This window comes from Cyanistes caeruleus, unplaced genomic scaffold (genome assembly GCF_971803275.1).
Source record: "Cyanistes caeruleus unplaced genomic scaffold, bCyaCae1.hap1.1 HAP1_SCAFFOLD_102, whole genome shotgun sequence".
Taxonomy (NCBI): Eukaryota; Metazoa; Chordata; class Aves; order Passeriformes; family Paridae; genus Cyanistes; species Cyanistes caeruleus.
In genome coordinates, this window is record NW_028255904.1 from 342,190 (window position 1) to 412,520 (window position 70,331).

Consider the following 70,331-nt stretch of genomic DNA (forward strand, 5'->3'; position numbering starts at 1 on the left):
CCTCAGGCCGAGAAAGGCATGGAAGGGATTCGCCCCGTCCTGTTTGTTCCAACATAAACTAATTAGATCTATCTATTCACAATTATTTTCTCGAGATTGGCTCCAATAGCCCTCGGGTGATTCCGGCTGCCAAATTTTTGTCTTTTTATCTGAATTTACCGAGAGAGTTTTTACACACGGGGTGTAACCAACTAGCTCGGTGAATTCCCTTCCTTCCCGACTGACACAAAAAGTTCCAATGATTCTTTTGTCAATCACCCACCCCTCTGGTTGCCGGGTTGTTTTGGATAATTTCAATCCTGTCCACTTAAGTAATTGTTCTGGGGTTAGTCCTTCTCCCTTCCATGGCCATCTTTCGGCTGATTTCAGGCCGCCACATATCCAACAATTAGTCAATCCTAATTCGGTAGCTATTTCCTGCATCAGATCTATAAATAGATTCTGATTAGGGCTAGGTAGCTTCCAATTATCGTATTGTTTTTCTAATTGTTCGTATTGCTCACTGAGAGAGTTTAACCTCTCTTGTTCGAGTCTTTTTCTCTTATTTTCCATTTCCTGCCTCTTTAGTTCAAGAGTCAATTGTTTTATTTTATTTTCAGGGTCTTAACCATCCTCATCTTTTGCAAAACAGATCACCTGATCAAACTGTAGACACACTCTGTCATCGTCATTTTTCAGTAAATCCAAAACTATCGGTTCATTACTGAATGATACTTTTGTTTCGTGTTTCAGGTTCCTCCCTTCCCAGTACAATTTCCCCCCCATGGTACAATATTTTAAGTTTGCTTTATTGTAACACAAGGGGTTGACTCTGTGATACGCAATGAACGTCGACTGCTCCTTTCCTCCAATCCAGACAGTTTTATTACACTGCCCGCAGACCGAGATTGGGGAAACCCCTCCTATGTCTCTCTTACTTCGTAGATGGGTCGCTTGGACCTCTTTTTCCCCTGTGATATGGGGTTGCCTTTTTCCAGTACCTATCCTCGGGGTGGAGCACCAAATTTTCCCTTCCAGCTTACACAGGTCCATTTGGGTACTATTTGCCCAACATTCTCCTGCGTGCAATTCCAGAGGGCAGGCAATCCATGGCTCGGTTCGTGTGGCAGTTTGGCACTGCTCACACTTCCCCAGGGAGGTCGTCCCCGGAGGCGCCTCGGGGCCCATTCTCTCGGTCCAGCACATGGCTAGGTTCAGGATCGTCAGGATTCCCCACAATCGCATCCCTCTGCCATTCCCTCCGCCCGTACAGGAACATACGGCGGGGATAACCATCTTCTCGGCAGCAAGGACTGTCTTCAGGGGCCCTTGACGTCCTGATGGCAAACCTCCTTTTAAAGGTTGCCCACCGAGATGCCTTGATCGTGCCGCTCCTGCACGGTACTTTTACGTTTCGGCGGCACTCGATTATTAGAGGTTCCGCTTTACAGTCCAAATGGCCTCGTAATCCCTTTTGAAAAAATCGGAACCACTCCGGAGAGTCGAGTTCCAAGATACCCACCCGGGTAGCAAGTGCTAGAAAAAGGTTGGTCTGTTCTAATTCCTCTTTGTAACACGCGGCACACAACCCTCTTGGTTTTTGCCCTCCCAAACAATGAGTCACCCACGTTTGTTTACAATATGCACACTTAAAATGTACAAAAGGAAAACAATAACATTCAAAATTGGTGCAACTTATCCTGTCTTCGCTGCTCATTTGTTGTTCCGCTGAAGCCTGATTTTCAATTCTCCCGGAGGGGTTACAATTTTCCACTCGGGGGAGTCGCGAACCGCAACTTTCTTCACTCGGGAAGAGTGTGTCCAGCCCTTTTCAGCCGTACGAACCGCGGTGTCTGTAGTCAGGAGGATGAGGAATGGTCCTTCCCAGTGAGGACTGAGGGGTTGCTCTTTCCACACTTTGATCAGTACTTTGTCCCCTGGTTGAATTTGGTGGATCGGAAATCCCAACGTGCTGCTCTGAGGAATCAATCCTCTTCTCCTTAACTCCTGTAAGTTTTTATTTATAGAAATGAGATAAGGTTGGAGTTGCACATCCTCTGTTTGAAGATGTTCAACCGGCATACCATGCTTGTACGGCATTCCATACAACATTTCAAAGGGGGACAGCCCTGTTTCTGAGTTCGGCATGGTTCTTATATTCAGCAATACCAAGGGGAGACATTTGACCCAGGACATTTTTGTTTCAATTGTCAATTTGGATATTTGTGATTTTAATGTCTGATTCATCCTTTCCACTTGCCCCGAGCTCTGAGGGTGCCAAGGAGTATGATATTGCCATCTGATCCCTAATGCATCGGACAACTGTTTGATAATTTTTGAGGTGAAATGTGTGCCCTGGTCCGAATCAATATGGTCTACAATACCATATCTAGGAATTATTTCTTCCAGTAGAATTTTAGACACTGTTTGAGCCGTGGCCTTAGCTCTGGGAAAAGCCTCTACCCAATGTGTCAATTTATCTACTATAACTAACAAATATTTATTTCTGCCAATTTTCGGTAATTCTGTGAAATCCACTTGGATTCTTTCAAATGGTCGATATGAGATTGGCCGACCTCCCCAATTGGTTTGCCGAAAATTCGCTCTGTTTACCTTTTGGCATATCACACATCCCTGTACCTCTTGTTTTGCGAGCTCGAAGATTCCTTTACACCCAAAGAATTTTAAAAATTGTTCCGCCAATGCCCTGGTTCCCCAATGGGTTTGTGCATGTAGTCTTTTGAGTATTCCTTTTGCTATCCCCTTCGGGACCAACTCCCTCCCGTCAGGTAACCACCATTTACCCTCTTTGAAATGTCCCCCTACCTTTTTGAAGTCTTCCTGCTCCTTTTCCGAAGGAAGCACTGAAACCTCTGGAGGTTCCCTTGGGACTAGCTCAGAAATACTTATGGTCAACAATGCCGCTCTTTTCGCCTCTTTATCCGCTAAATTGTTTCCCCTTGTATGGAATTGTCGTCCGGTCTGGTGTCCTTTTACATGAACCACAGATATCTCCAGTGGCTCTCTGACCGCTTCTAAAATTTGTCTAATTATTTCCTCATGTACCAATCCTTTTCCTTTAGTGTTGATCAGACCCCTTTCTTCCCAAATTTTCCCGAAGGTATGCACTATCCCAAATGCATACCTTGAATCGGTATAGATGGTTCCCCTTTTTCCCTTCAAGCCTTTGAGGGCTTTTAGGAGAGCAAAGAGTTCACATGCCTGTGCTGACCAATTTGCTTTTAGGGGACCCGATTCTACAGTCTGTCCTGTTATACCGTTTACGATGGCATATCCTGATTTACGTTTTCCCTCTATCATTCTCGAGGAACCACCGATAAACCATTTTTCTCCTCCTTCCAATTCCTGATCCTCCAGATCGGGTCTTACTTTAGTCTGTAATTCTACTGCCTCAATACAATTGTGTAGTAGCTTTCCCGTTGGTTCCCCGTACAAAAATTGCGCAGGGTTTTGTGCAGAGGTTGTCCTTAATTCCAGTCCTGGCGAGCTGATTAACATGGCTTCATATTTCAGAAGCCTTGAATCGGTCAACCATTTCTCTGCTTTTTGTTGTAAGATGTTTCTTACATCATGTGGAGTATAAACTATCAGGGGAGCTCCAAACGTTACCTTTTTGGCTTCCCCAACCAACAGTGCTACTGCCACAATTGCTTGCAGACACGTAGGCCAGCCCCGACTGACTGGATCTAGGATTTTGGACAAAAACCCTATGGGTTTCTTCTTTTCTGCCCATTCCTGGGCCAAAACTCCCTGTGCTGTTTGTCCACTTATATCGACAAACAGTTGAAACTCTTTTCTGATGTCTGGTAATGTTAGAACTGGAGCAGTGATGAGGGCATTCTTCAGTTCCTGAAATTTAATTTCGTCTTGCCCTGTCCATTTTAATCGATCTGTATTTAGCCTTTCATACAGAAATTTCACCTTTTCACTGTATCCTTTAATCCACTGTCTGCAATATCCCATGAGCCCTAAAAATTGCCTAATTTGTCTCTTGGTTTGTGGGGCAGGAAGTTCAAGAATTCCCACCACCCTCTTGGGATCTAATTTCTTTTTCCCTTGTGATATCCAATGTCCAAGATATTTTACTTCGGGCTCTGTGAATTGCAGCTTGGATTTAGATACTTTCAACCCTTTTTGTCCCAGAAAATTCAGCAGGGAAATGGTGCATTTCTTCACCTGCTCCTCCGTGATTCCGGCGATTAGCAAATCGTCTACATATTGTAATAGTTTTGTCCCCTCCTCTGGAGTGAATTGAGTGAGTAGTTGCTCTAAGGCTTGTCCGAACAAGTTCGGAGATTCGACGAATCCTTGTGGAAGGACCGTCCACCGCAATTGCTGATTTCGATTGGTATCTGGGTCCTCCCACTGGAAAGCGAAAAAATTCCTACTCCCTTCATCCAAAGGACATGTCCAGAAAGCATCTTTTAAATCAATTACACTATACCATACATCCTCTGGTGAGAGTCTGTTTAGTAGAGTGTAAGGATTTGCTACCACCGGAAACCTGGTTCGGGTTCTAGCATTTACAGCTCTCAAGTCCTGAACCAATCGGAAGTTCCCATCGGCTTTCTTTACTGCCAGGATGGGGGTGTTATGTGGGGACATGCAGGGTTCGAGCGTGCCTCCTTTAAGCAGCTCGTCAATTATTAATTTCAAACCCTTCCTCCCTTCGGCTGGGATGGGGTATTGTCGGATCCTTATCGGATTCTCTGGATTTTCAATTTCAATTTTGATGGGAGCAATATCTAATTTTCCCACTTCCCCTTTTGAGTGCCATACTCGGGGGTCAATTTCTTTTTCATCTTTTGAAGTCAAATGCAACACCTTTACTACTAACTCCGAATTTTTCACAATGATATTTATTCCTAAAGCTATGATCATATCTCTTCCCAATAGATTGTAGTCTGCTTCTTCCACAAGCAACAAATTTCCTAAACATATCTTATTTTCTGACTCGATTTCCACCTCTTTGATTACCGAGACTTTAAATGGATCTCCTTTTGCGCCAATTACAATTACTTTTTCTTTACTCGTTTCACACCCTATAGGTAACTTCTGCAGGGTGCTTCTCTCAGCCCCGGTATCAACCAGGAAACTCATTTCCTGGCGGTGGGGACCTACCTTCAATTTTATCAAGGGCTCTTTTGCTGTTACGGTCCCCATTTGAAAGAGCCCAAGACTTCCCTAATCTTCTTTAAATATTTGTCCATCTTTTATTCGTTTCCTGCAATCCTTTTTTATGTGTCCTACTTTCTTACAGTAGAAGCACTCAGGAAGATCCTTTCGAGGAGGAGTTTCCTCCTTCTGAGATCCTTTTTGTTTTTTAGGTATCTGTTTACCCTGTTTCTGTTCGTGTTTTTGAACTTTTTTTACTGCAGCCACTAATATTTTGGCTTGAAGTTTCTGTTTTTCGTCTTCTCTCCTCATATAAACCTTCTGAGCTTCCCTTAGAAGCTCTTGGAGACTCTTCTCCTGCCATCCATCAATTTTCTCCAGTTTCTTCCTAATGTCCTCCCATGATTTAGCCACAAACTGCGTTTTAAGCAGGACCTCCCCCACCGGGGAACTGGGATCAGTCCCGGAGTAAATCTGCAGACTTCTCCGCAGCCTTTCTAACCATTCGGTAGGGGATTCCTCTTTTCCCTGACATTCCCCAAATACTTTGCTAATGTTCTGTCCTCTGGGGACCGCCTCTCTTATTCCTTGCATGATGATATTCCTTAAATCCATCATGCTTCTTCTTCCTTCCTCGGTCTGGGCGCTCCAACTCGGGCTCACACTCGGCCACTTTTGGTCACCGGGTGTTCCCTGCGGGTGCCGCCTTTCCCAATCCCTGATGCCCGCCTGCTTAATCATTTCTCTCTCCTCCTGGCTAAACAGGGATCTCAGGATGGCCATGAGATCTTCGTAGGTGTAAATACTACTCCCTAGAAAATCGTCTAATTTTTCGGCCACTCCAAATGGGTCATCTAGCAGTCGCCCCATTTCTTTTTTGAATGCTCGTACATCCCCTGAGTTAAGGGGCACGTTTACAAATCCAATTATTCCGGGGGCGGTTGGCACTTCCCTGAGAGGGAACATTCGATGCCCATTTTCTGTCTCTCCCCATTCTCCATTCCCTATTTTTGATTTCCACCGAGTCCTGCTTGCAGGAGGGGAACTGGAGTTTGCGGGAGGTTTTCCCCTCATTGCTGGCGGAATGTCTGCCGCAGCTAAGTGACTCAGAGGGTTCCCTTCTGATACTTTCGGTGGTCCCAGCTGTGGTGGCCGGACCGGGATTTGTGGAGGGGGTAAGCCCCATCCTTGCGCCAACACCGACTCCAAAGAGGGTGCGGTGGCTGGGTTTTCTGCAGGTGGGGGGGTAGTGAGGGTTTCCGGCACTACTCCCGGTGGTTGAGGGGAGCGTGCTTCTGCTAGTTGCCCCATGGAACCCTCGGGTGCTGATGGTACTACTTGGTCCATCACCGGAGGCTCTACTGGCCCGCGGTACGGAGGGGGTAAGTGATCCAGGGGTTCCCAGGTCTCTGTTTTATGTTCGTTTTTCTGTTTCACTGGAAACAGCCGTACTTTGGTATTTAACCAGAGTTTGGCATATTCTTTCTCCTCAGCGTCTGACGAGACCTTTTTCTCTATGTGTGCGAGTAATTCCCTGCACGTCCATTTATCAAATGTTCCCAATACTGGCCAAGTGAGACAGTTTCTTAATTCCTGTCCTCCCCAAATCTCGGCACAGTAATAAATCATTTTTGCCTTGGATTTCCCTTGTTTTTCGGGACAACTTTCCCAATTTCTCAACATCCACCCTAAAGGACTCTCCGGTGGGATGTCTAGCATTTGTTTTGATTCCTCTGATGGGCTTTTCTCGTTATCTAGTTTTTGCACTCTACTTTTTCTCTGTCCCATTTTCTTACGATTCTTACCTGCTCTGCGTTGTGTTCGTCTTTCTTTTTTCGCTTCCGAAAGTCCTAGATCGCACCAATACTTACCTCTCGGTTAGCTGTACCGGGGTTTTCTCGGTGTTTTCGACTTTCTAAATCTTTTTGGCTGAGAGAGTTTACCAGTTCCAGAGCTCGACTGGACGTTCCTTCCTCTCTCAGCCCCCCTTTGATCGGTCCCCTGAGACTCCCTTTAGCCTCAGGCTTTACGAGTAAGGAAAGAGAGACCCTTTCACACAGAATCGCTTCCTTCGCGGCCGGCCAATTCCCTCGCGGGAGGATGGAAACGCGGCCTTGAAGTCCACACTCGCTTCGTGACCAGGTCACGTCTCTCACAAACTCGCCCGATCACCCGCTCAACCTCACAGTACTTACAGCAATTTCCTGCGAGGGCGTCTTCGTGCACGTATGACTTTTTATGAGCTACCAAGCCGCGGCTTTCCCGAAGGCTCCTCGCCTTCCCGAGCTCTCTGGATCCGTCTCCTCTTTATTATGGTTTTTTTCCTCAGCCTAAATTTGGTTCGGCAATCGGAGCGAACTGCGGAGGGTCTCTGCTCCCCAGGCCGCTGAAATCAGCGGGGGTACCCCCCTGGACAGCGAGATTCTCCCACAGTTTCTTCCGATCCGAGTCACGGCACCAATCTGTTATAAATGCAACGGCAGATTAAAGATAAACAAAGATAAATTTATTATAAATTAATAAAGCAACGAACAGCGAGGAAAAACCATAATAAATGGACAGCGCAGCGCTGGGTGGACAGGGTCTATACGCAAGGTACAGGTGTTCCCAAATCCACGTCTGAGGGTTCTCTGGCCTGGGTTTTTATAGGGATTTTATGTCCCCAGGCTAGAATTCCAACCAGTTTCCATTCACCAAGTGTCCCTGATTGTCGGGTGAATGGATTTCCTGGCCTAGAACATTGAATCAGTAAGTGTCCGGGCAGAGTCTCCTCAAATGCAAAGTGAGTCTGTATGTATTTTAACATATTTCCTCACAGCAGAATCGAGGGATCCGGGCTAGCGCCGATGGATATCTCGGAGGAGTAGTCTCTTCTTTGTCTTTCTTGATTGAGTTTCTGTAGTATGGGTTTGGCGGGTGTGGTGTTCGATTCTGGCAACGACCATTTTCCTGGGGCTCGTCCCTTTTGTCTTGCTTGATGGTCTCCGGCCAAAATCGGCGGGGCGTTGCCTTTATCTGGAGGTAGACTTTCAGGCTAGTTCTTTTGTTTCTATGATGGCCTGTGTCCTGTCCTTTCCTCCGAGTTGATGAGCCTGCTGAAGCTTGTTATCTGGGGGGGGTTCTTTTGCAATCCGTGACTTTGGAAAAGGAATTCTACCTCGACCTGGAGGAGAATTCCTTATTCCATATTTTCATTAGTTATAATTACACATACTTTATTTAATTTTTTAACTTTTATTCCGAATTTTTATTTACCCAATTCTTTATTACAGGGGAGAATCATCCCTGTCCCCACTCCAACATGTGCTGTCTCTGTCTATGTTATATAGGGTGTATCAGACCACTGGGGTTTATTTGCTACCACAAGTTCAGGGAAATCAGTTGGGAATCCAAGTACGTGATGATTTAATGAGAGAAAAGCTGACAATTGATGCAGCCCTGGCTGGACGGAGCACCCAAAAAAGGGGAAAATATGAACGGCCACCAGAACAAATCCTGCAACACCACGGACCAGCCCCTGGGAACCCTGATGAATTCATAGCAGGTACCAGAGAAACCATTTGTCATTTCAGTGGCATAATTAGATTACAGGATGTCATTGAAATAATAACCAACCACACAACTCCAGCTCCTGACCTTCCCCTCAACCAATCCACTCAGATGAGGAACACAACATTTCACCATGGGATGGGATCAGAGTACCCTTTAGCAGAAAAAGGAGAGGTTTGGGAAAAGTTAAAAGATTCAAACTGGTGATGGCAAACAGATCAGCAAGGAGAAGGTGCAGAAACAGATAAAAAAGGAAATAGCAAAGCAGCTCATGTACTTGTTCAAACGTGGAAAGGATGGGAATGGGACACAGTTTTATGGTTCCCTGGCAGACCATGGGTTTAACAAATGCTGTTTCTCCTCTCATGTGCTACAGCAACTCTCATCTTTTTACCATGCACCACACCTTGCTGAGTGCAGCTCATTCAGCAGCTGAGCAAGGGGATGCAGGTGGCAGCCAGGCCTCCTGAGCCACAAACAGCTACAAAAGGACAGAGAATGAGGGCACTGAGAGCAATCCCAAAACCAAAGAAGAACCAGGAAGAAAAAACAGAGGCAATGAGTGAATCTGCTTGGAGATGGGGCCAGGGACTTGTACATAAGGAAGCAATGGGAGAAATCACCAGTTTCAGAAAATGTTACTAATTGACAAGGACTGCTGCTCAGACCAACTCCCGCTACATTCCTGAACTTCCAGAAGAACAAACACTTCACAGAGCCAGGAATATCGGGTGTTATACAAAAAGGACACGCAGCAGGCGGATCGGGAAGGCTGAACCTTCCAAGCACCTCGGCCAGTGTTGGGCAAAGGGACAGGGACATGCGGCCGGGAAAATCAGGACAAAAACGAGGCCGCGTCCTCCAACAACTGGAGAGAGCGCACGGCAAATGCCCCATGGCCTCTCCCTTTGGGCAGCAATAAAGTCACTTGCACACCACTCCTCTGGCTCCTTGGGCCACACAAACCTCTGGCGCCGGGAATTTTCCCGCCCGGCCCCGGGCCCAGCGCAGCCACCTCCGGCCTCCCGACACGAAGCGGGACGAGCCAGCGCTGCTCCGCCACCGCCTCCTGCCGAGGCCCCAGCGGCAAGGAGACCGCGGGCAGCCGCTCCCGCAGCGCCCTCAGCCCAGGGCCAACACGGGCCGGCCACGGCACAAGCCACCCGCCACAGCCCCCTGCCGCCCCCTCCCGGGCCCGCAGCGAGCCCCGAGCCCCCGCAGAACCGAGCGCGGCTCCCACCTGCGATGGCCGGGGCCGCCTCCGAGCTCCGCCGCCGCCTCACCGGGCTCCGGCCGCTGCTGCCGCCGCTGCCGGGCCCGCACAGACGCTCCGGCAATGGCGGCTCTCCTGCCCCACGGCCGCCCTGGGGGCGCCAGCGGGGCCGGGCTTGTCCCCGCTCTGCCCAATCAGCGCGCGTCAGAGCCACGAGTGACGGCAGAAGCAGCCAATGGCAGCCAGCGGCGGGCTCTGCGCACGGCACGGCCTCGCCTGCCTTGCGCTGATTTCGGCCATTTCTCGGACCCCTGGGCTGAGGAGCGGCCCCGGCGCTGGGCCCGGCCCGGGCAGGAGGCCAAGGAAGCGCCGCTGCGCTGAAGCGCCGGGAGCTCGGGGTGCCCGGGAGCTGAGGGCGCTGCGAGCTGGGGGTGAGTCCGGGATGGAGCAGGGCATGCCGGAGCGAGGCCAAAACTCTGTGACTCTCCTTCCTGTCCCGGGCGGGGAGCAGAACACACAAGGAAAGGCTCGGGGGTCGGGATGAGGGTGGGGACAGTTCAATCCTTGGTCACGGGCACAGCACACCTGACTTGGGGAAATTAATTGAATTTATTATTCTGACATGTCAGAACAAGAAAACGAGAAACAAAGTAATTCCTACGGAAATCCATCTTTCCCCCCAGCTCTCCCTCCTTCCCGGGCTTAACTTTGTGCCCCTCTCCGTCCCCCTCCCCGCCCAGAGGCACAGGGATGGGGGTCACAGTCAGGTCATGTCACTGCCTCCCCCTGAGGGCCAGGAATCCTTGTCCTGCTGCAGCCTGGGGTCCCTCGCAGGGGCCAGAGTCCCTCAGGACCAGGCTGCTCCAGCGGGGATGGCCAGGGGGATCCCCGAGTGCGGCCAGGAGCCACTTGCATGGCTGTGCAGGGGCTTCTGCCGGGCTCGGGGCCTCTCTCGGGCACCCCCTGCTCCGGCCCGGCCTCATTGCCCCCCTCACCCCCCATGCAGCGAGTGCCCGGGCAGGGAGATGCACGATCTTCACGGGGCTGAACCTTGGTGTATCTGAGCTTTATTGGGCTAAATGTTGGAGTTTTATTTTTTTTTTTTGTGGGGGCAGAATCTTTCTATTTTGGAGGGATACCAGATTTTTGGTGTTTTGGAAATTTTTGATCTGTCTTTGTTAGCGTTCAGGAACACACATAATCACAGTCTGATTATATGCAGGTGCTTTATTGAAGCGTGCAGCAACTGGGGGTATCAGCAACCCAAATCTAGCTCCATCATCTTTGTCCAAAGTGCACATATTTCTACAATTTCAGCTGTAGCAGTAATCAATGTAACAACCCTATCGATATTGCTTCATTACAAAATTTTCATTAACTTTATCTATATTGCTTCATGAGAGTTACCTCATCCTTGTATGAACATGTCCGAATCTTATCTCTGGGTGGGTATCTTGGAGACCCCAAGTACCAGTTCCTGTTACCATAAACATTTCAGTTTGCTAGACCATCCCTAATACCAAGCATTCTTGCATATTACCTTTTGGATCACTTGTCCTATCTTGTCATTTATTTCACCTTGTTTGATTCCTCTGCAGGCACATCCAATTTGCAGAGCTACCACAAGTGGTGGCATTTGTTTTATTTCTTCATCATCAGAAGTACAGTCCTAAGTTTTGTTCCATACCCACCAATTCACTTTGTCTGCCTCCATTCTACTGCTGGTTGCAGTGTTCCATACCCCCTGGATCTGTTTCACTTTCAGAGCCTTCCCACTTAATGCACCCAGGGCTATCTGCCATAGATTGGAATTTCTGAAGCCCATTGCCCATGCACTGTCCCAAGCTTCAGCCCGATCTTTTCCTTCCTGTCCTTCACACTTCCACTTCGATACTGGAATCTTTTCTTTAATGACCTTTGCTATCTTCATAACACCATCCATAATTCCCTAATCCCCCATACCAGCCTAGTTTTGGTTCATACTTTCCTCCATTTTCATGACAATCCCATGTAGATGAATACTTTGGCTTCACAGCATTTTCAAACACTGTCTTATTTGGGTTCTCGTAATCTATTTGCAATACACAGCTCACATTTTCATTTTTATTCTTTTGTATTTCAGGTAATTTGGATGTTATAATTCCCCAATTTATTTGGTCTCCTGCTGCCTTTGGTATTGACAGACAGGCAGTTATTTTGCTGATGTTTTGCATGTTGGCAAAATCTTGAATTAATCCAATCATCCAATTTTCTGCCTGAATAGTATGAGAGACTTTTATCACTTGTGTTTCTGGCTGCACCCCCACATCCCTCTTCATTCTAAAGTGAAGAGTTGTCAGCTGATCCTTTTGCATTTCACATCCCAAGGTAACATTGATTCCAACTGATGGCCCTAAAGGCCATGAAATAATCACCATTACAGTCACTAGCAACCTAGACATTTGAAACAATCAAACCCGCTTTATCTGCAGCTTTGTTGGCCCTACAGTTTGTGCAGTCCACAGTGCAGGGGAAACCTTCTTCACTCTGGTGTAATGTATGCAGGGATCCAGTCCAGCTCCTTTGACTGCTGTCAAGGTAGTTAACAGTACCTGATAGGGTCCATTCCACCTTTCTTTTAATGGTTCTTCCTTCCAGCTTTTACCGTACACTTCATCTCCCGGGGGGATGTCATGAACTGGATTCTCAAGAGTCAGCGGCCTGTTCCACACAAGGGTGCTCCGAAGCCGAGCTCGAGCTTTTCCAAGAGACAGAACATAATTCTACACCTCTTGCTTCCCTGTAACATGTACATTTGGATTAGGTTCAGGGCATTCATATGGTTTCCCATCCAATATCTCATAAGGACTGACTGACATCCTGCTTCTAGGCTTTATCTGAATCCTCAGCAGTGCTATTGGTAAAGCTTGTGGCTACTGCAATTTAGCCTCTTGGCATCTTTTGCTGATTTGCCTCTTCAATGTCTGATTCATCCTCTCTACCTGTCCACTGGATTGGGGTCTCCATGGTGTATGGAGATGCCAAGCTATTCCCAGTAACCTACTCACCTCCCTCACTACTGTGGCTGTGAAATGTGGGCCCCTATCTGATGATATTCCTAGAGGCACCCCAAATCTTGGAATGATTTCTTGCAGGAACCACTTGACTGTCTCCTTTGCTTGATTTGTGTGACAGGGAAGAGCTTCTGGCCATCCTGAAAATGTGTCAACCCCTACCAATAGATATTTGTATCCTCGAGTTCTTGGTAATTCTACAAAATCTACTTGCCAATAATCTCCTGGTTCTACTCCTACCCAAATTTTCCCTAATTGTGCCTGTCATCTAGCCACTGGATTGTTCTTTAAGCAAATTTCACATTTTGACATTACTGATTTTGCCATTGTTAACATCCGTACTAAAATTAAATTTTGTTTTAACAATTTCACCACTGCCTCTGCACTCCAATGACATTTGTTATGTTTAATTTGTAGAACTTCTCTCATTATCAAGGGGGGTACCACTACTTGTCCCTGTGTAGTCACATACCACCCTTCTGAATTCTTCTGTGCATTCAGTGAGCATCCCAATTTCTCATCTTCTTTTGAATATTTTGGTTCTGGAGGTAAATTGAATTGAGATACATTAGTTTTTAAAGGTATCAATACCATTGCAGTTTGCACTTCTCGAGCAGCTTGTCGGGCTGTCCAGTCTGCTTTCCGATTTCCCTCATGAATTTTGGAGCTTCCTGATTGGTGAGCTTTACAGTGCATGATTGCTACTTGGTCAGGCTTTTGTACTGTTTTTATTAATTGCAGGACTGCATCTTGATGTTTAATGTGTGTGCCTTGAGGAGACAGCAGTCCTCTTTCTTTCCCCAGTGCTCTGTGTACATGCACTACTCCAAAAGCATACTTTGAGCCAGTCCATATGTTTACCCTTTTCCCTTCACTTAATTCTAGTGTTCTGGTTAAGGCAACCAGTTCTGCCCTCTGGGCAGATGGATTTGGTGATAATGCTTTTGCCTCCACTATTGTACTGACTGTTGTTGCCTGGGGGTCCCAGAGGATCTTCCTCTCTGCCTTCTTCTCCTCCATTCCTCTAATGCTTGGGCATGAGAAGTCTGGGTTTGGGGGGAAAAAAAGGGGTGACCACCTAGGATTCAGGGTTCCTCCTGCCCGAGTCCATCTCTAGAAGTCTTCAGGTGTCTTGTGTCCATGAAAATCTCCAAAGCATCAGGACTGAGAGGAAAAAATCCCTCCCTGCGGTTTCCCTTCCCTGGGGTCCCCACTTTGGTGTCCCAGGGCTTCCCCCTCTGCAGGCTCATCCCTTCTCCGGGCTGCCCCTTCTCCAGGCTCCCCTCACTCCCGGCTCTCGGGGTCTCCCCTCTCCAGGCCCCCATTTCAGGCTCCGGGACTCCCGGGGCTCCCCCCTTTTCGCTGCTCCCCTCCCCCTGCCGGTACCGGGCATCTCAGCTCAGCTTTGGAGTCCTGCAAGATCCAGACATTGCTCTGCCCGGCCCGGCCCCAGAAAAAGGAACAGGGGTCCCCTAAGATACTTCGAGTGAGCTCCAAATATCCCTTCCCCTGCAAACAAATCCTGCCAGGACGGCCCAAGACCTTCGGGGCGAGGTTCCCGTCCCCAGTGAGCTGCGGGCTGCGGGGCCCGATGCTCCCGGCGCGAAGGGGCTGCAGATCCAGAGAGCGATGGACGCACCTGGGTGATTTGCGGAATAAAAGGAACTCTATAACTCACAGAGTAGTTATAAGAGCAGGTATGAATTAATTCAGCGCTGAGGTGCATGGGGGATATCTCCTCCAAAAAGCATGCCTTTTTGATTGGGTTTTCCCTTTTTATCCTTTACAGAGCAGGTTTACACGATACGGCTAATACATATTAATTTCCTAACCCCGCCTGTCTTCACTTCATATTAAAATTAGCCCTGTGCCCCTTTCAGTCCTTTGGCCGCTTTTTTTTGGGGAGGGGGACTTCAAATCCGTTTCCTCCGGCTTAGGGTCCAGGAGTCTCCTTTATCCTGTGGTGCCTTTGTCTTTGCATCTTGTTTGTGTATTCCAGCTCCTTATCTTACCTTGCAGTCTGACTCTTTTTCCTGTTCTTGTGGATTAGGGTGTCAGGGTCTGGTTTTTGTCAGACACCCCTTTTAAACATTTCTTCTTAATTCTTAATTTCTTTGTTTCATGGGGCCTCCTCTGCTGCTCCTCTTGCAGTTCCTGCTCCTCCTCTACCCCTCCTCTTCCTCCCGCTCCTCCGCTTTCCCCTCCTTCCCCTCCTCCTCCTCCATCTCTCGGCTGCTGGCGAGGAGCTCTGGGGTGAGCGGAGCGGGGCCGGGAGCCGGTGGGAAAGGGCTGGGAGAGGGGGATGAGGGGAGCTGGGCCAGGGGGAGAGGGGTTCTCAAGGAGGGGCTGCCAGTTAAGGCCAGGAGCCCCAAATCCCCTCCGTGTCCTGCCAGCCCCTGCCCCCGGCGCTGTGGGGGCCGGGCCGTGCCCCAGTGCCGGCTCAGGGGGTGCTCCAGGCTGCCGTGCTCCACCTGGCAGCTGGAGCTGAGCCCGCATTGCCGGGGGCGGTTTCCAGCAGCACCAGGAGCTGCTGGCTCCAGTCCCCGCTGGGGAGCACGGCAGTGGCCAGCACGTGGCCCGAGAGCTGCTGCTGGCCCTGGGAGCAGCTCAGCTGGATGTGGGCAGGGGAGAAATCCATCAGGGAGCAGAGCAGGCAGCCGGGGCCGGGCTGGGAGCTGGAGGGCACCAGCGAGATGGACACGCTGGGATGGGCAGGGGGCTTGGGGACCCCCCAGTGCAGATCTTCCTCCCCACAAGCCGCAAGGAATTGCTCCAGGGATCGAGTGCTGTGGGACAGGGAACCACGTTTCTTTCATCCCAGCCCCACCTTTTCCTCTCCTCTCTCCCCCTTTCTCATCCTTCCCCCAATCCATTGCCCCCTCACACTGCAATTTGGGTTTCCCAGCACCTTCCCCCACGCTTTGGGGGTCCCAGCCCTCTCTTTTACCCACTTGCACCTTCCCAATCGTCCCTCCAATCTCCAGCCTCCTCCCCCGTGCTTGGATTTGGGTGTTCCAGGCCCCTCCTGCTCTGTCTGGGGGTCCCATCCCCCCTTTCACTCAATTCACGGAGATCCTAGCAGATTTTTTTCTGGGAGGAATCCCTGAGTTACAGGATTTTTGGTGTGTAGATTTGAAGGGGGACAGCTCTGTCTGGCGTTTGTTTAACCCATGGTCTGCCAGGGAAGCACAATAACGTTTCCCATTCCCATCCTTTCCTGATTTGGTCTGGTTCATGAGCTGCTTTCTTGTTTCCTTTGGTATCTGTTCTCATCTATTTGTCATCTGCAGTTTGAGTCATTTACTTTTCCAGAAATTCTGTCTCCTTCTGCTAATAGATAATGTGATCCCATCCCATGGTGAAATGTTGTGTTCCTCATCTGAGTGGATTGGTTGGGGGGAAGGTCAGGAGCTGGAGCTGTGTGGTTGGTTATTATTTCAATGACATCCTGTAATCTAATTCTGCCATTGAAATGACAAATGGTTTCTCTGGTACCTGCTATGAATTCATCAGGGTTCCCGGGTCTGGTCCATGGTGTTTCAGGATTTGTTCTGGTGGCCATTCATCTTTTCCCCATTTCTGGGTGCTCCCTCCAGCCAGGGCTGCATCAATTGTCAACTTTTCTCATTAAATCATCACATACTTGGATTCCCAACTGATTTCCCTGAACTTGTGGTAGCAAATAAACCCCAGTGGTCTGATACACCCTATATAACATAGACAGAGACAGCACATGTTGGAGTGGGGACAGGGATGATTCTCCCCCACTTGTTTTAGTGAAGTTTTCACAACATTCTCCATTTTCTGTTTTCCTTCGCAGCTGAACCAATTTCTGCTGCAGAGTCAGATATCCTCACAATGGGCTGTGCCTTTAGCTGTGCAAATTCCATCTGTGCAAGCAGGCAGAGCTTGGGCTGAGGGGCAAAGGGAATCAGCCCAATTCCTCCTGCAGGCAGGAAGCCCCTGGGCCATTGTGCAGGCTTTGGGCCATCAGTGTTAATTTGCATTTCTAAAGCTCCTCTCCTGGCTGCCTGGAACAAAGCTTCTCTTCCAGGGCAGTCATTGGATGACTCACATTTGTTAGTGCCACAATGTGGTTGTTTTTTGTTTTGGTTTATTTTTTCAACAGTACTCTAATAAGTGTTTATGAGATAAAGGGTCACCTTTAAAGCTCTTCTGGTTTTCAGAAACAGCCTAATATTCAACATCCAAAAACCCATATAAAATTTTTGCCATCACTATGAGCCAGGCACAAACATTCCCAAAACATTTTCAAGGCAATTGAATTTTTCCTACTTCCCTCTGGGCCTAAAAATTGATTCTCCCTGCCGTGGCCCAAACTCAACTGACAATATAAAATCAGGATTATTACCCAAAAAAAAATCTAATGCTGTAATCCTTTCACTGAAACTTTGCAAAAATCAAAAACTCTCCCACAATGTCTTTAGTGCTAGAGAGTCAAGGCACAACGTGATTCTGGCCAGGATGTGCAAAAGAAATCATTAAATCCACACTTAGGCTGGGTGTGCAGAGAAAATCATTCCATGACACATGAGTTTGACTAGATTTTTCCTAAATTCATACACTCTGACCCCATAGAAATCCCTTGGTTTATTGTTCATTGGTTTGAAGGTGTGGAGTTGTTAGGATTTGGTTTCCTGTTGCACCCGGATTTCTGTGCCTGTGATGGGAATTAGGTGGGCACTCCTGGATTTCCTGCTCAGCCTTTTCCAGACCAGGTGTCTCCAGCTGTGCCTGGGGCAGTGTCTGGGGTAGATGTTGGTTGATGTTTGCTGCTGGGTGTTGATGTTTTGTGGATGGTCATTATCTTGGGGAGAATCTTTTGGGCTATTCCCAGTCTGTTGAGATGTTAATTTCATCTCTGCTGAGTGGTGGAAAAGAAACATTAAAATTCCTTTCCCCAAGGCAAAGGCAAACCAAGACCATTTAGAGAAATAAGATTTGAAGCCATTTTCAAGTTGGTCTATTTTCCCAGACTGTAATCCCAGGCAGGGCAGAGTGTGAGTGTAATTGAGAGGCAGAGTGGAATTGTCCCGGTGCCTTCCCCAGCAGCTGTGGCGAGGGCAGGCACAGAAAGGCCTGAAGCTGCAAGAGTGAGAGCAAGGATTGTCCCGCAGTGGCTGGAGATGGCAAAGGAGGGTGGCCAGGCCGAGGATTTGAGCAGAGGATCTGTGGGCAGGCGCAGGGGCTTCCCCCGCTGGGGAGCCCTGGCTGCTGCTGCGTTGCCTTCAGTGCAGGCTCAGGGGTGGCCTGTTTAATATTCCCTTGCAATTCAGATTTCTGAGTGTGGAAGAGCCATGGCTGGGGCATCAATCATTTTATTTTTTTCATTTTGTTAAGTTTTGTTCTCTTTCTTATGTCTACCCCATAACATTGAGACTATCTGGGGGTAAAAAATTCACAGAATATTCTGGCTAGAAGAGAGAATCCTCAATCCAGCTCCTGCAATTCCCTGTTAATCCTAAGGATTGCTGCAGCTCCTTTTTAGTCCTGGGTAACATTTTTTCTGAGATTCCCTGAACCCTCTCAGGGTCAATACAAGACAAAGCTTCAGTTAAAATAGGTCCCAAATATTTAACCATTTTTTCTACCGTTTGCCATTTTTTTCCAGATACTCAAAGCTGCTTTTTAGCCTGAAAATGAAGCCATTTCACAGAGGCTTCCTCTACCTCTTCTACTTGTCCTCCTGACTGGATCAAGTCATCCACATCCTGCATTAAGCCAGTCCCTGGGGGTTAAGGTCAATTCCTTTGATATTTCCTGCAAGGCTTGCCCCAATCAGGCCGGTGCTTCCGTGCATCCCTGCAGAAGGACCGTCCATGTCTTGAGCATTTTCCCTTCTAGCTCTTGTTGCCAGCCCAAGACAGAATTGTGTTTGCATCCTCTGGAAGTGGGCAGATCCCCAGAAAGCATCTTTTGCATCAAGCTCTGAATGGCAGCAGTGTGAGGAGGGCACCTGGTTCAGGCTGGTGTAAGGATCTGAGAGTGTGGGGGGCCTCGGTTTCATCGTCTCATTTCTTCCTCTTGGGTCCTGCAGCATTCTGTGGATTCCATTGGATTTCTTGTTTGGCAGGATAGGAGCATTGTAGGGAGCCATCCCTGGCTCCCCAAGCCGTGCCTTGAGCAGGACTCCCAGACAGACTGTGAGCCCTTCCTTCCCTCCCTTGGAACAGGGGATTGCTTTTGGACACCTCTTGTCCTGGTTGCTTCAGGGAAATTTGGAGAGGCTCCATATCTAATTTTGCCAATTTCCCTGGGGCTGCCCACACTAGTGGGTTCACTTCAGCCATGGCTCTGCCAGATATTTGATCTTGATCCTTGCAGGTCTAATCGCCATTTGTGAGCTGTTCCTTCCTCGTGCTGGCTGTGCTGAGGCTCCCCTCCCCAGCCCGTATCCCAGAGCCGGTCCCTGTCCTGCCGCAGTGTCCAAAGGCGGCCCCCCCGGCGGGCAGGGCCGGCAGCTCCACGGGGCCGGGCAGCGGCCGGGGCGTCCCGCAGCCTCCTGGGGGCCGGGGGCCACTGCCGGCCCTGCCCGGGGGGTGCTGGGCTCAGGCAGCGCCCGGCGCTGAGCCCCGGCTGCCCCACAGCCCCGGCCCGGCCCCACAGCTCCCCACAGGCCCCCAGCCCGTGCTCCCGGTGCCGCAGCTCTGCGCCCGTTCCTGCCGCTCCCAGCTCAGAGAAACCCCCTGAAATCCTCACCTCCTTGTTTTCCTCTCCTGGAAACTGGGATACAAAGGATCTGAGTCAGCTGGCAAATTCTGAGGATAAGACCCGTCTGAAAAACATCCCAGTCCTCAGTATTTTTTCTTCCTCCTCTTTTCCATTATCCTTTTTCTTACCCCATGGATTCCTCCTGCTGCTTCTTGCCTTAAGCACATTCCTGCACACTCCCCTTCAGCCAATCCCTTCCCAGCACACCAACACCATCCATCCCCTGTTGTCTGAATCCCTTCTGGACTTCCCTTCTTGCCCCTATGGGTGTCCATATCCCTAGTTAGCTCTGGGAGAATGTGCAAACGACCTCCACATGCTCCCAAGGGACCCTTGAGAGAGATTTTGGGGTCATCATCCCTTTGTCCAGGATGCCCTTCTAACATTCCATTTTCTTCCCTCAATGGTCTTACCTGGACCCCACCTGTGCCTCCCCGGGCCTTGGCGCCCCCCTGGAGGGAAATTTGGGGAGGTGGGAGGGGGGAGCGCCAAGGCCGGGCCCCCCCGCGCTGTGGTGGCGGGAGCGGCTGCAGTGGGGAGCGAGTGCGGGCGGAAGTGGCCGAGAGCCCAGCGCTGCCCCAGGCCGAGCTGGCCCAGCTGCATCCGTGCCCCTGCGGTGGGATGCTGTGGGACTGGGGGGGAAGAGGGAGGCGGCAGTGGGTGCTGGGCCTGGGGGCAGGAGGAGAAGGGAAGGAGAAGCAGGGTTGAAGAACAAAATGGTCAAAGGATTCATGTGGGAGGAAAAGGTGGGATTATTCAGGAGGAGAAATAGTAGGAGGAAGCAGAGTGTGAGGAAGAGTAGGAACACATGAGGAGGAGGAGCAGGAAGAGGAAGCAGCACAAGGTTCCACCCTCCCTGTATGTGCAGTCCCAGGAGTGTTGCCCTGGAGGTGACTGGAGAGGGGATCCATGATTTTGATGGGGCTGAATCTTGGTGTTTCTGAACTTTATTGGGCTAAATGTTGGTGCTTTGTTTTTTTGCAGGGGCTGAATCTTTGTATTCTGGAGGGGGTTTTTCCTGAATTTGGTGTTTGGGTAGTTTCTGATCTTTGTTTTGATGTCTCGGCTGAATCTTGATGTTTTGGTTTGTTACAGACACAAGATGACAAATGACTTCCTGAGATGAACTTGGGCATGGAGGAACCCCCAGTCCAAGGCGCTCTCCTCTCCTTTTCCTCCTAACCAGGAATTTTCATTCCCAAGCTGTGTCCAGATGGAAGAGGAGGAGAAAAAGCCCCAGAGATGCCGCACGAGGAGGGGCTGCAAACCCAGCTCAGGGAGCTGCGAGGAGGAAAGATCCCCCCAGTGCTGGGAACACGGCCAGAGATCCAGCCAGAGCTCAGATCTGGGGGAGAAGCCCCACAAGTGCTTGGAATGTGGGAAGGGCTTCAGAAAGAGCTCTGAGCTGCTCCAGCACCAGAGGATCCACACTGGGAAAAAGCCCTATGAGTGTGGGAAATGTGGGAAGAGCTTCAGAGATACCTCTAACCTGATGAGACACCAGGTGATCCACACAGGGGAACGGCCCTACACCTGCTTGGAATGTGGGAAGAGCTTTGGGTGGAGCGCTGCCCTGAGGGCACACCAGCGCATCCACACTGGGGAGAGGCCCTACGAGTGTCCCCAGTGTGGGAAGAGGTTTCAGACCAGCTCCTGTGTCCTCGTACATGAGCAGATTCACACAGATGAGAGGCCCTTCCGCTGCCCCAACTGCGGGAAGGACTTCAAGCACAACTCTCACCTCAACAGACATCGGCGCATCCACACTGGGGAGAGGCCCTACGAGTGTCCCCAGTGTGGGAAGAGCTTCTCACAGAGCTCTCACTTGACCCAACACCAACGGAGTCACCATTAAGGGAAGCCCTGCGAGTGCCCCGAGTGCGGGAAGAGCTTCGTGCGCTGCTCCAGCTCCATCCCCCATGGGAGGATGGGCGTTGGATGATCCCCAGTGACCCCCGTTGGGCAGAGCCCTGGTGATCCGTGGTCCTGGTGATGCGTGTTGGGAAGACACCTGGCTGGGAGGCTCCACATCTTCCTGGCTCCCTGTGGGCACCTGGATGAAAGCAGGGGAATGAAAATCCATCAGGACACAGACCAACAATGGGAATTCCTTGGGGAGAGTGGATTTGTTAACTTTCAATCCTGGAGAACCTTTTGCCGCTGCTTCAGGAGCTCTGTGGACAAAGAAAAGGGTGTGACACCAGGCTTGGGGTCCCTGAGGAGAGCACACACACTCTGGGGAAGGCGATATCCCAACCTAAGGACCCCCTCTCACATTCTTGCTCAGGTAGAAGCCGAGCCCCAGTGCCAGGAAGACAAAGCCCAACACGGAGACTCCAATTCCCGTCAGCATCTTGCTGTGGGCAGTGCTTGACGGCATCTCTGGGGGGTCTGCAAAGGTCAGGACCTCCAGAACCTCTCAGAGACACCCCAAGCCCCTCCAAGCACCCTCCCAGTGTCCCCCAGCCCACCCAGGACATTCTGAAACATCCTTTGGGGTCACTAATTTTAAATAATTAGGTATTGTAGAAAAATTAGAGATCTTAGCTAGAGATAGGCCTTTGTGGAACTAGTTTGAGTTGATGATGAAGTGAGAAGCAGGATTTGAGATAATGAGTCTTGGACTTAGGTAAAAAATTACTTGTCATTGTATGTTTGTTCAGCTGTGCTTATCATGAGAAAAGAGAAACTGATAAACGGGTTCAGGAAGATCACAGACCTTACATCTGGAAACCCATTTAAATGTCACAAGGGAGGAAACTGGAGTTGTACCAAATGTCATTTGTAATGTCAACCATTGTAAAGGTAGAAAGGTGAGAGTGAGGAAGAACAGTTTTCCTTCATCTCTTGATAACTCCTCCTCGCCAAAACTACCCCCTCCTCAAATTACGGAGTTAACCACGCAGGCATAGTGACGTTTTAAACTCATTACCATGAATTTTAGTCTGAAGTGGAGCATGGGAGGTGTTAAGCATTAGGAATATGTATTAGTATTAATATGTATTAATATTTTGGATATTCAAGACTTCTGTAAATAGACACTGGAATCTTTTTTCAACTTGCAGTGCATATTAAGGGGATGACTCCCGCACTCGCCCAGTGCTGTGATTAAACATCCACTTTGTAACTTTAAACTGTTGGAGAGGATTTTTGTCCATTAACAGATTGATGTTGATACTGGATTGTTGCCGCCAATTTGTTTAGTTTTATTAAGTTCAGAGTTGGTTTATCCCAGTTGCTCCCCCGTTATCCAAAATGGTTTGTCCCCAGTTGCCCATCATTGTAAACCCTTCCCTTTTTCCAGATTGTTCCCCATCCATCACCCCAATCCTGCCCCCGAGTCCTATCAATCTATGTAAACCCCACCTTTTGTTCCAGTTCTTTCCCTGCCTATCATGCCTTCCTTTACGCCCTATTGATTGTACAACTGCCTTCCCTCCCCCGGGTCCCTGCCATTGGTTCTGCGTATTGTAATCCCCACCCACAACTCCTCCCCTGCTGCTGTCCCATTGGTCGCTGTATGGGCCGCCCACAGTCCTTAAACCTGGCGCAGGGCGGTGCCCAGTGTTCTCGGCTCAGACCTCTTCCCTTCAATTCTGGCCCGTACCTTGTCTCCTTCCCCTACACCTGTTGGAATAAACTTGGTCCTGGGAAATTGGGAGAGCCTGAGCACTCTTTCTCCCTTCGCCACAACCCGTGTCGCCCTGTGAGCTATAACGCCAGAGCGCAGAGGAGCTCTGGAGGTTCCAGGTTGAGCCACGCAGTGCTCGCCTGGTTCCCCACTCCTGCCGCTGCCGTCGGCCAGAACTAGCCGAGGCGTGAAGGGCCGAGCGGGCAGCAACAGCGGATCAATATTGCTATTTTGGTAAATCGCTCCCAGTCTCTTCCCAGCCTCCCCAGGATCCACCAGAGCCCCTCCTGTTCCTCTCAGGATCCCACAGCCCCCTCCCGATTTCTCCCCATTGCCCCTGGACCCCCAAACCCTCTCCCAGTCCCTTCCCAGCCCCACCAGGACTCATCAAGTCTCCTCCCAGTCTCTTCCCAGCACAACCAACCTCATCCCAATCCCTGCTTTCCAATCTCCTTCCAGCTCCTCCAGGCTCACTCAAATCCCTCCCTGTGACACCCAGCACCCCCAAACTCCCTCCCAGTTTCCACCAGGAACGCCAGAACCCCATCTCACCCTCCTCAGCATCCTTCAAACCCCTTCCCAGCCATTCTTGACCCCCAAACCCCTCTCCCGGTTTAAACCAGTCTGTCTCAAACTCCCTCCCAGTTCCTCCCAGCACACCCCAATCCCCCTCTGGGCCCCCCCAGTGCCTCCCCCGCTGCCCCCGGCGCTGTGGGGGCCGGGCCGTGCCCCAGTGCCGGCTCAGGGGGTGCTCCAGGCTGCCGTGCTCCACCTGGCAGCTGGAGCTGAGCCCGCATTGCCGGGGGCGGTTTCCAGCAGCACCAGGAGCTGCTGGCTCCAGTCCCCGCTGGGGAGCACGGCAGTGGCCAGCACGTGGCCCGAGAGCTGCTGCTGGCCCTGGGAGCAGCTCAGCTGGATGTGGGCAGGGGAGAAATCCATCAGGGAGCAGAGCAGGCGGCCGGGGCCGGGCTGGGAGCTGGAGGGCACCAGCGAGATGGACACGCTGGGATGGGCACTGGGGATCAGCGGGGACAGACTGGGATGAGCTTGGGGGGTAACTGGGAGAGATGGGAGAGGCGTGGTGTGGTGTCGGGTGGGACCGGGAACAGGCTGTCAGGGACTGGGGAGGCGCTGAAAGAGATGAGAGTGGATACTGGGACACTGGATGAAGGCGCAGATGTCTGGGAGTGGAAGGAGGAATGAATTCGAAATGGACTGGGAATGGGCTAAAAGGAGTGCGAGAGACTCCCGGGCACTGGGAGGGACTGTGGTGGCACTGGGAGGGACTGTGGTGGCACTGGGAGGGACTGTGGTGGCACTGGGCGGGACTGTGGTGGCACTGGGAGGGACTGTGGTGGCACTGGGCGGGACTGTGGTGGCACTGGGAGGGACTGTGGTGGCACTGGGAGGGACTGTGGTGGCACTGGGAGGGACTGGGAATGAAGTGCGCGGCGCTGGGCGGCCGAGTCCAGCGCGGGGCTCTCGGCTCTGTGGATCTGCCCGGCAACAGATGAGTCATCAGAGAGACGCGCTCTGATTGGCTGAGGGGCGGCAGATCCACGGAGAGGCGAGATGGACAGGCGGGGTCACTGGGAGAGGCTGGGATGGACTGGGAGAGGCTGGGATGGACTGGGAGAGCCACGGGAGCCATTGGGAGGGACAAGGGGCCCCGGGGATGGGCACAAGGAAGCCTGAGGGCTCTGGGGCGATTCCCAGGGAGGTTTCGAGGGACAAGGCCAGGCCCCTCTCTGTGCCCCGCGAGCAGCGGCCCGGACAGAAAAGTTCAGGAGCGGGAGGAGGTGTTTCTCAAGATTGATTTTAATCCTCATTCTCCTGGTCTGATTTGCTCAGTCCTAAGTTCAGTGCATTTCCCCATGTTGGGCTGTTGTGCCCCTGTTGGTGATCCCTGAGTGACCTCTCCCTGCCCTTGTCCCGACCCACGAGGATTTGGATTTGTTTCAGTTCAGTGGAATTCGTGGTGATTTGGGAGGAGCTGGAGCAAAGCAGCTGGAAAGCACAGTGGGCTTGACAGGGACTGAACCAGGGCAGGAGCTGGGGCTGCCTCGAGTGAGCTCTCACAGTGTGAACCTTCATGGGGTCTTTCTAAGGGAATTTTGTTGAAGTTTGACATTCTTTATTAAAAAGCAGAGTCACAAGTGGAGCTCTGCTTTCAGTTTGAAATGAGGGGATGGAACGTGGGCACTGGGACTTCTGTAACCTCAAGTTGTTCCTTGATGCTGGACACTTTAGCTTTGGCAATCTGAAGCCCTTCAGCAGCAATGTCTCTGCCACCCCCTGGTTTCTGGCTCAGACCCAGCTCGCAGCTTGGACAAGGTCTGGGCTTTGTCCTCTTGAGCTTCAGGAGCCTCCCGGGAAGCACCAGCCCTCCCCAGCCCACCCTTGGCAGGACTTTTTCTTTTCTCTCTGCTGATGATTTTATCCCCAAAACTGCCGTGGGAACGTTGTATCCAAGCACATCCTCCAGCGCTGCACTTTCCTCCTGTGAATTCCCTGTGCAGGGAATGTGTCTGTGCTTTTCCCTGCTCTGTTCACTGACAAACAAACCTGAGCCCGTGGGACTGTCAGAGCTCCTTCATGCAATGAAATCAGGTTGTGTTTCTCATGGCATGTTCTGGAGGAGCTTTTCTTGGTGTGCCTTGTGCTGCTGGAAATGACACAAGAGCCAGGAGGGAACAGAAGCTGCTGCTGCCCGTTGGCTCAGGGCCAGGGAACCAAGTTGTGCTCCCGGGCAGTTGGGCCCTGCTGGAAGCAGAGCCGCGTTTCCCTTGAGCAGCTCAAGCTTGTGACAGCTCCAAACAGGAAACCTCAGCAGAAAACTCTTCCTCCAAACTCAGCTGCTTTCCCTCCTGCAGCTGTTTGGGAAAGAGCCTCAAAGCACAGACTCTGCTGGGAGCCATTGGTGCATTTCCTCCCTCCCGGCAGCAGCAGCTCCTGAGCCCTTCACGGGCTCCTGGCCCTTCCCAAACCCTTCAGCTCCCTTGGAACTCTCAGCATGCACTAACATATGTATTTCTTTCATATTTAAACTGAATTTAAACTTCTCCTTTTCTCTCCTCTCTATCTTTTTTATCTCCTCTTTATCTCCTTTAATCCCATCAGCACCAGTAGGATGGGGATGGAGTCTTGGGGTGGGTGTGGGATGAACTGAGGATCCAGCAGAGAAGGGCAAGGCAGAGGGGAGAGGACTCAGCCAACCCTTCTCCTGCTCTCTCCTCCCCCAGGCTCCAGCTAAAGCAAGTCAGACTGGAAAGGATCCCACAAATGCTGTGTTCTCCTCCCTCTGAGCTTGGCTGGGGATCCTCAGCTTCAGCCTGGTGCAGTGGCTGAGATTCGCTAATTTGAGATTTTTGGCTAATGCACTAAATTGAAGAGGTTTATTATTACTTAATCACCTTTCACCTTTGCCAAGTTCTGCTGCACTGTGTCTGCTTTTCACCCAATACACTGCTAGCTCACCTACACACATGTGCTTCTTAGGATAATATTTAGATTCATAGCTTACTCTATAAAATCACACAATCACAGATGAAAACTCTCCACCATCTCACTCAATACAGTTTTTTATTTACTTATGGCATATTCTTACTTGCAGCTATAGGAACATAAGCTTACGAATTCTCGACTCAACGTCTGTGAACCTTTAGCATTGCATGAACCCAAGCTCCTTCCAAGGCTGGAAATGAAACCCTTCAGTATCTGTGGAAGTTTCTGTCTTTCCATTTCCCACAGCCCACCAAAGGATTTGTGACCCTTTGTGACAGAGGAGAACCTGCCAGGCAATTTTGTGTTTGCTGTAGGGAAGGTTGGGTTGCTCTGCATCAATTCCCAGAGCAGCGCAGAGCATTGGCTTTGTGATGTCAGGGCATGGATGCCACCTTGTCGTGGTGACATCCCAAGGTTGCCTTGGTGCACGGAAGGCCTCAGGGTCAGAGCAGCTCTTGGGCTTGCTCAGTGCAGGAGCATCCTCCTGCTTGAGGCGTTTGTCAGTGGGCAGCTGCACACTGACAGGAGCCCTGTTTGTTTTTGTGGTGGAGCAGAGTGTGCAAACTGGCACAGCAGTGCTACAATGATGGAGCAGCTCGCTGTTGCAGTTTGCGCCATTTATGGCATTGGCTATGCCGGCTATTACCTCACCAACCTGGCACGTAAGTAGAGGTTTTCCCTGGCTGGAACCTGAGCTGGCTTTTGTAGGTCTCCCTGCTCTTTCTTAGTGACCGGGTTGCTATTGAAACACAAAGACCATGAGGATGCCCCTGGTTTGGTAAAGCTCCTGTCAACACCTTCAGCAAAACACGGGGTGTCTGTAGCCAGGGGGCTGCGAGCAGCATTTGCAGGGCTTCTGTTCCCTCCATGGGAGAGCCTGTGGCAGCAGAGTCTGGCATTTCCTCACTTTGCTGGCTCAATCTCTTGGGGTGACTTTACTTTTAAGATAGCTCTGAGAGCTCGGGAAGTTGAAACTGCTGGAGGCTGATGGGAGTTTTTTCTCCTGACTAATTCCTGGCCATGGGTGAGAATTGGCAGCGGTTTTAACTATTGAGAAGTGAGATCAACCTGTGAACACCACCTGAAGATGTGAGGCCGGGAATTTCTTGCTCTCTTTGGTTTCTGGCTTCTGACGAGGTCACAGGGCTCTGTCTCGGCCTCCTCCCCCCCTCCAGGTCGGACAAGGCTGCAGAGGGCGGGGTGGGGGGAGAAACAGAGCCGGCCAGCCTGACTTGGTTTGCAGTTTCTGCCACTGAACTGAAACCTGACACCATCAACATCTGCAGCTTTAGCAAGATTTTAACTCTTTTACTGCCTGCATGAGACTTCCAGATTAATCCTTTTTTTCCAGAGAGAGAGAGAGGGAGTGATCAACCATCTACCCATCAAAGAGAGTGAAGAAAAACATTAAATCGAGAGGGGGAAGAGAAATAAGGAGATGCTTTAATAAGCTGAAATATTTTTCTGTTAAAGCTATGGGCATGGACAGTAGTGTTCTGAAAAAAACTCCTTTAATTCATGACAGAGTATATTGGGAGGAATGGAGTGTTTCCAAGTGTGGATTTTGAGCAAATGATGAAGTAGTTGTGACACTGTGAGATGCTGGAACAGAGGGGGAGAAGTAATAGTTGAAGATTTGTGGCTTTTAAGAAGCAAAAAGAAAACTTCTGTTTCCAGGAGGCCTCACAAAAACAGATAAAGAGAACTTTTGCCTTTGAATAACTCAATCATAAAAATGACATCCCTAGACTCATGACCCATAACACACCTCAGAGTGATGGGAAATGGGAGGAGACAACTGATGGCAGATTTCCGGGCAGCTGGCATCAGAGAAATAGAAAGCTATGAAGAAAAATAGTTTTCATGTGAAAAACTCCATAGATAGCAGAAGAAGACTTCTGTTTCTCTACAAAGACTGATGAAAAGACTCTAGCAGGAATTGGGACTGTTGTAAACACCAAAGTTCCAAAGTTTTTTGTCTCCATGTTGTCATGTAAACAAGGGAATGGTTGGGTAGTGGGGGAGAAAAGGGTTGTTCTGGAAGTTTTATTCTGGTTTCTTATTCTTGTAGTTTTTGTCAATAAACTTTCTTTATTCCATTTAAGTTTTAAGCCTGTTTTGCTCTTGTTCTAATCCATATCTCACTGCAAGAAATAAGTAAGTTTTCTAGTGATTTTTTAGTTGCTGCTTTAAACCACACCAGTCAAGCAGGACACCTTTGAAAATGCAGACTGGGAGATCTTCTCAGATGCTGCTCTAAATAGGCCACGGTTCTCTCCAGTTTTCTCAAAGAATTTGGTTCCTTTTCCTTGCCCACTGCAGGTCATCTGAGCCGTGTGTTCAGAGGTGCCGATCCTGAGGTGAGTCAGAAAGGAACATTTGATGCTCCTGGTGTTTCAGAATTGTGCAGGGAACTGTGAGCTTGGCCTGTGGCAGCAGAGTGCAGAGGGCCAGCTGGGTGGGCTGAAAGAAGATCCATTTCCATGTTTACAACAGCAATAGCAAAGGCATTGTTGGCTATTTCCTAATTTTCCATTGCAGAGCTTTAAAAGAACTCAAAGCTCAGATTTGCAGAGTGAACGTTGATTGCTGATAGTAGCCAGGGTGAACTCTCTAATTCAGAACTATTTTCTGCCTGGCTGAATTAACCCATTTTAATTTAGTTGGAGAGACTTAGAATCCCATTGCTATCAAAGCTGATGATTTGTGCTTGGTAGAGCTGGTTGTAGAAATCGAGCTGAAGAGAAATAAGGTTCTAAATGATAGGAGCTGCCTGTCCCTAACTCCACCATCTGTCCACAGAGCCCAGAAGCAAGAGCAGACTCTGCTGTGGCTCCCTCTGCTCCTGGAGAAGAGGCCAAAGAGGAGCAAAATGAGCAAAAGGAGCACGAGCCTCCAGCTGTGGTCACAGCCCAGCCTGACCATGCCCAGACAGTAAGTGCCAGTGCTGGGTGCTGCTGTCTTTAGTGCAAGGCAGAGCTGCAAGTTTCTGAGCAGCCAGCACTTGCTGTTGCTGGCTGAGGATGCTGAGTGCTGGAGTCCTGCCAGCACCCAGCCATTCCCCCATCCTGTGGCAGCTGGAAATTGGGCTTTGAGCCGTCGTGCTGAGGCCCCAAAGCGCTGCTGCCTGCGGGTGAGCAGCTGGCTGCTTGGCTCAGGGAAGCTCTGTCTCTTGGCTTCTGCCAAGCCATGGCCAAGGGCTCACACGGCATTTCTGGGGCTCACAGGGCTTGCTTTGTTTGCTGTCCCTTTTTGGAAACCTCTGGATGAACTGGAGAATTGTTCTGCAGTTTTCTGGAGTAATTCTTCACTTCTGCAGAGTCTTTTAGGCCACCTGTCTTTTGGCTTTTGATAAGCTGCAAGGAGATGATTGTGTTGTCCATGAAGCTGTGGCCGGCCATTCTTGTCCTGTGTGGCCAAAGAAACAAACTGTGTAGTTCTGAACCCTTCTTCTGAGGCAAAATCCACAAGTGGCAAGTTTCTCTTGATACGTTTTGTGGTGAAGTCTGCAGCTTTGGAAACTGCATTGGAGCCTAGTGTGGGGGCAAAGCTGCAAGTACTTGAGTGCTGTCTTGTGTTGCTAAGAACCCCTTTAGAGATGGTTGTTTTTTCTCCTCAGAGCTGTTTTCCTCCTCCTGCCTCTTCTGTCCTGACACTCCCTGTTTAACCTATAAATTTCTGCCTGTCCTACTGAGGTGGGACAATTCCATGGTTTAGGTGGTTTTTGGTGACTTTGGTCATACATGCATTACATGACCCATGGCTTCCTTCACTGGCATCCCTAGGGGTGTGTCAATTAATTTGTTGGTGGGGCCTTTTGAGGATCTCTGTCAGTGCCACTCAGAATTCTCAGCTGACAAAAGAGGGAGGAGAAACACCTTGGTCCTCTTCCATATCCTGAGGTGGCCATAGAGGCTCTCTGACCTGCAGCAGAGGATCCAATTGCACACATCCTTGTCTCCTGAATGAGCAGGATTTCTAACAAGAGTGTAGATGTCAGAAGGGCAGGAGTGGCAGGGCAGGCCTGAAAAGAACATGAACTCCAGCAGTGTCTCTCCCAAGGGCTGAGCTCACCCAGGAAGCCCCTGCAGAGCCAGGATGGAGCTGTGGGACAGGGCTGGCTGTCAGTCACTAGGGAGAGACAAGCAGGACACAGCAGAAGGGGAAGGAGGCCCTTGAGAAATGCCCCACATTTCCTGTCAGCTGTCCAAGAGTCTGTTGGAGATTCAGTGCCAGATGGGCCCTGATTGCACTGCCAGGGTCACTTTGGAATCTGTGCTTCCCCACGGGCAGAGAACAAGGCAGGAGAGCAGCAGCACAGAGCTTTGGGAACGTGGGAGCCCATCAGCCTTTGAGTCTTGGTCCACAAATGTTGGATGAGAAGTTGAAGCCCATCTTCTCTTGCTTTCTCTGCAGGTCCTCCTAGAGAAAGAGCAGGAGCAGATTGTTTTATCAGGACGGCCGTGCCAGCCTGAGGGAGAGCTGTTCCCAGCCCAAGAGCAGGAAGAGCAGCTGGGGCAGCAGGTGGAAGAGCCACTGGAGAATGGCCAGGTAAGGCTGACTCAGCAGGGGACAGAGTGAAGGGCAGGAAGAGTGGCATAAAACGCAGCTCTTGGGACTGAACAGGCCACGAGTGCCAGAGGCCCTGAAAGCAAAGAGCCTCTGCAGAGATCAGCAGCGGGACAGGAGGTTACAGTGGAAGCAGAGGTGGGTAGGGAAGCAGAAAGAAGTGACTGAATGAGTGTGATTTTGAGGCTGAAACTGAGGAAGAAGCTGAGCCTGATGGCAGCTCCCAGGCACTTGCTCTCCATTTGTGTGTACAGAACATCGAGGCAGAGCCCCGGGCAGAGCTGCCTGAAGCTCCGAGGGCCATCATGGCAGTGAAGAGGAGGCCTGAGGAAGACAGAAGCATCGAAGAGGAGATGAATCTCCCCTGGCAGAGAGGAAATCAACAGAACCAGGTGCTTGAAAGTGTGGCCGACACTCCACTCATGGACATTCCTCTCTGTCATTCTTCACAGGCCTCCGAGGAGGAGCTTCTGGCAGAGCTGCAGGAAGCTGAGGCTAGGATCAGGGAAAGGGAGAACAGGCTGGAGGAAGAAAGAAGAATCATCGAAGAGAAATTCCATCTCCTCGTTCAGCAGCAAGAGGCTCTAGAAAATCGAGTGAGTGAAAGAGCGATAGGCACAGCAGTCACTGCAGTCTGGTGCTTTCTGCCCTTCTTGCCTTTCCTCTGCAGAGCAGCAGGGGGCTGGGCTGATGCCTCTCAGTGCCATCCTGCTGTAGTGTCTATCCCAGCTGCTTGGAAGGACATTTCCTGCTGTGCTCAATCTCAGCTGCTGCCCTGGACAGTGGCACCAGTCATTTGCCCCTTTTGCCAGCACTCATCTCAAGGGATTCCTGCTGGCCTGCTCCTGCTCTCCTTGTTTCTTCAGGGCTTTTTGCAAGTGAACACAGTCCCCCAGACAGATTTGGAATACAAGCTGCAAGCTGTCTGTATCCCTTGGTGAATCTGCTGCTGTCCTGCTCCTTCCCTTTGCTCACAGTCAATGAGCCTTGGCACACAGGGACAAGCTGTGGTCTCTGACTGCTTTGTTCTCTTTGACTTGAGGTGGACGTGTTGATATCTCACCTGGCAGCCTGCGAAGGCTTCCAGCAAATGCCGGCTGATGAAGAGCCCCAAGGTCGGCGGCAGGCACAGGTACTGTCCCAAGCACAAGTGCTGCAGGCTGAGCACCTTCTGAAGATGGTGCAGGAAAAGAGGACTGAGGGGGAGGAGCTCCAACATTGGAACAAGGAGCTGCAAATGTGTCTGCAGCCCTTGGAGGGGGAAAGGGATCCTTGGGAGGAAGTGGAATGGTCGTTGTTGCAGTCATCCTTCAGAAAATCCAGGAAAATGGAATATGAAACTGGCCATCAACTTGATTAAAACCAACCTTGGGTTTTGACCATTTGGTTCCAGAAGTGGGCATCCAAAAATCCAGTTGATGAGCTTTGCATGTGGCTAACAGCAACTTCCTAAGTGCTTGCATTTGAAAAGGGAACTCGGGGTAATCTCTGCAAGCCAGCTTTCTGACACAAACTCCTTTCTTCTCGCAGATCTACACAGGCTCTTCCATTCCATCTGCTGCAGCAGCAGCAGCAGCAGCAGCATCTAAAGGAGCCTTTGTTGCCCAAGCTGAGCAGTGGAGCCGGGGCAGTTTGTCCATTTCCAGCAGTGACACATCTGCTGCTCAGCTCCAGGAGAGCCTGGGAGACTTCGTGGAGCAACTGAGTACGTCTGGTGTATTTCTTGTCTGAGGGACAGTGTATTGTGTGCACGTGCCAGCAGAGCTGTAGCAAATGATCCTCCTCACTTCGGTGTCCCAGAGACATTTAGGACTCCCCACAGGAACTGCTGTGCTCTGAGGCAGCGAGAGAGCGCTCTGGCTGTTCCTGCTGCCTCTGAGGGCAGCTTGGACTGGCTTGGCTTTGCCTGGCATTCCCTTGCCACTAAAGGCAGAAGCAGGAATTGTTCTTGGATCAGCAGGAGGCTGTGGCACAGCAAATGATCTGTGCAAGTCCTGTGTGCTAGTGGCCAAACTGAACAGAATATTTGATTCCTAAATTCTCATTAGACTCCAGACTTCCCAGCACTTGTCAGAACCAAAAGACTTCAGAGATACTGATTGGTTTTGGGGTTTTGTCTTTTTGTTGTGGTTCCGTTTTTAGTTTTCAGTTTTTAGCCTTGTTTGGTTTTGCATTTAGGGGTTTTTGCTTTTTCTCCATCCTGAAAGAGCTGTTCTGCCCCATGTGTCTTACTGGTGTCATTTTTAGGACTGTTCTTATTGCCTCTACTACATCTACAAGGTTTTTATGAGAATGCTGTATTTTTGTCAGTGAGGACTCCTTTGAAACTACATCAGGTGACAGCAGAAACAGAGAGCAAGAGATGTTTTCATTGGGCCCACAATGAAGAAACAGATACTTGTATAACAATCTGTAATTAATATCCTAGTTTTATTCTTATAAAGATGTGTCCAAGAGACACATCGACGTGGTGTGATCAGATAAAACAGCACTGCAGGCATTTCTCAGGAGCGAGCCTGCAGCCCCTGTGCTGTGTATTCCTCAGATCCATGGCACTTTTTCATACCTGATTCCCAGCCATTCCCATGACTCTTAGAATCCTACCTATTGGCCCAAGCCCTGCTCAGATCAGTCTCTGGGAAAACACATCAAGCCCTTTGTGATTCTGCAGCACAACCCATTTAATCTGCTACTTGCCCATAACAGCTGCCAGTGCTGTGCTCTCAGAAAAGACCTGGTGGGGCTGAGAAAAGATCCCAGCTGATTTGGTGTCTACCTTCACCTGCTGGGACACAAAAGGGCCTTGATCTGCACCTGGCTGTGTCTGATCTCCAAGGCAATGCTGTTGTGTCCTGAACAGGGGCCACAGCTTGTCAGGGGCTCAGGCTGGCTGTGTCTTCTTGCCATTGCTTGTCAGTGCTCATGCTTGGCCTTTGCCAGCCTTGTGCTGTGCCCTGCTGTGCTCTCTGTGCTTCATTTCCTTCCAAGGACTGGACAAAATCAGTCTCTCTGCTGCCCATTTGTACTGCACAACTGCCTGTCTTGTTGCTGCTGTGCTTGCTGCCCAGCTGACCACAGAGGGTTCAGAGCCCCAGACAGCGGGGCTGCCTTTGGCATCTCCTGCAAGTTGGGATCTCTGCCTGAAAGTCAGCATCTTGCATTTTGTTTCCCTCAGGGAGAATGGTGAACAACGAAAATCCCATCACAAAATACATTGAACTGGAAAGTCTTGGCAGCGGGTGAGTCCAACCACAGTCACTTCTACACAGCCATGGGCCAGGGGTTTCACTGGGGGAATATCCATCAAGTGGGAAGTCAGACAAGTTGTCCACATGTTTAGGCAGCGGGCTTAGTCTGCCCCATCTCTCAGTACTGGCCAGAATTTGTCAAGTGTGCTCAGAAGGCATTGTCAAAGACATCTCCATGCTGCCAAGGTCTTGCCTGCAGCAAGGAACAGAACCTGGGAAATCTGCTTGTCTCTCAAGTGTGGGACAGCTCAGGATTCATTTCCTTCGCATTTTGGGATGTCTCCAAATCATCTGGCCACACTAATGAAAGGAGAAGAATCTTGCTTGCCTGAAAGCATAACCTACCTCCTATGAGAGCTGTCAGATAACAGTTCTCAGGAACATTTCTCTCCAAGAGTTTGCTAAAGGAAATACTCCATGCTCAGGATTAGAATTGCACAGTTTAGAAGCTGATAGCCGAGATGAAGGAATAAGCTGCCTTTTGGAGCTGAGGCAGTAAAGCCCAAGGCTTCAGGAACAGGCACAGTGCCCAGGCACTTGAGGGGAAAATGCATCATCTGCCTTCTGGCAGACCCCTCCTGCAACCTGCAGCTTTTAGGCATTTACAGCAGAGCTCTCCTGTCTGGACTGGCTTCCACTGCAAGATCTAAATGGCTTCTCCTTTCTTTGCTGCTGTTTTGTTTCTAGGGGTTTTGGAGAGGTTTCCAGAGCACTTGACATTGCAACAGGAGGAGAGGTAAATGTCAACAGCCCCTGCAGCCTCTGCTGCTCTCCAGGCCTTTCCCCACTGCTGACAGCTGTGGCTGGAGCTTTGAGGAGAGCTGTGCTGAAAAGGCACAAGAAGCACAGACTGGAGCCAGCCTGCAAATTGCACTTGGAACAGGCTTTGTGGACAAGGCAAATCGCCAGTGGCCACATGTCCTGTAACTGACCCCCAAGGGAGCAGAGAAATGGGCTGTTGGAATGTCACTTCCTAATTACTCCAGTGATGAGGTCTAATCACAAGGCACTTTGGCACAGCTTGGCTGTGCCATTCCAAAATCACTTGCTCCATGTGTGTTGTGGTCTCATGCTACCAATTTTCTCCAATTACTCCTTTTCAATGTCATTTGAGGTGGCCATAAAGAAAATAAATGTGCAAGGAGTGAGTAGGAAGATACTAACCATGAATGAAATCAGGATCATGGAGAGTAATAGGAGTCCCAGGATCGTGAATTACTTAGCCAGGTGAGTGGTCACGGTCCTATCCCTTGAATGTTTGTTTACATACTACAAGCATGAGAGCCTAAAAACCCACTTTGGTCCATGGCAGGAAATAGAGCTGTTAATGATTATTTCTCTACTTATCTCCAATGGATGGGAAGAGACTGCATTTTGTCTGCATGAATCCACCCTGGCAAATGCAGACTGAAAATTGTCCAAAAACCTGCATCAGCCCTATCTTAAGAATTCAATACCTTCTAAGTTCATTGCCTCCACAGTTCTTTGGGCTTGAGTTTTTCAAGTTTCTTAAATGCTGATGAACCATCCAAGAGAGGATTGCCCTTGCATTGTTGCCCCTCTTTTCCATTGCTGTGCATGCCAGGAAGACTAGGTGCTTATTTCCAGAAATGCCATGCGTGACAGGTTTTTTATCTGGGCTCTTCCTAAACTGCCTTTCTCCTTGAGACAGCACAGACTGCAAACACTGCACAGCCTAGAGGCAATGTCTATGCCTTTACTTCTGCCCTTGTCTCCAAGGGACCCAGAAACAAGACTCAAGCAAAAAACCAACCTAGCCGTGCATGTTCACCTGCATGGCCTTGTTTCCTTTTTTCAGCTACCTTGTGCATGAGGAACTCTGGCTGGTGATGGAGTACATGGACGGAGGCACTCTGAGAGATCTCATCGACGAGATTCAAATGTCTGAAGGAGAGATTGCAGCTGTCAGTCGGGAGGTCAGGGATCCCATCTGTGCTTCCAAGGCCTTGAGCTGCATTGTCTGGGAAACAGGGGCTCAGAAGGGGAGTGATTTCATGGGCCAAGCTTGGTTTCTGTGCTGCTGCTCGGCTATGGGCAAGCAAGAGCATCTCAAGGGAACTGTCTGCCAGTGCCCCTACACTCCCTGGACTCACTTCCTGTACTCTTATCCCCTGCTCTTGTATTCTAGCTCTGTCTCTTCCATTGGCATTTGCACTTCTCCACCTTGCCTAGCTGAACTTTTGCCTGTCTGCACTACGTTCCTTGGCTCTAAAGCAAAGGTGTGCTGGGAGGATTTGAAACCAACAGGAAAGAAACAAAGAGAGACTAATTTCTTTTATTCCTCAGCTGAAAAGGATAGTAGTGCAGCCCAAATGCTGTTTGCTTCTGAGCACATGCACTGCAGCTGCAGTCACCCTGGCTGCTTTGCAGGGGACAGTCTACAACAGCAGTTGCTGGTGCTCTTTCAAAAGCTGACATGCCTTTCCTGAGAAAGGTGCTGCTCTGCTACTGTGGGAGCAGCAGGCTCTCGCTCTCAATGGCGCTGTGTTCTGCCATTCCTCCCCATTCCCCTGCAAAGGGAACCTTCCACAGCTGTTCCTTGCTTGTGCGATGAACTCACAGCACTACTTTTTGCCCCCCTGGTTCTCTTTTCTCTCTCAGTGCCTGCAAGGACTGGATTTTCTTCACTCCAACCACGTGATCCATCGAGATGTCAAGAGCAACAACATCCTTCTCAGAACCGACGGCTCTGTCAAGCTGGGTCAGTGTATTCTTGCTCAGCTTCAGCCTTCCAGGAATGGGGGGTGTGGGGCTGCTTTCAGTGACTGCCAGCTCCCCAAAAATGCTGCTGCTGGCAGTGCAGGGGTCCCCCCTGCTGTGGGCTGAAGGCACAGTTGCAGGGTGCACACAGCTATGACAAGGAACCACAAGCAGCCAAGAGTGCTATTGCTCTGTGTGTGTCTGTGTGTGTTCCTTCCAGAGGGAGGGAGCTGCAATCTAAACCTTCAGGGGAACAAAAGGCACTGCTGGAGGAAGTGTAAAAAATGGGGGGATGTTTGAAGTAGCCAATTCATATTTCCTTGGCTAAAGCCCTAAGGAAAGAGAGCAGGGAGTGTTGTCCAGGAAATTCAACTGCACATTCTCAAACTTCCACTGTGGAATTCTCTGGCTTGGCTTCCTAATTGACAGTATGAAAATTAAAAGAGTATTTTGCTTTCTCCTCAGCTGATTTTGGCCTTTCTGCTCAGCTCACCCCTGAGCAAAATCAGCGGTGCTCGGTGACCGGGACTCCTTGGTGGATGGCACCTGAAGTGGTGAAGTGTCAACCATATGGCCCCAAAGTGGACGTGTGGTCTTTTGGAATTGTGGCAATTGAAATGGCCGAACAAAAAACTCCTTATGACAGTTTCACTGCTCGATCGGTAAGGAGCAAATACTCTCTGATCCCGCTGTCTTTCTCACCTGTCCCGTGTTCTCTGCTCACTGCACAAAATCCCATGGCCATCTGCTGGAAGTACTTCCACCAAGGCCCCTTCTACAAATGGCCCTGCAGCACATCAGCATCTGCTGGAGCTTTGATTGCAGCAGGGGGGGAACTCAAGCCTTACCTCGCCCAAACCATCTCCATTCTCAGGCAGCATTTTGCTTTGCCTTAGAAGTTGTTCCAGCTCTTTTGGCTGTGTAGATGGCCCCAAGAATAGGAAACAAGCATCTCAGAGCTGCTGTTATCTTTCCAGAAATGAAGCAAAGAAACTCAAAGCAAACCAAGTTTCTAAAACAGTGCTTTTGAGAGAAGAAGTGCAGCCCCATTCTTCTCACAGGGAAACTTGCCTGAAACCTGGAGATGAGGCTGTAAAGCCAGAGTCTCTTCTGCTTCTTGTGCAGTGCTGCTGAGACACTCAGTGACCACCTTCTTTCCTAACCCAAGCCACTTTCTCCATATCACCAAGCTGGAGCCTGGTGACGGGGAGAGCCTGCCAAAACCTCCTGTTTGTTTCCTGGCACTTTCTGGGATGGGCACAGCGTTAATGCATTGACTTGAGAATCCAACGAGCACAGGCTTACCACAGGGATGACACTTCTGATTTCACCATGAATATTTTCCTTTTGCCACCTAAGGGAACCTGAAATTTTCAGAGTGCTGAGAGACAGAGCTGCAGGTGGCTCCTGTGTGCCCAAACAGGCATTTTCAACCCAATACATTTGTGGAGGCATCTTAATGTGTCTGTGTTGAAAATGAGATTCCAAAGGTTTGTTTCCTTCCCTGAGGAACACCTGCTGCATTTCCTTTCTTTTCTTCCAATTACCATCATTTTCAAGAACAAGACAAAAAGCCTGATGAGTTTTGTTTTATGGCAGCTGTGCTTAAGGGACCAACAAGCACTGCAGAGATTCTTTTCATGTAAGAATCCTTGGAATAGTAGAGTTACTTAGAATAGCAAAATCCCTCTTCCAAAAAGGCTGCCAAGCTGCTGGGAATCCTCCGAGAAGGAAATATGTATTTGCTGATGTAGTTGCCACTAACTAGAGCAGGCAATGAAATCAGCTGCCAAGGCAAGATCTGCTGGATGTTGGCAAAGCTGTGGCTTTGGGGCTTGGGTTTTTTCATGATACAGGAAAGTCGTCATCCAAATGCTACAGGAAAGTCATGTCTGCCTCTCTGCCAGGGCAAAAACTGCCACTGCAGAGTGGAGCTGAAACAATGGGCTCTGGGAGAGCAGTTCCAGATGGGAAAGAAGCAGGTGGAGCCTTGTGTTTCCTTTTTCTCCAGGCTAAATTCCACATAGCCACAGAAGGGAGCCCACAGCTGCGGCAGCCCGAGCAATTCTCGCCTTTGCTGCGTGACTTCCTGAGCTGCTGCCTGCAGAAAGGCGAGGCGCAGCGCTGGTCTGCCAAGGAGCTGCTGCAGGTAAAATGCCAAAAGGGCTGCAGGTGAAACAGTGTCCCAGGGATGGGCTCCTCCTCCACTGAAATCCAAGGCATCAGATGAGCCCCCATCCTCCTCACTTCCAACCTTGGTGCTGTTCAGCTGACAGTGGGGAGCAATCCTAGACTGGGCTGGGCTGACAGGGAGTGCTGGGTTTTAGCGCTGGCTAAAATCACCAGGGCACTTACTCATTTCTTGCTGGGAGCTATGGATTAGGAGAAGGGCAAAACAGGCTTCAAACTTCAAAGGAATAACAAATTTTATTAGCAGGCCCACAAGAATAAGAAAGGTCTCATCTGTGCAGTGAAAGGGTTCAATCTCACCCAGGTCATGGCAGTCACGGTGTTGGATTTCAGGCTGTGCTGGGCCCCTCTCTCTGCCCGGGAGCCGCTGGGAGGGGAGGCTCGGCCTGGAGCCGTCGCTGCACGCCGGGGAGAGGGTTTAGTGTGGGCAAGATGTCAGCAGCCGTGGCCTGGCCCAGCCTGGGGCCGGGGTCCCGCAGCCTCCATCCCCCGCCCGGGAGCCGCTGGGCTCTGGCCCGGCCTCCCCCAGGAGCACAGGCCGTGGGCGAGCAGGGCCGGCCTCACCAGAGCTCTGTTACCTTCGGGCTCCGGAAGCAAAGAGGGCCAGTGCCTGGGCTGGTGGTTTTCAAAATGTGTATCATCACAGAGGCGCATCTCATTTCTAAATGGTGCAAAATGTTGTCAGTTCTCAGAACTAGCCAGCCATTGGCCTGTCTCAGGCACAGGGGAAGCTCCCAGCAGCTTCTCTCAAAGAAATCACTTCCGTGCGGGGTTTCTTACTTCTTTCCCTAAATGTCAATTCATCTCAAACTAACACACAGGGACATGGAAAGGTCATCTAGTCTGTGTCCTGCAATGAGCAGAGACATCTTTCAAGAGATCAGGATACTCACACCTCAGATATTTCCAGGGATGGGCCACCTACCAGCTCTTGGGGCAACCTGTGCCACTCTTGCCCCATGCCCCTGACCTACTCTGACTCAATCCCCTTTCCATTTAAAAAGTATTCCCCTGCCTTTGAAGCTCTTAGATTGGAAAATCATGCTTTCTTGTTGTTTTCATTTCCTTTCTGCAGCATCAATTTATAACATCGGCCATGCCTGGGTCCAGCCTGGCACCTCTCATCGTTGCAGTAAAGAAGTGGAAGGAGGAGGCAGGAATGCAACAATTAATTTAGAACTGTCTTCTCCATGGCCAACTTAGAGTAGGATTATGGAGTAGGATTGCAGAGTAGGATTGCAGAGTAGGATTGTAGAGTAGGATTATAGAGTAGGATTGTAGTGCAGGATGGTAGTGTAGGTTTGTAGTGTAGGATTGTAGAGTAGGATTTTAAATAAAATTTCTAAAATCTCAACTCCTTTGGAACATTTCTCTCCTTCTGACCCTGTGAGAAAGCTCAACATTTCCTTCTGAATTGTCAGTTTTTTCTTAGAGGTGGAAAGTGACATTGATGGCTTCTTTGGTACAGTTTGTAAGGGGGGAAGGCTCCTCTTCATTCATCCTCTCCAGACCACACTGCCTTTGGAATATGGCCAACTGGCCAAGTTTTTCCCAGCTGTGGCATTTCTATTTGAGGCAGAAACAGCAATGGCATTTGCAGGAAAAACCAAAGGAGGAGCGGTGCAACACAAACATCCTGTGCAAATGCAGGTTGTGCAGATGTGACTCGAGAGTATTTGGGTTCCTGCCACTTGGATTTGTATCCCTAAGAGAAATCTCTTTGGCTGGAGGAGAGTCTGGCTGAAGACAGAAAGCAGAAAGAGCAGTGAGGGTGCTGTGCAAGGTCTCCTGTGGTGCAGAGCTGTCAGCGCCTGTGAGGTGAGAGCGGGCCCGGCCTTGGCCAGGCTGGAGCCCCAGCAGAGCCCTGGCAGAGCCCGGAGAAGCCTGAGCCTCGGCACAGGCAGGCTGGAAGGAGGCCCTTGGAGCTGCAAGAGGCAGCAGCCTGGCCCTGGCTGCCTCTTGCTGGCCCCAGGCAAATCCTCCGCTCTCAGAGCCAAGCTGGCAGCTGGCTGCTCCTGAGGGGAAGCGGCGCCGTGCTGGGCACAGCACACACTGGTGCCATGGGCTGTCTGGAGTCTGCACAGGACGAGAGAAAGGCAAAGAGCAGCCCAGGGCTGCTGCCCTGCCTGACCATTGCTGCTCTTCTGCCGCCTGCCCTGGAACTCCTGGCAATGGTCAGCAGTGTGTGCAGCACTCTGGGCACAGGGGGAGGGAGCCGGGCTGCTCCGCAGGCTCCAGCACAGGGCATTGTCCTTCAGGCACGGCATTTCTGCCAGGGGAACCGAGGCCAGCGTGAGGCACTGACAGCAAGTCAGGGCACATCTGCACGAGCCAGTGCCTCACACAGCTCTGGGACCAAGCGCCTGCAATCCTGGAGCTCTGCACTGAGCCACAGCAAAGGTGTGAAATGCAGAGGGTTTTGCAGAAATATTCAGGGGTACCAGGCCAGCCTGCTTGGTGCTCTCTGGGGCACAGCAAGCACTGTGCAATGCAGCTCGGAGCTGCTGGCAGAGAGGGACTATGGGCATGTGCCTGAGGCTTGTTCTTGAGTAGTGATTTGGGAGGGAGCAGAAGGGTCTCAGTAGGCAATTTGTGTTTTCTTCATGAATTGCTGAATGAAAGACACAATGTGGCCTCACACAGCAAGAGAACTTGCAGAACTTACTGACCATAAGTTTGTGTTGAATTCCCAGAAAAGGAAAGTGTTGAAGTGTAACAAAAAGGCCTTTTGAGTTCAGGTAGCTCCTGAGCCTTCATCCAAAACAACCACCAGGAGGCTGACAACTACCTCATGCAGAGCCCTGCTGCAAGGGCTTCCACAATCATGGAATTAGAAAATATGAAGCTTAGGAAAGTAGAATGTGCCCATTAAGTTTAAAAAGTTTAAAAGCTTGTCCTGTGCAAAGAATGGACAAGTGAGTTTGTGGTGGAGCTTCCCCCTCACTCCTGGTGTTGAATAAACGAATCCCTGCTCTACAGGCCCTACACTATGGAGTACTGTTTTCTTGACTACTATTTGTGCATCATAATCACGCTATGCTTTTCATTGTCTTCTTAGAACCTTCCAGGCATAAAGTGAGTAAGACAGTGAGTTGTGTATTGATAGGGCCGAAGAAACATTTCCAAATGCCATCCTGGGAAAGGAAAGGACGTGAAACAGCGCTGGGGAAGAGCGTCCCTCGCACAGCCCTCAGAGCTGCCACAATGCACACGATGCCGGCCGGGGCTGAGGCTGTGCCACCATGCACAAGATGGCGGCCGGGGCTGAGGCTGTGCCACCGTGCACAAGATGGCGGCCGGGGCTGAGGCTGTGCCACCGTGCACAAGATGCCGGCCGGGGCTGAGGCTGTGCCACCGTGCACAAGATGCCGGCCGGGGCTGAGGCTGTGCCACCGTGCACAAGATGGCGGCCGGGGCTGAGGCTGTGCCACCGTGCACAAGATGGCGGACGGGGCTGAGGCTGTGCCACCGTGCACAAGATGGCGGCCGGGGCTGAGGCTGTGCCACCGTGCACAAGATGCCGGCCGGGGCTGAGGCTGTGCCTCTCAGAGCGCTCTGCAGCCTCTGCCAGCCCAGCCCCAGCCCCGGAGCAGCGCAGGGCGGGCAGAGCCCCCTTCCAGCCGTCTGCTTCAATGGACATTGACAGACACCCGGGCCACGCACACAGGCTGACACCTTTGCTCTGTGCACACAAACATGTACCACACACTTGGGAACCTCGGCTGGCAGCATTTTAAGGTGAAAATACAAAGAAACTCCAGGGTTTGAAGGTTTTCAAATAGAATATTTCATTTGCCAATGTTATATATGCAACGGCAGATTAAAGATTAACAAAGATTAATTTATTATAAATTAATAAAGCAACAAACAGCGAGGAAAAAACCACAATAAATGGACAGTGCAGCGCTGGGTGGACAGGGTCTATACGCAAGGTATAGGTGTTCCCAAATCCACGTCTGAGGGTTCTCTGGCCTGGGTTTTTATAGGGATTTTATGTCCCCAGGCTAGAATTCCAACCAGTTTCCATTCACCAAATGTCCCTGATTGTCTGCTGAATGGATTTCCTGGCCTAGAACATTGAGTCAGTAAGTATCCGGGCAGAGTCTCCTCAAATGCAAAGTGAGTCTGTATGTATTTTAACATATTTCATCACAGCAGGATTGAGAGATCCGGGCTAGCACCGATGGATATCTCGGAGGAGTAGTCTCTTCTTTGTCTTTCTTGATTGAGTTTCTGTAGTATGGGTTTGGCGGGTGTGGTGTTCGATTCTGGCAACGACCATTTTCCTGAGGCTCGTCCCTTTTGTCTTGCTTGATGGTCTTCGGCCGAAATCGGCCGGGCGTTGCCTTTCTCTGGAGGTAGACTTTTAGGCTGTTTCTTTTGTTTCTATGATGGCCTGTGTCCTGTCCTTTCCTCCAAGTTGATGAGTCTGCTGAAACCTGTTATCTGGGGGGGTTCTTTTGCAATCCGTGATTTTTGGAAGAGGAATTCTACCTCGACCGGGAGGAGAATTCCTTATTCCATACTTTCATTTAGTTATAATTATACATACTTTATTTAAACTTCTTATTTCCGAATTTTTATTTACCCAATTCTTTATTACAGTCCCCCACCTAATAATTTGAACATATTAAAAATTCGTGTTTTCATACTTTTTCAGAGGAATATCAGGTTAAATAATGTCGTTTTCCTCTTGGTCTAACTCTTCTATATTTTCTGTGGACAACATATGTTTATTTTCAAATTCCCTCAATGCCTTAACCGCATTTCTATTCTCTTTTTCTTCTTCTAACTTCATGATTTTTGAAAGAAGGGTAGTGTTTCCTTGTGCCTTTTCTGGGTCTATTGGGAGAGAGGCAATCTGCATTCCTTGAACGACAGAATGTATCAGTCTGATCAGACAAGGAATTAGGCAGGGTAGGAAGATGACTCCGGCAATTGAACATCCTATAAAGAATACTAGCTTTTTCCACCATGCCCCTTGCCCAAAAATTTGATCCCACCAAGAGGCTTGTAAAATCGAATTCCACTTCTGGACGGGTACATGGGCTACTTTCTTTATTTCAGCAGCTAGACCCTTTATAGTTTCTCCGAAGTCATCTATCTCCATGCAACACTCTGACTCGTTATATCTGCCACACACTCCTCCCTCCTCAGCTAGCAAATAGTCGAGAGCGAGTCTGTTTTGGTAGACAAAGGCTCTCATCTGAGAATGATGTTTTGCTAGGAGTTCCAGGGCTTCTGAAGTGTGGTTTGAAACAACTTCTACCACAGCCTGTAACCTAATGAGCCGATTGAGGAGGTAGATTGGGGTCCTGTATCCCCAGCTGCCATCATTTGCCCATGTTGCCGGTCCATAATATTGTATGATTCTTTCGGCGGGCCATTCCTCCCCCTTCCACTGGTGGTTACCTCCGGCTATTGGTAGTTCCCGTTTCAATTCCCTCTTTTGTCGGGCTAGGGTTTCAAAGAGGGGAGCACCTAAAGACCTGCTTTCATCTTTAGATAGTGTAAAGAAGAAAGGCCGAATTATTCCGAGTGTGCATGACCCTTTCCAATTTCTGGGCAATTCACTGTATGCTTTCTTTCCGCATATCCAGTAAATCCCATCCGGTGCCTTCCAATCTCTGTTAAGTTTTGCCGGGTCCTCCCAATATTCCCTCAGGCCGAGAAAGGCATGGAAGGGATTCGCCCCGTCCTGTTTGTTCCAACATAAACCAATTAGATCTATCCATTCACAATTATTTTCCCGAGATTGGCTCCAATAGCCCTCGGGTGATTCCGGCTGCCAAATTTTTGTCTTTTTATCTGAATTTACCGAGAGAGTTTTTACACACGGGGTGTAACCAACTAGCTCGGTGAATTCCCTTCCTTCCCGACTGACACAAAAGGTTCCAATGATTCTTTTATCAATCACCCACCCCTCTGGTCGCCGGGTTGTTTTGGATAATTTTAATCCCGTCCACTTAAGCAATTGTTCTGGGGTCAATCCTTCTCCCTTCCATGGCCATCTTTCGGCTGATTTCAGGCCACCACATATCCAATAATTAGTCAATCCCAATTTGGTAGCTATTTCCTGCATCAGATCTATGAATAGATTCTGATTAGGGCTAGGTAGCTTCCAATTATCGTATTGTTTTTCTAGTTGTTCGTATTGCTCACTGAGAGAGTTTAACCTCTCTTGTTCGAGTCTTTTTTTCTTATTTTCCATTTCCTGCCTTTTTAGTTCAAGAGTTAATTGTTTTATTTTATTTTCAGGGTCTGAACCATCCTCATCTTTTGCGAAACAGATCACCTGATCAAACTGCAGACACACTCTATCATCGTCATTTTTCAGTAAATCCAAAACTATCGGTTCATTACTGAATGACACTTTCGTTTCATGTTTCAGGTTCTTCCCTTCCCAGTACAATTTCCCCCCCATGGCACAATATTTTAAGTTTGCTTTATTGTAACACAAGGGGTTGACTCTGTGGTACGCAATGAACGTCGACTGTTTCTTTCCTCCAATCCAGACAGTTTTATTACACTGCCCGCAGACCGAGATTGGGGAAACCCCTCCTATATCTCTCTTACTTCGTAGATGGGTCGCTTGGACCTCTTTTTCCCCTGTGTTATGGGGTTGCCTTTTTCCAGTACCTATCCCCGGGATGGAGCACCAAATTTTTCCTTCCAGCTTACACAGGTCCATTTGGGTACCGTTTGCCCAACATTCTCCTGCGTGCAATTCCGGAGGGCAGGCGATCCATGGCTCGGTTCGCGAGGCAGTTTGGCACTGCTCACACTTCCCCAGGGAGGTCGTCCCCGGAGGCGCCTCGGGGCCCGTTCTCTCGGTCCAGCACATGGCTAGGTTCAGGATCGTCAGGATTCCCCACAATCGCATCCCTCTGCCATTCCCTCCGCCCGTACAAGAACATACGGCGGGGATAACCATCTTCTCGGCAGCAAGGACTGTCTTCAGGGGCCCTTGATGTTCTGATGGCAAACCTCCTTTTAAAGGTTGCCCACCGAGATGCCTTGATCGTGCCGCTCCTGCACGGTACCTTTACGTTTCGGCGGCACTCTATTATTAGAGGTTCCGCTTTACAGTCCAAATGGCCTCGTAATCCTTTTTGAAAAAATCGGAACCACTCAGGAGAGTCGAGTTCCAAGATACCCACCCGGGTAGCAAGTGCTAGAAAAAGGTTGGTCTGTTCTAATTCCTCTTTGTAACACGCGGCACACAACCCTCTTGGTTTTTGCCCTCCCAAACAATGAGTCACCCACATTTGTTTACAATATGCACACTTAAAATGTACAAAAGGAAAACAATAACATTCAAAATAGGTGCAACTTATCCTGTCTTCGTTGCTCATTTGTTGTTCCGCTGAAGCCTGATTTTCAATTCTCCCGGAGGGGTTGCAATTTTCCACTCGGGGGAGTCGCGAACCGAAACTTTCTTCACTCGGGAAGAGTGTGTCCAGCCCTTTTCAGCCGTACGCACCACGGTGTCTGTAGTCAGGAGGACGAGGAAAGGTCCTTCCCAGTGAGGACTGAGGGGTTGCTCTTTCCACACTTTGATCAGTACCTTGTCCCCTGGTTGAATTTGGTGGATCGGAAATCCCAATGTGCTGCTTTGAGGAATCAATCCTCTTCTCCTTAACTCCTGTAAGTTTTTATTTATAGAAATGAGATAAGGTTGGAGTTGAACATCCTCTGTTTGAAGATGTTCAACCGGCATACCATGCTTGTACGGCATTCCATACAACATTTCAAAGGGGGACAGCCCTGTTTCTGAGTTCGGCATGGTTCTTATATTCAACAATGCCAAGGGGAGACATTTGACCCAGGACATCTTTGTTTCAATTGTCAATTTGGATATTTGTGACTTCAATGTCTGATTCATCCTTTCCACTTGCCCCGAGCTCTGAGGGTGCCAAGGAGTATGATATTGCCACCTGATCCCTAACGCATCGGACAACTGTTTGATAATTTTTGAGGTGAAATGTGTACCCTGATCCGAATCAATATGGTCTATAATACCATATCTAGGAATTATTTCCTCCAGTAGAATTTTAGACACTGTTTGAGCCGTGGCCTTAGCTCTGGGAAAAGCCTCTACCCAGTGTGTCAATTTATCTACGATAACTAACAAATATTTATTTCTGCCAATTTTCGGTAATTCCGTGAAATCCACTTGGATTCTTTCGAATGGTCGATATGAGATTGGCCGACCTCCCCAATTGGTTTGCCGAAAATTCGCTCTGTTTACCTTTTGGCATATCACACATCCCTGTACCTCTTGTTTTGCAAGCTCGAAGATTCCCTTACACCCAAAGAATTTTAAAAATTGTTCAGCTAATGCCCTGGTTCCCCAATGGGTTTGTGCATGTAGTCTTTTGAGTATTCCTTTTGCTATCCCCTTCGGGACCAACTCCCTCCCGTCGGGTAACCACCATTTACCCTCTTTGAAATGTCCCCCTACCTTTTTGAAGTCTTCCTGCTCCTTTTCCGAAGGAAGCACTGAAACCTCTGGAGGTTCCCTTGGGGCTAGCTCAGAAATACTTACGGTCAACAATGCCGCTCTTTTCGCCTCTTTATCCGCTAAATTGTTTCCCCTTGTATGGAATTGTCGTCCGGTCTGGTGTCCTTTTACATGAACCACAGATACCTCCAGTGGCTCCCTGACCGCTTCTAAAATTTGTCTAATTATTTCCTCATGTACCAATCCTTTTCCTTTAGTGTTGATCAGACCCCTTTCTTCCCAAATTTTCCCGAAGGTATGCACTATCCCAAATGCATACCTCGAATCTGTATAGATGGTTCCCCTTTTTCCCTTCAAGCCTTTGAGGGCTTTTAGGAGAGCAAAGAGTTCACATGCCTGTGCTGACCAATTTGCTTTTAGGGGACCCGATTCTACAGTCTGTCCTGTTATACCATTTATGATGGCATAACCCGATTTACGTTTTCCCTCCATCATTCTCGAGGAACCATCGATAAACCATTTTTCTCCTCCTTCCAATTCCTGATCCTCCAGATCGGGTCTTACTTTAGTCTGTAATTCCACTGCTTCAATACAATTATGTAGTAGCTTTCCCGTTGGTTCCCGGTACAAAAATTGCGCAGGGTTTTGTGCAGAGGTTGTCCTTAATTCCAGTCCTGGCGAGCTGATTAACATGGCTTCATATTTCAGAAGCCTTGAATCAGTCAACCATTTCTCCGCTTTTTGTTGTAAGATATTTCTTACATCATGTGGAGTATAAACTATCAGGGGAGCTCCAAACGTTACCTTTTTGGCTTCCCCAACCAACAGTGCTACTGCCACAATTGCTTGCAGACACGTAGGCCAGCCCCGACTGACTGGATCTAGGATTTTGGACAAAAATCCTATGGGTTTCTTCTTTTCTGCCCATTCCTGGGTTAAAACTCCCTGTGCTGTTTGTCCACTTATGTCGACAAACAGTTGAAACTCTTTTCTGATGTCTGGTAATGTTAGAACTGGAGCAGTGACAAGGGCATTCTTTAGTTCTTGAAATTTAATTTCGTCTTGTCCTGTCCATTTTAATCGATCTGTATTTAGCCTTTCATACAGAAATTTCACCTTTTCACTGTATCCCTCAATCCACTGTCTGCAATATCCCATGAGCCCTAAAAATTGCCTAATTTGTCTCTTGGTTTGTGGGGCAGGAAGTTCAAGGATTCCCACCACCCTCTCGGGATCTAATTTCTTTTTCCCTTGTGATATCCAATGTCCAAGATATTTTACTTCGGGCTCGGTGAATTGCAACTTGGATTTAGACACTTTCAACCCCTTTTGTCCCAGAAAATTCAGCAGGGAAATGGTACATTTCTTCACCTGCTCTTCCGTGATCCCGGCGATTAGCAAATCGTCTACATATTGTAATAGTTTTGTCCCCTCCTCTGGAGTGAATTGAGTGAGTAGTTGCTCTAAGGCTTGTCCGAACAAGTTCGGAGATTCAACGAATCCTTGTGGAAGGACCGTCCACCGCAATTGCTGATTTCGATTGGTATCTGGGTCCTCCCACTGGAAAGCAAAAAAATTCCTACTCCCTTCATCCAGAGGACATGTCCAGAAAGCATCTTTTAAATCAATTACACTATACCATACATCCTCTGGTGAGAGTCTGTTTAGTAAAGTGTAAGGATTTGCTACCACCGGAAACCTGGTTCGGGTTCTAGCATTTACAGCTCTCAAGTCCTGAACCAATCGGAAGTTCCCATCGGCTTTCTTTACTGCCAGGATGGGGGTGTTATGTGGGGACATGCAGGGCTCGAGCGTGCCTCCTTTAAGCAGCTCGTCAATTATTAATTTCAAACCCTTCCTCCCTTCGGCTGGGATGGGGTATTGTCGGATCCTTATCGGATTCTCTGGATTTTCAATTTCAATATTGATGGGAGCAATATCTAATTTTCCCACTTCCCCCTTTGAGTGCCATACTCGGGGGTCAATTTCCTTTTCATCTTTTGAAGTTAAATGCAACACCTTCACTACTAATTCTGAATTTTTCACAATGATATTTATTCCTAAAGCTATGATCATGTCTCTTCCCAATAGATTGTAGTCGGCTTCTTCTACAAGCAACAAATTTCCTAAACATATCTTATTTTCTGACTCGATTTCCACCTCCTTGATTACCGAGACTTTAAATGGATCTCCCTTTGCGCCAATTACAATTACTTTTTCTTTACTCGTTTCACACCCTATAGGCAACTTCTGCAGGGTGCTTCTCTCAGCCCCGGTATCAACCAGGAAGCTCATTTCCTGGCGGTGGGGACCTACCTTCAATTTTATCAAGGGCTCTTTTGCTGTTACTGTCCCCATTTGAAAGAGCCCAAGACTTCCCTAATCTTCTTTAAATATTTGTTCATCTTTTATTCGTTTCCTGCAATCCTTTTTTATGTGTCCTACTTTCTTACAGTAGAAGCACTCAGGAAGATCCTTTCGAGGAGGAGTTTCCTCCTTTTGAGATCCTTTTTGTTTTTTAGGTATCTGTTTACCCTGTTTCTGTTCGTGTTTTTGAACTTCTTTTACTGCAGCCACTAATATTTTGGCTTGAAGTTTCTGTTTTTCGTCTTCTCTCCTCATATAAACCTTCTGAGCTTCCCTTAGAAGCTCTTGGAGACTCTTCTCCTGCCATCCATCAATTTTCTCAAGTTTCTTCCTAATGTCCTCCCATGATTTAGCCACAAACTGCGTTTTCAGCAGGACCTCCCCCACCAGAGAACTGGGATCAGTCCCGGAGTAAATCTGCAGACTTCTCCGCAGCCTTTCTACCCATTCGGTAGGGGATTCCTCTTTTCCCTGACATTCCCCAAATACTTTGCTAATGTTCTGTCCTCTGGGGACCGCCTCTCTTATTCCTTGCACGATGATATTCCTCAAATCCATCATGCTTCTTCTCCCTTCTTCGGTCTGGGCGCTCCAACTCGGGCTCACGCTCGGCCACTTTTGGTCACCGGGTGTTCCCTGCGGGTGCCGCCTTTCCCAATCCCTGATGCCCGCCTGTTTAATCATCTCTCTCTCTTCCTGGCTAAACAGGGATCTCAGGATGGCCATGAGATCTTCGTAGGTGTAAATACTACTTCCTAGAAAATCGTCTAATCTTTCGGCCACTCCAAATGGGTCATCTAGCAGTCGCCCCATTTCTTTTTTGAATGCTCGTACATCCCCTGAGTTAAGGGGCACGTTTACAAATCCAATTACTCCGGGGGCGGTTGGCACTTCCCTGAGAGGGAACATTCGATGCCCATTTTCCGTCTCTCCCCATTCTCCATTCCCTATTTTTGATTTCCACCGAGTCCTGCTTGCAGGAGGGGAACTGGAGTTTGCGGGAGGGTTTCCCCTCATTGCTGGCGGGATGTCTGCCGCAGCTACGTGACTCAGAGGGTTCCCTTCTGATACTTTCGGTGGTCCCAGCTGTGGTGGCCGGACCGGGATTTGTGGAGGGGGTAAGCCCCATCTTTGCGCCAACACCGACTCCAAAGAGGGTGTGGTGGCTGGGTTTTCTGCAGGTGGGGGGGTAGTGAGGGTTTCTGGCACTACTCCCGGTGGTTGAGGGGAGCGTGCTTCTGCTAGTTGCCCCATGGAACCCTCAGGTGCTGATGGTACTACTTGGTCCATCACCGGAGGCTCTACTGGCCCGCGGTAAGGAGGGGGTAAGTGATCCAGGGGTTCCCAGGTCTCTGTCTTATGTTCGTTTTTCTGTTTCACTGGAAACAGCCGCACTCTGGTATTTAACCAGAGTTTGGCATATTCTTTCTCCTCGGCGTCTGACGAGACCTTTTTCTCTACGTGTGCGAGTAATTCCCTGCACGTCCATTTATCAAATGTTCCCAATACTGGCCAAGTGAGACAGTTTCTCAATTCCTGTCCTCCCCAAATCTCGGCACAGTAATAAATCATTTTTGCCTTAGATTTTCCCCGTTTCTCGGGACAAATTTCCCAATTTCTCAACATCCACCCTAAAGGACTCTCTGGTGGGATGTCTAGCATTTGTTTTGATTCCTCTGATGGGCTTTTCTCGTTATCTAGTTTCTGCGTTCTACTTTTTCTCTGTCCCATTTTCTTACGATTCTTACCTGCTCTGCGTTGTGTTCGTCTTTCTTTTTTCTTCGTCTGAAAGTCCTAGATCGCACCAATACTTACCTCTCGGTTAGCTGTACCGGGGTTTTCTCGATGTTCCGACTTTCTAAATCTTTTGGCTGAGGGAGTTTACCAGTTCCAGAGCTCGACTGGACGTCCCTTCCTCTCTCAGCCCCCTTTGATCGGTCCCCTGAGACTCCCTTTAGCCTCAGGCTTTACGAGTAAGGAAAGAGAGACCCTTTCACACAGAATCGCTTCCTTCGCGGCCGGCCAATTCCCTCACGGGAGGATGGAAACGCGGCCTTGAAGTCCACACTCGCTTCGTGACCAGGTCACGTCTCTCACAAACTCGCCCGATCACCCGCTCAACCTCACAGTACTTACAGCAATTTCCTGCGAGGGCGTCTTCGTGCACGTATGACTTTTTATGAGCTACCAAGCCGCGGCTTTCCCGAAGGCTCCTGCCTTCTCGAGCTCTCTGGATCCGTTCCCCTTTTTTATTATGGTTTTTCCTCAGCCTAAATTTGGTTCGGCAATCGGAGTGAACTGCGGAGGGTCTCTGCTCCCCAGGCCGCTGAAATCAGCGGGGGTACCCCCCTGGACAGCGAGATTCTCCCACAGTTTCTTCCGATCCGAGTCACGGCACCAATCTGTTATATATGCAACGGCAGATTAAAGATTAACAAAGATTAATTTATTATAAATTAATAAAGCAACAAACAGCGAGGAAAAAACCACAATAAATGGACAGCGCAGCGCTGGGTGGACAGGGTCTATACGCAAGGTATAGGTGTTCCCAAATCCACGTCTGAGGGTTCTCTGGCCTGGGTTTTTATAGGGATTTTATGTCCCCAGGCTAGAATTCCAACCAGTTTCCATTCACCAAATGTCCCTGATTGTCTGCTGAATGGATTTCCTGGCCTAGAACATTGAGTCAGTAAGTATCCGGGCAGAGTCTCCTCAAATGCAAAGTGAGTCTGTATGTATTTTAACATATTTCATCACAGCAGGATTGAGAGATCCGGGCTAGCACCGATGGATATCTCGGAGGAGTAGTCTCTTCTTTGTCTTTCTTGATTGAATTTCTGTAGTATGGGTTTGGTGGGTGTGGTGTTCGATTCTGGCAACGACCATTTTCCTGAGGCTCGTCCCTTTTGTCTTGCTTGATGGTCTTCGGCCGAAATCGGCCGGGCGTTGCCTTTCTCTGGAGGTAGACTTTTAGGCTGTTTCTTTTGTTTCTATGATGGCCTGTGTCCTGTCCTTTCCTCCGAGTTGATGAGTCTGCTGAAACCTGTTATCTGGGGGGGTTCTTTTGCAATTCGTGATTTTTGGAAGAGGAATTCTACCTCGACCGGGAGGAGAATTCCTTATTCCATACTTTCATTTAGTTATAATTATACATACTTTATTTAAACTTCTTATTTCCGAATTTTTATTTACCCAATTCTTTATTACAGCCAATAAAAAGATTAAAAGCAGAAAGGGGCATCTAAGCCTGTTTCTTCCATGCAGGAATAGTGTCACAGTGACTGTGAGCTGATGAAGACGGAGATGGGATTTAATCCAAAGCAGATTGTGCAGTGGGTGCTCACCTGTGATATGTATCCCTCACAGTACCTATTTATTTGGAACACTAGGAAGATTATGAGCCTGGGCAAGATATTAACCCTTTCAATACACGGATGAGACCTACAAACCTTGTTCATCTCTCCAGGGACAGAAAAGAACAGAGTAATAACACACAAAAAAAACAACATAAAAACATCAAAGTCAGTAAAAAAAAGAAGTCAAACATTAGATAGAAAAGTAATGAAAAAATGGTAATTGAAACAAAAATATTCTTATAGTAAAGCCATAGAAATAAACAATGATATACAAAATAACTCCTTTAATTAATGAAAAAAGTATAAAAATATATTAAAACTGTAAATCTAAACAAAAGCATCCATTAAAGAAACCAAACACATGTTAAAGTAACTGTTATCCCATAAAAGTTTGAACAGAAAAACAAATAAAAACAATGACATGCCCTTTGCCCCCAGGGAGAGAAGAAAACTTCTGTTTCCAACGATGATCACAAAAACAAATGAAAAGAACCTTTGCCTTCAAACAACTCATCGTTAAAATAAAACCCCATGAATTCATAATCCATTGACACACCTCTAGGAGGGCTGTAAAAATCAGGAAAATGTCACGATAGAAAAATTTCTTCCCAGGCGGCTGCTATTTGTAAAAAAGAAAAAGCACAAAAAAATCCATTCCTTGTAAAAAAGCCTCCATGACATAACAGGAAAAAACTTCTCTCCCTACAAAAACTAATACAAAACTATTGTGTAATTAATACTGTGTTAACATCCCAAGTTCTATCTCTACAGTGTCAGGAAAAAAAAAAAGGAGAGGAAAGGCGTTCTGAAAGTTTTATTAGAGTTTCTCATTCTTGTAGTCCTGTTAATAAAGTTCCTTTAGTCCTTCTAAGTTTTAAGCCTATTTTGCCCTTCTCCTAATCCATATCTCACAGTGAGAAATGAGTAAGTGCCCTGGAGATTTCAGCCAGCGCTAAACCCACCACATTATTTAGTGCATTAGCCAAAAAACTCAAATTAGCGAATCTCAGCCACTGCACCAGGCTGAAGCTGAGGATCCCCAGCCAAGCTCAGAGGGAGGAGAACACAGCATTTGTGGGATCCTTTCCAGTCTGACTTGCTTTAGCTGGAGCCTGGGGGAGGAGAGAGCAGCAGAAGGGTTGGCTGAGTCCTCTCCCCTCTGCCTTGCCCTTCTCTGCTGGATCCTCAGTTCATCCCACACCCACCCCAAGACTCCAGCCCCATCCTACTGGTGCTGACGGGATTAAAGGAGATAAAGAGGAGATTAAATAGATAGAGAGGAGAGAAAAAGAGAGGTTTAAATGCAGTTTAAATATGAAAGAAATGCACATGTTAGTGACTGCTGAGAGTTGAAAGGGAGCTGAAGGGTTTGGGAAGGGCCAGGAGCCCGTGAAGGGCTCAGGAGCTGCTGCTGCCGGGAGGGAGGAAATGCACCAATGGCTCCCAGCAGAGTCTGTGCTTTGAGGCTCTTTCCCAAACAGCTGCAGGAGGGAAAGCAGCTGAGTTTGGAGGAAGAGTTTTCTGCTGAGGTTTCCTGTTTGGAGCTGTCACAAGCTTGAGCTGCTCAAGGGAAACGCGGCTCTGCTTCCAGCAGGGCCCAACTGCCCGGGAGCACAACTTGGTTCCCTGGCCCTGAGCCAACGGGCAGCAGCAGCTTCTGTTCCCTCCTGGCTCTTGTGTCATTTCCAGCAGCACAAGACACACCAAGAAAAGCTCCTCCAGAACATGCCATGAGAAACACAACCTGATTTCATTGCATGAAGGAGCTCTGACAGTCCCACGGGCTCAGAGGGAAAAGCACAGGCACATTCCCTGCACAGGGAATTCCCAGGAGGAAAGTGCAGCGCTGGAGGATGTGCTTGGATACAACGTTCCCACGGCAGTTTTGGGGATAAAATCGTCAGGAGAGAGAAAAGAAAAAGTCCTACCAAGGGTGGGCTGGGGAGGGCTGGTGCTTCCCGGGAGGCTCCCGAAGCTCAACAGTGTGAAAGAGTGGCTAGCTAACAAAGGTCGTGTTCCCATGCAGCAATTAGCTGAGAAAGAATTAAACAACAGTAGAGTGTAGTTGGTATGAGATGTTGCAAAGTCAGAAAGACCTTAGTGATAACTGTGAACTGAGAACAGGACACTGTGATCAGAAGAATGTGAATTCAGCACAGATGAATGACCACAAGAATGTGGAACTAGGTGGAGTTGTCCTTAAACGAAATACCCAATAATGAGCTTGCTTTTGCACTAGGTGTGAGCCTAATTATTGATGTTATATAGGGAGTTTGGAATTGCCAATAAATGAGACTTTCTGATCATTCATATTGAGTGCTGCTTGTCTCCCGCCGAACTCATCAAATGGCGCCCGAACAAATGGGACCCTTGGGACCTTTGGGACCTTTGGGACATTAAAAAGCGAAGGCCACGGGAGTTGGCGACAGGGGACGGGTCCTCCGCAGCAAGGACGGCGAAAAGCAACGGTGCCACGCCCCAGGCCACCTCAGAGGAGAGTCCTGGCCGTAACGTGCTGCCAAACCTTGTAGGGCTGCAACAGCGCTGACGGTAAGATGGAAAGGCAAGCAGCACATGATTTATTTACCTGCTTTTTAGAAAAGCCACAGGTTAAGGGTTTTGATTTGCGCAAGGAGCTCCCTGGACTTCTTGCTTGTGGGTATGCTCACGCCTTTGCCTCCCACTGCTGGGCAAACACTCCTATCTGTGCTGCCCATGGAAAGAGGGAGGGAGAGTCAGAGAGAAGGAAATAATAAGAAAGAAATTCCAGAGCAAACACTGAAACAACGAACAGAATCTGTTCAGTTACGGCAGGATGTGATATATCCTGAACTATTTGCTTCACTTTTGGAGTCACTCTTAACATTACAATCTTATTTAAGTTCCAACTTTGCTACCCTGGAGGAAAAGAATCCAAATTTAGATTGGTTTCCACCCGAACCAGGGGGACATGGGGGAGCACTGAGGTGTGCGCAGAGACCGGGGGCACCCCCGGGGCAGAAGCAGTGCAGAAAAAGTTCCACGGCCACACTGAACAATTACAGAAACAGCTGAGCAGAAACAGGTGGCTCAGACAGCTTCAAAAAGTGACAAAATAGCCAAAATTCACAAACTATATGGTACCTAGTTCGAAATTCATCACTGTAATTAGAAGTTGATAAGCTGCAATGGTCACCATTGTTAGCACCTGACCGTGAGAGACTTTTCGTGTAACATCGCCTGCTTTTGTAAAAATTGTGCCCCTTTTTTCCTCTATCAGCGAACAAGAGAGATTGAGAGAAACAACTCTATGTGTTAAAGTTAACTTTGTGAGGTGTTTTTTTGTTGTTTTTTTTCTGCAAGAGCATGTGGAGAATGTGAAGAAAGATAACAGCAGCAGAGAGCAGCAGCAGGGCGGGCAGTCCACCCCCCCGCTCCCTCTCTAAGAAAAAGCACCGGGATAGTACCAGTTTGTTAAAAAGTCATGATTCATGGGTTTTTAAAAATGTTTTTATATACCCTGTTAGAGTTAATTTTGTGTTTTAAGTAATTATGAGTTAATGCAATTGCAGTTTATTGAGTTTTACTGGAGAAATTATTGTGATTCTTTGAAAGTTTAAAAAGGCCCCTTTTCAAGAAAAAAGGTGTTTAAGGTGAATATTAACAGAAGTTACCTTGCAATAATTAGCCTTAAAACCTAAGGTTAAAATATGGTATAATTTACAGCTACTAAGAAAACCTTCCAATTGATGTTATCTACAAAAGATATTTATGGTTTGAAAAAATTAATTAGTTAAGAGAACTTTACTGTACAAGACAAAGTTAAGTTAAAGTATATATTACCCATTTGCTTGTTTTTTCCGCAATTCTAATAAGGTAATTTCAGTGTGAGTCCTTTTGTTATATAAAACACATATAACTGCATATATACCAATTTGGATTTTGGATTTTAGTTTAAGAATTAGACTTAATGTTTCTGAAAAGTGCTACAAAAGCTGAATGGCAACTTGCCAAATCCTGTGTTGTTGTGGTTTTTCTCTAGAAAAACTGCACTTTAAAATCCTAACCAATTTGAACATATACTAGGCAAATTCCTGTTTTGAATGAGTATTTTTAGTACCATTTGCAGTTATTGTGGGTTATTCTCAAAGCTAGATGACATAGAATTGTGATATACTTGTTACATTTTTATAATCTTCATAGTGAATCCATGTTACTATTATATTGTGTTTAAAAGGTATATATCAAACTTTTAGTTGCCTCTTTGTAGTAACAGAATAAGATTAAGTTATGTTTTTATTTAATATAGATTAAGTGTTAATAGAATTAAGAAAAGTCAAGTTTTATTATGTTTAGGCTTGAATGTTTTTAAGTTAAGTTTTATAACTTAGATATTCTTTTAAGGTTAAGTTTTGTTATTTCCTTTTGTTATAATTAATTTTATTAATTTTAAATACTGTTTAATTTAAATTGTTTATGTTTTATTGGAGATACTTGTCTAAACTACAAAGTATAGTTATTTTCCTAGAGAGATGAAGATAGCCACATCTGAAACAGCTGTGACAGAACACTGATGAACACCTGCTTGTGGATAGAAGGGAATGCAGTCTGTGACACCCTTGACTTCATCAGGAGTTCTATTGGTTGTTACAATCTCTGCAGTTTTGTTTGTTATAGCTTTCTTATTTTTCAGTGTTTCTAGAATTTTAAGATGTACCATTGCTGAGGATCAGCTGCCATGGGAGAGGCTTCAGATTAAACCAACTGCTGCATGGTTTAATTGGTCTGGTACCTGAGGCTTCTGATCATTTGCTTTGTACAAATGCATTTTAACAGTTTGCTGTGCTGTGAGCATCTCCTAGCTGCTACTATTGAGAACCTTGTTTTAGAAATGAGTTAAGAGGCATCTTTCCAGTTTAAAGCCAGGCCCTGGCCAAGCCTTAACTTTACCTGGACAGAATGTTTGCCAGCAGATCCAGATGTTTTCTGTACCAAATCAGTATTTGAGTCACTTTTTGACTCAGCAATTTGACCCTATTAATATGACAGCTGGATCAATTTTGAAGTGAGCTTGGAGAATCATTTCCGGAGGTGGTTATCCAATCCTTCACTGATGATTTTTTGTTTCTGTTTGTTTGCTAACTATGGGATGCTGGTGCAGTGTTTTAGTAATTAATAGTAGTTTTATATTACATATCTTATTAATAATGTTTATGATTTAATTCATTTTTTACCTGCTATAGGTACTTAATCCTTGTATATATGGGTTTGTGTTGATGTTGATGTTTATAACAGAAGTACATCTCATTTTTATTTTTTTTTAAGAAAACGGGGAAAATTGATATCCTAAAAGCATTTTGATCAGTGTAATTCATTAACTTCAAGGGGAGAAGTGTCTGTGTTTTGTTGGCAGGTTCAAAAAGGTCACCTGTCCATCTGACCAGACTGTCTGCCTCTGAACACACGAGATCCAGTGAACAGAGATGTCACCACACAGCCTTGGTACTCCAGACATGGATCAGAAGTGGAGCTGTCAGGACACAGTTGTGTCTGAGCACTACACAGACAGTTTACCAACAGAAATTTTATGTTGTTATTATGATGTTGTGTCTCTACCAATTTTTTAGTTTTCTTTTGTTTTAAGGTTTAGAAGGATGTGAAGAACAACCTGAACATCAAAGCCCTCAGTCACCGATCAGCTGCCAGCTGACATCATGGGAGCAGTGAATGTTCCAAGACTGAATTGTGTTAAATCATAGTCTGTTTGTGAAGGAAATTCTGTAGAAGATCTAAGAAAAGTGTAGAGACTCCATCTAACTGTATATAAAGCAAATTGTAGTTGTGTGTTTACCCTTTCAGCAAATTGCTTCCACGCTTAGACTACATATATACCAGAGCATGTGTGTTAAAAGTAGTTAGATAATAGTTTAAGAGTTTAGCCTGTGTAGTAATTGTTATGTTAGTATAAAGTATAAGCATTTCCCCCTTCAAGAGGTAGTGTAAGCATCTTTGAAAGTTCATTTAACGTTCAAGTTTAGCTGTGAGTTTGCAAGTATGGTGTCATTTACATGGAACAAACTGCTTATGGTAATTGTGTTGTGTATAGTCCTGACCAACTGTCTGCTAACTAACATTCAAAAGTGACAGAACATATGGGTCACTCTGGCACACTGAACTGGCCAAAGGTCAATGTGTTTGAGCCTAGCCACACCTGGAGATCCTTTTCACACCTGTCTCATAGGAGCCCCTGAATGGGATCCTCAAGCAGCATTTAAAGGTTTAATTAGTAATGAGACTCGACTGAATCAATTGGCAATGTTGCAAGGGTGCAATTGCACTGTTGGCTTCACATTAAGACAACTTGAAGCCTGCTGGCAAGCAAAAATTACCAAAGTTCTCAATGTTACCATAGGGCCCCCCAGAAGAATTAGATTTGTTAGGTTCCACCAATACCTCAGGTGGATGGATAATGTTTGAACCCCCAACAAAACGTCATTCCAACAAAGTAATGCAGCACTGGGCTGCAGACAACCCTATAGCTGATCTCGTTACTCACACTGACAGTAAAGCCTTTATTAGTGGTGCAATCTCACAGAACAATTACCAAAGTGATTACCTAGTTCCATATTCCTAATCTGTGGAGATAGAGCATAGAATTAGATTCCTGCTAATCCACATAGAAAACCCTGTTATTTTGGGAAACTTACTTTGTTTCCATCCAAGCTTACATCAATTGTAGAATGTAGCTGATAAAATAAAAAACATCAGTCAAAGTGAAGCCTGAATGAATTAAAGCTTAGCAACTCTAAAAAGGCTCACTTGTTAGACTAATAAAAAATTGAATTTAATATCCACAATGTTAAGTGAACTTTCAGCTGATGTGAGTAGTGTACGTCATGCAGTATTATAAAATCGAGCTGCAATTGACTTTTTGCTCTTAGCACAAGGACATGGTTGTAAGGAGTTTGAAGGCATGTGCTGTCTGAATCTTACTGATCATTCAGCTTCCATCCATGGGCAACTACAACAGCTACAGGATGGGTTACATGCCCTGGAGGAAGATAGTGACCCCATTGGAAGTTGGTTCGCCAGCTGGGGCATCACTGGATGGTTGAGGTCTCTTGTGCTGGAGGGGGGACGGACTTTACTTATAATGTTAATTGGGATGAAAGTCTAGTTTGTGTGTTATCTTGGCTTCATGAAACTATAGAATGAGTCACATCCAAAGCCTGGTTTGTGCAAAAAGTGAAAGGGGGAATTGTTGCTATATTTTATATATTAGTAAAGGCCTGTCTGCACAAACCAGTCTTTGAAATAAGTCGTGATATTAAAGGCTAAAGTCCTTGAAACCCTCCTGCAGAAGAGAGAGTAAAGCAAAACAAAATCCTTGTGTCCAGGAGAAAAAATGTAAACCTGTGTGTGTTAGCCAATAGTAACTTGCTCTGCCTGCAGGCCCTGTAGAACCCTATAAAAGGTGTGCTAAAGATAGAAATAAACGGCGTTCACGTTTACTTCTGTGAAGAGCGGTGGGTTGCTGGCGGTCCTCCAATAAAGTTCTACAAATGAAACATAACAAATGTCATTGGGGTGCAGAGGCATTGGTGAAATTGATGAAACAAAAATTAATCTCGGTACGGATGCTAACAATGGCAAAATCAGTAATGTCAAAATGTGAAATCTGCTTAAAAAACAACTCAGTGACTAGACACAGGCATAGCTAGGGAAGATTAGGATAGGAACAGAATCAGGATGACACTTGGCAAGAAGCCTCTAGTAGAGTGAAATTTGGGTGGGCCCTAGAGTCTTTGCTTGGTCCTATAGCAAACTATCAGAAGAGAGAAATGTTGTACAAACTTAGAGGTCCGGTAGATAAATTAGCAAGAGTGATCTGAGAAAGATTTAAAGAACTAAGCGTACAATTACAATTTACTACTCCTGAAAGAGCATGGAGTGTGTGAGTTTTTTAAAGGGATGGATTGATCATTGCTGCATCCACACCGCAAATGTGACTGCACATGTAGAATATGACATCAATCAATTGCAACAAATAGAGCACGGAGCACAGGAAGAGCAAAAGGATTTGTCTACAAGTTGGTTAGGCAAAATCTTCAAAGGGTTAGGGTGGAATGTGAGTTCATGGATTAAATCTATCATTGAGAGTGTGATCATCTTACTAACTGTATTCTTAGCAATTTGGTTAGTTGACAGCATCTTCAAGGGAGAAATACAGAAGAAAACGTCCTGGAACCAGAAAATAATAAAGGCACTGATGTGAGATCCTCACCCACCATCTTCTGGTTCTCCAGTTCATGACAACATCCCAGACAACGCTTACATCAATCAAGGATTCGAAGAACATCAAGTATAAACTCAGAAACAAAGGACTGTATCAAGTGAAAACATTTGCACTTCTAGTGAAGTGAAAATGCTTTCAAAGGGGGGAATGATAGTAAAAGGCTTTGAAATCATAGAAAATTCAGGGACTTAGAAAGAAAGTTAGGTTTGGCAAACCTGGGAAAAGTAGGCCATGGAAAATGTTAGGCCTTGTGCTTGCTAAAGATCAGGTGAAACTGCACCTGTGTAGTCAGTAGATGATAAATGATACAATTGTTAGATGTGATTAGATATAATTATTGTTTAAAGAACATGAGGAACAATGTTAGGGGGCTGGGGGGGATCACGAGAAATCCATGTAACATCAATGTATACAATAGAACAATGTAAGTTTAACAATTAATATGTAAGTTATATAACGATAGAGTACAAAAACATGTTCAACTCAAAACCAAGTCGGGTCAGATTTGGGTATGTGTACCCATAAATCCCAAATCTCTACAATAAAGCACCTTCATATAATCATTCTGTGATTGTCTGTGTTCTTGAACGATAACAATTTCATCAGATTTTACTGGAATTTTGTGGGATTTTCTGTAAAATTTTGTGGGATATTGAGGAGATTTAGGGAATTTTGTGGAAATTTTTCTGCAATCTTGTGTATCTTTTTGGAATTTTGTGCAACTTTGTGGTGATTTTGTGGGATGTTTCAGGAATTTGGTGACATTTTTAAGAATTTTGTGGAATTTTTGTGGAATTTGGTAAGGTTTTGAGAAGTTTTAAAGAATTTTGTGGGAGTTTTCTGCCATTTTATGGAATTTTTCTGGAATGTTGTGGGATATTGATAAGAATTGAAAAATGTTGAAGGATATTTCTGGAATTGTGTGGAAATTGGAGGAGATTTTTTGGGATGTTTCTGGAATTTGGTGACAAGTTTAAGAATTTTTTGGAATTTTTGTGGAAATTTTTGGAATTTTGAGGATACTTGAAGAATTTTGTGGGATTTTTCTTAGATTGTGTGGAAATTTGTGGAGATTTTGTGGGATGTTTCAGGAATTTGGTAGGGTTTTGAAAAGTTTTAGGGAATTTGTTGGGAGTTTTCTGCCATTTTGTGGGATTGTTCCTTAAATTTTTGGGCTGTCTCTGGAATTACGTGGGGGTTTTGTGGAATTTTGAGGGATATTGAGGAGACAAGAAGAATTTTGTGGAATTATCTTAGATTCTGTGGAACTTGGTAAAGATTTTGTGGGATATTTCTAATATTTGATATGGTTTTGAGAAGATTTAAGGATTTTTTTGTGACTTTTCTACAATTTTGTGGGATTTGGCTGCAATTTTGTGGATTTTTTCTGAATGTTGTGGGATTTTTCTGGAATGTTGTGGGATATTGATGAGACTTGAAGAATTTTGAAGGATATTTCTGGAATTGTGTGGAAATTGGAGGAGGTTTTGTGGGATGTTTCTGGAATTTGGTGACAAGTTTAAAAATTCTGTGGAATTTTTGTGGAATTTTGTGGAATTATGAGAAGACTTGAAGAATTTTTTTTGATTTTTCTTAGATTGTGTGGAAATTTGTGGAGATTTTGTGGGATGTTTCTTGAATTTGTTCGTGTATAGAGACAATTTTTAGGGAATTTTGTGGAAGTTTATTGCCATTTTGTTGGATTGTTCCTTAAATTTTGTGGGATATTTCTGGAATTACATGGGGGTTTTGTGGAAGGTTGTGGGGTATTGATGAGACTTGAAGAATTTTGAAGGATATTTCTGGAATTGTGTGGAAATTGGAGGAGATTTTTTGGGATGTTTCTGGAATTTGGTGACAAGTTTAAGAATTTTGTGGAATTTTTGTGGAATTTTGTGGGGTATTGAGGAGAGTTGAAGAATTTTGTGGGATTTTTCTTAGATTGTGTGGAAATTTGTGGAGATTTCGTGAGATGTTTCTGGAATTTGGTAAGGTTTTGAGAAGTTTTAGGGAATTTGGTGGGAGTTTTCTGCCATTTTATGGGATTTTTGCATCTATTTTGTGGGATGTTTCTGGAATTACGTGTGGGTTTTGTGGAATTTTGAGGGATATTGAGGAGACTTGAAGAATTTTGAAGGATATTTCTGGAATTTTGAGGAAATTGGAGGTGATTTTTTGGGATGTCTCTGGAATTTGGTAACATTTTTAAGAATTTTGTAGAATTTTGGTGGAATTTTTTTAGAATTTTGAGGGATTCTGAGGAAACCTGAAGAATTTTCTGGGATTTTTCTTAGATTGTGTGGAAATTTGTGGAGATTTTGTGGGATGTTTCAGGAATTTGGTAGAGTTTTGAGAAGTTTTAGGGAATTTGGTGGGAGTTTTCTGCCATTTTGTGGGATTGTTCCTTAAATTTTGTGGGCTGTTTCTGGAATTACGTGGGGGTTTTGTGGAATTTTGAGGGATATTGAGGAGACAGGAAGAATTTTGAGTCAATTATCTTAGATTCTGTGGAACTTGGTAAAGATTTTGTGGGATATTTCAAATATTTGATATGGTTTTGAGAAGATTTAAGGATTTTATTGTGACTTTTCTGCAATTTTGTGGGATTTGGCTGCAATTTTGTGGGATTCTTTCTGAATGTTGTGGGATTTTTCTGGAATTTTGAGGGATATTGATGAGACTTGAAGAATTTTGAAGGATATTTCTGGAATTGTGTGGAAATTGGAGGAGGTTTTGTGGGATGTTTCTGGAATTTGGTGACAAGTTTAAAAATTCTGTGGAATTTTTGTGGAATTTTGTGGAATTATGAGAAGACTTGAAGAATTTTTTTTGATTTTTCTTAGATTGTGTGGAAATTTGTGGAGATTTTGTGGGATGTTTCTTGAATTTGTTCGTGTATAGAGACAATTTTTAGGGAATTTTGTGGAAGTTTATTGCCATTTTGTTGGATTGTTCCTTAAATTTTGTGGGATATTTCTGGAATTACATGGGGGTTTTGTGGAAGGTTGTGGGGTATTGATGAGACTTGAAGAATTTTGAAGGATATTTCTGGAATTGTGTGGAAATTGGAGGAGATTTTTTGGGATGTTTCTGGAATTTGGTGACAAGTTTAAGAATTTTGTGGAATTTTTGTGGAATTTTGTGGGGTATTGAGGAGAGTTGAAGAATTTTGTGGGATTTTTCTTAGATTGTGTGGAAATTTGTGGAGATTTCGTGAGATGTTTCTGGAATTTGGTAAGGTTTTGAGAAGTTTTAGGGAATTTGGTGGGAGTTTTCTGCCATTTTATGGGATTTTTGCATCTATTTTGTGGGATGTTTCTGGAATTACGTGTGGGTTTTGTGGAATTTTGAGGGATATTGAGGAGACTTGAAGAATTTTGAAGGATATTTCTGGAATTTTGAGGAAATTGGAGGTGATTTTTTGGGATGTCTCTGGAATTTGGTAACATTTTTAAGAATTTTGTAGAATTTTGGTGGAATTTTTTTAGAATTTTGAGGGATTCTGAGGAAACCTGAAGAATTTTGTGGGATTTTTCTTCGATTGTGTGGAAATTTGTGGAGATTTTGTGGGATGTTTCAGGAATTTGGTAGAGTTTTGAGAAGTTTTAGGGAATTTGGTGGGAGTTTTCTGCCATTTTGTGGGATTGTTCCTTAAATTTTGTGGGCTGTTTCTGGAATTACGTGGGGGTTTTGTGGAATTTTGAGGGATATTGAGGAGACAGGAAGAATTTTGAGTCAATTATCTTAGATTCTGTGGAACTTGGTAAAGATTTTGTGGGATATTTCAAATATTTGATATGGTTTTGAGAAGATTTAAGGATTTTATTGTGACTTTTCTGCAATTTTGTGGGATTTGGCTGCAATTTTGTGGGATTCTTTCTGAATGTTGTGGGATTTTTCTGGAATTTTGAGGGATATTGATGAGACTTGAAGAATTTTGAAGGATATTTCTGGAATTGTGTGGAAATTGGAGGAGATTTTTTGGGATGTTTCTGGAATTTGGTGACAAGTTTAAAAATTCTGTGGAATTTTTTTTGGAATTTTGTGGAATTATGAGGAGACTTGAAGAATTTTTTTTGATTTTTCTTAGATTGTGTGGAAATTTGTGGAGATTTTGTGGGATGTTTCTGGAATTTGGTAGGGTTTTGAGAAGTTTTAGGGAATTTGGTGGGAGTTTTCTGCCATTTTATGGGATTTTTGCATCTATTTTGTGGGATGTTTCTGGAATTACGTGTGGGTTTTGTGGAATTTTGAGGGATATTGAGGAGACTTGAAGAATTTTGAAGGATATTTCTGGAATTTTGAGGAAATCGGAGATGATTTTTTGGGATGTTTCTGGAATTTGGTAACATTTTTAAGAATTTTGTAGAATTTTGGTGGAATTTTTTAGAATTTTGAGGGATTCTGAGGAGACCTGAAGAATTTTGTGGGATATTTCTGGAATTGTGTGGAAATTGGAGGAGATTTTGTGGGATGTTTCTGGAATTTGGTGACAAGTTTAAGAATTCTGTGGAATTTTTGTGGAATTTTGTGGAATTATGTGGAGACTTGAAGAATTTTTTTTGATTTTTCTTAGATTGTGTGGAAATTTGTGGAGATTTTGTGGGATGTTTCTTGAATTTGTTCGTGTATAGAGACGATTTAGGGAATTTTGTGGAAGTTTATTGCCATTTTGTTGGATTGTTCCTTAAATTTTGTGGGATATTTCTGGAATTACATGGGGGTTTTGTGGAATTTTGAGGGATATTGATGAGACTTGAAGAATTTTGAAGGATATTTGTGGAATTTTGTGGGAATTGGAGGTGATTTTTTGGGATGTTTCTGGAATTTGTTGACATTTTTAAGAATTTTGTGGAATTTTTGTGGAATTTTGTGGGATTCTGAGGAGACTTGAAGAATTTTGTGGAATTTTCTTAGATTTTGTGGAAATTTGTGGAGATTTTGTGGGATGTTTCTGGAATTTGGTAGGGTTTTGAGAAGTTTTAGGGAATTTGGTGGGAGTTTTCTGCCATTTTATGGGAATTTTGCATCTATTTTGTGGGATGTTTCTGGAATTACGTGTGGGTTTTGTGGAATTTTGAGGGATATTGTGGAGACTTGAAGAATTTTGAAGGATATTTCTGGAATTTTGAGGAAATTGGAGGTGATTTTTTGGGATGTTTCTGGAATTTGGTAACATTTTTAAGAATTTTGTAGAATTTTGGTGGAATTTTTTTAGAATTTTGAGGGATTCTGAGGAGACCTGAAGAATTTTGTGGGATTTTTCTTAGATTGTGTGGAAATTTGTGGAGATTTTGTGGGATGTTTCAGGAATTTGGTAGAGTTTTGAGAAGTTTGAGGGAATTTGGTGGGAGTTTTCTGCCATTTTGTGGGATTGTTCCTTAAATTTTGTGGGCTGTTTCTGGAATTACGTGGGGGTTTTGTGGAATTTTGAGGGATATTGAGGAGACAGGAAGAATTTTGAGTCAATTATCTTAGATTCTGTGGAACTTGGTAAAGATTTTGTGGGATATTTCAAATATTTGATATGGTTTTGAGAAGATTTAAGGATTTTATTGTGACTTTTCTGCAATTTTGTGGGATTTGGCTGCAATTTTGTGGGATTCTTTCTGAATGTTGTGGGATTTTTCTGGAATTTTGAGGGATATTGATGAGACTTGAAGAATTTTGAAGGATATTTCTGGAATTGTGTGGAAATTGGAGGAGATTTTGTGGGATGTTTCTGGAATTTGGTGACAAGTTTAAAAATTCTGTGGAATTTTTTTTGGAATTTTGTGGAATTATGAGGAGACTTGAAGAATTTTTTTTGATTTTTCTTAGATTGTGTGGAAATTTGTGGAGATTTTGTGGGATGTTTCTTGAATTTGTTCGTGTATAGAGACGATTTAGGGAATTTTGTGGAAGTTTATTGCCATTTTGTGGGATTGTTCCTTAAATTTTGTGGGATATTTCTGGAATTACATGGGGGTTTTGTGGAATTTTGAGGGATATTGATGAGACTTGAAGAATTTTGAAGGATATTTGTGGAATTTTGTGGGAATTGGAGGTGATTTTTTGGGATGTTTCTGGAATTTGGTGACATTTTGAAGAATTTTGTGGAATTTTTGTGGAATTTTGTGGGATTCTGAGGAGACTTGAAGAATTTTGTGGAATTTTCTTCGATTGTGTGGAAATCTGTGGAGATTTTGTGGGATGTTTCTGGAATCTGGTAGGGTTTTAAGAAGGTGTAGGGAATTTGGTGGGAGTTTTCTGCCATTTTATGGGGTTTTCTTTTAATTTTGTGGGATATTGAGGAGATTTTGTGGGATGTTTCTGGAATTTGTTGACATTTTTAAGAATTTTGTGGAATTTTTGTGGAATTTTGTGGGATTCTGAGGAGACAAAGAATTTTGTGGAATTTTCTTAGATTGTGTGGAAATTTGTGGAGATTTTGTGGGATGTTTCTGGAATTTGGTAGGGTTTTGAGAAGTTTTAGGGAATTTGGTGGGAGTTTTCTGCCATTTTATGGGATTTTTGCATCTATTTTGTGGGATGTTTCTGGAATTACGTGTGGGTTTTGTGGAATTTTGAGGGATATTGAGGAGACTAGAAGAATTTTGAAGGATATTTCTGGAATTTTGAGGAAATTGGAGGTGATTTTTTGGGATGTTTCTGGAATTTGGTAACATTTTTAAGAATTTTGTAGTATTTTGGTGGAATTTTTTTAGAATTTTGAGGGATTCTGAGGAGACCTGAAGAATTTTGTGGGATTTTTCTTAGATTGTGTGGAAATTTGTGGAGATTTTGTGGGATGTTTCAGGAATTTGGTAGAGTTTTGAGAAGTTTTAGGGAATTTGGTGGGAGTTTTCTGCCATTTTGTGGGATTGTTCCTTAAATTTTGTGGGCTGTTTCTGGAATTACGTGGGGGTTTTGTGGAATTTTGAGGGATATTGAGGAGACAGGAAGAATTTTGAGTCAATTATCTTAGATTCTGTGGAACTTGGTAAAGATTTTGTGGGATATTTCAAATATTTGATATGGTTTTGAGAAGATTTAAGGATTTTATTGTGACTTTTCTGCAATTTTGTGGGATTTGGCTGCAATTTTGTGGGATTCTTTCTGAATGTGGTGGGATTTTTCTGGAATTTTGAGGGATATTGATGAGACTTGAAGAATTTTGAAGGATATTTCTGGAATTGTGTGGAAATTGGAGGAGATTTTGTGGGATGTTTCTGGAATTTGGTGACAAGTTTAAAAATTCTGTGGAATTTTTTTTGGAATTTTGTAAAATTATGAGGAGACTTGAAGAATTTTTTTTGATTTTTCTTAGATTGTGTGGAAATTTGTGGAGATTTTGTGGGATGTTTCTTGAATTTGTTCGTGTATAGAGACGATTTAGGGAATTTTGTGGAAGTTTATTGCCATTTTGTGGGATTGTTCCTTAAATTTTGTGGGATATTTCTGGAATTACATGGGGGTTTTGTGGAAATTTGAGGGATATTGATGAGACTTGAAGAATTTTGAAGGATATTTGTGGAATTTTGTGGGAATTGGAGGTGATTTTTTGGGATGTTTCTGGAATTTGGTGACATTTTGAAGAATTTTGTGGAATTTTTGTGGAATTTTGTGGGATTCTGAGGAGACTTGAAGAATTTTGTGGAATTTTCTTAGATTGTGTGGAAATCTGTGGAGATTTTGTGGGATGTTTCTGGAATCTGGTAGGGTTTTGAGAAGGTGTAGGGAATTTGGTGGGAGTTTTCTGCCATTTTATGGGGTTTTCTTTTAATTTTGTGGGATATTGAGGAGATTTTGTGGGATGTTTCTGGAATTTGTTGACATTTTTAAGAATTTTGTGGAATTTTTGTGGAATTTTGTGGGATTCTGAGGAGACAAAGAATTTTGTGGAATTTTCTTAGATTGTGTGGAAATTTGTGAAGATTTTGTGGGATGTTTCTGGAATTTGGTAGGGTTTTGAGAAGTTTTAGGGAATTTGGTGGGAGTTTTCTGCCATTTTGTGGGATTGTTCCTTAAATTTTGTGGGCTGTTTCTGGAATTACGTGGGGGTTTTGTGGAATTTTGAGAGATATTGAGGAGACTAGAAGAATTTTGAAGTATATTTCTGGAATTTTGAGGAAATTGGAGGAAATTTTTTGGGATGTTTCTGGAATTTGGTAACATTTTTAAGAATTTTGTAGAATTTTGGTGGAATTTTTTAGAATTTTGAGGGATTCTGAGGAGACCTGAAGAATTTTGTGGGATTTTTCTTAGATTGTGTGGAAATTTGTGGAGATTTTGTGGGATGTTTCAGGAATTTGGTAGAGTTTTGAGAAGTTTGAGGGAATTTGGTGGGAGTTTTCTGCCATTT

The 70,331-nt window shown here is 46.5% G+C and overlaps 2 protein-coding genes across 2 annotated transcripts; both read left to right on the forward strand.

The window, feature by feature from the left end:
• Nucleotides 1–20,470: 20,470 nt before the first annotated feature.
• On the forward strand, nucleotides 20,471–21,591 carry LOC147646300 (uncharacterized). The gene is made up of 2 exons (XM_086873628.1): nucleotides 20,471–20,520; nucleotides 20,803–21,591. The coding sequence occupies exons 1-2, from the start codon at nucleotides 20,471–20,473 to the stop codon at nucleotides 21,515–21,517; spliced, it is 765 nt and encodes a 254-aa protein (XP_086729754.1). The 3' UTR covers nucleotides 21,518–21,591.
• A 5,651-nt stretch (nucleotides 21,592–27,242) lies between these two features.
• Nucleotides 27,243–40,879, forward strand: LOC147646301 (serine/threonine-protein kinase PAK 1-like). The gene is made up of 12 exons (XM_086873653.1): nucleotides 27,243–29,157; nucleotides 29,600–29,731; nucleotides 31,214–31,348; nucleotides 31,621–32,498; nucleotides 32,897–33,071; nucleotides 34,542–34,605; nucleotides 35,302–35,841; nucleotides 36,434–36,551; nucleotides 37,237–37,336; nucleotides 37,801–37,997; nucleotides 39,347–39,484; nucleotides 40,601–40,879. Exons 7-12 carry the CDS (start codon nucleotides 35,603–35,605, stop codon nucleotides 40,700–40,702), a joined length of 894 nt encoding a protein of 297 aa, XP_086729779.1. The 5' UTR covers nucleotides 27,243–29,157; nucleotides 29,600–29,731; nucleotides 31,214–31,348; nucleotides 31,621–32,498; nucleotides 32,897–33,071; nucleotides 34,542–34,605; nucleotides 35,302–35,602; the 3' UTR covers nucleotides 40,703–40,879.
• The last annotated feature ends 29,452 nt before the right edge of the window (nucleotides 40,880–70,331 follow it).

What these genes read in the sequence shown, in the direction of transcription:
- LOC147646300 (XM_086873628.1), top strand. Translation starts at nt 20,471, where the DNA reads ATGAGGAGGAGGAGCAGGAAGAGGAAGCAGCACAAGGTTCCACCCTCC. An exon ending in CACAAGGTTCCACCCTCCCT is followed by an intron (nt 20,521 to 20,802) that starts GTATGTGCAGTC and finishes TTGGGCATGGAG; the next exon opens with GAACCCCCAGTCCAAGGCGC.
- LOC147646301 (XM_086873653.1), top strand. Translation starts at nt 35,603, where the DNA reads ATGAGGTCTAATCACAAGGCACTTTGGCACAGCTTGGCTGTGCCATTC. An exon ending in TTGCAGCTGTCAGTCGGGAG is followed by an intron (nt 36,552 to 37,236) that starts GTCAGGGATCCC and finishes TTTCTCTCTCAG; the next exon opens with TGCCTGCAAGGACTGGATTT. An exon ending in CGACGGCTCTGTCAAGCTGG is followed by an intron (nt 37,337 to 37,800) that starts GTCAGTGTATTC and finishes CTTTCTCCTCAG; the next exon opens with CTGATTTTGGCCTTTCTGCT.